Genomic DNA, 70,085 nt, shown 5'->3' on the forward strand with positions numbered 1-70,085 from the left:
CTTGACCACTTCCTTGAAACAGGGCCTCAATAGATGCGTCTGATTTTTAGGAGGACAGACGTTTTCACAACGGGAGCCCACCTCTCCCCTCTCCTTTCATTTTCCACCTTCTATTGCTGAGTGTGACATCATATGGTATGGAATATCTCTGTGGCTGGTTTAGGTCAGCTGCCCTGGTGATGTCCCTTCCCTGTCTCTTGCGCACCTGCAGCCTGCTGGCTCTTTGGGGAGGGGGAATTAGAGGGATTCCTGATGCTGTGACAGCATTGCTCAGCAGTAGACAAAACACAACCGTGATACCAGTGCTGTTCTAGCTACTCAAGCAGAGCACAGCACTGGGTGAGCTTCTACAGGAAAAGTTAACTCCATCCCAGCCAGACCCAGTACGGTCACATATTGAAAACACAGCACCACAGGGGCTGCTCTGCAGAGAATTACTTCGTCACAGTCAGAGCCAATGCAGGTCCACACACTGGACAAGAAGGCTCCCTCTGAGCTCTGTGGGGAGTCAGGAAGATCCTAATAAGCAGCAGGATGACTGAGGAAGCCCAAAGGCCCTTCTGAAGGTTGACTTATTCCCACCTGGGAGGCAGTGCTGGGCAGTGGGAAGGGTTATGAGAAAGACATGTGAGAAGGCCGTGAGAAACAAGGAAATATCACTGCCATTAACCCAGGCCTGCAAAAAATCACTCTCTGGCCTCCTCTGTCAGGCCAGCGTGAGCCCAGGAGACAGCAGTGAATGGAGCCCACGGACCAAAAGCCTGTCTGAGGTGGGCTGACCAGAGCTCAAGTGCTCAATCTGCTGTGAGCAGGCAGAGGAGAGCTCTGCAGCCCCAGGGCATGCAGCAGCCCCAGCAAAGGAGCCTGGTGAGTGACTCCTTGCAGCCCTGGGGCAATGGCAGTGACCCCATGAGCTGGGTCTGCCTCCCAGCCTGCCCAGCATGGCCCTGCAGAGTGCCCCCGTGCCCCGGGCACCACAGCTCCCTCACTCTGCAGAGCAGCACCTCTGGTTGTCATGTCAGAGATCTCAAATTTTGACTAAACTCATACCTCATAGCTGTTTTTAGTTTTCTCCTTAGGGGTGGCTACTGCCTCCAAGATGCCTGAGAGGAGGTAAATCCTGCACGAAGGTCTGCAAAATGTTACCCTGGATCCATAGGAGTCATTCTGGAACCAACGCTTCTTCATAGGATGTACACTTTTGCGGAGGTGTGGAGTGGATGGGAACGTGCAGGATGCTCCTACAGAACTTTGTGCCCTTTTCCCTACCGACTACAACACCACTTCTGTCTCAGGAACAGAGTAGCCAACAGAGTGAGACAGATACTGTGAGATTATGAAAGCCAACAGAAAGCTGATCCCAATAAGAAAACCAATATGAGGATGACAGGAGAAGCCTGGCCAAGAGGGAAGTGAGATTTAGGGGAGGGAAGAGGAGTTTAGGAAGCAGAAATTAACGATTTTGTAGAGGTAAGAGGTTTCATGCAATATTGATGGTGCTTTAAAACTGGCTTAAAACAGTCACGTAAAACCCTTACACTTTTTTGACCAGTAACCCTAATCCCAAAACCTGAATGTTGCTCCAGCACCTTGACAGAAATCCCCTGCAGTAATACCTGACCTCAGAGTATCCCTTCAGGCAGAACTCAGCCCATAGCCCCTTTCCTTACCTTTACTCTCTTGCTCATCCTAATCCCTTCCATTAACACTAGCATTAAAACACTTTCTTTAACCCTAGACGACTTCTTGGCAGACCTAAAGAAAACCATAAACCACGAAGCTTGTCCATACCCCAGCCACAGACCTGACACCCTATGCAGAACACCAAATCCTCCCAACAAACCGTTGCTTAAACTCTAACCCAGAAAGGTGAGCCCTAGTTGAAGGCCAGTTGGCAAGTGACTTTGGGCAACCTAATCTAATGGAAATTGTCCCTGTCCCTAGAAGAAGGTTTGACTAGACAATCACAGAATCACAGAATCATCTAGGTTGGAAGAGACCTCCAAGATCACCTAGTCCAACCTCTGACCTAACGCTAACAGTCCCCACTAAACCATATTCCTAAGCTCTACATCTAAACGTCTTTTAAAGACCTCCAGGGATGGTGACTCCACCACTTCCCTGGGCAGCCCATTCCAATGCCTAACAACCCTCTCAGAAAAGAAGTTTTTCCTAATATCCAACCTAAACCTCCCCTGGCATGACTTTAGCCCATTCCCCCTCATCCGGTCACTGGGCACGTGAGAGAGCAGACCAACCCCCACCTCGCTACAGCCTCCTTTGAGGTAGCTGTAGAGAGCAAAAAGGTCACCCCTGAGCCTCCTTTTCTCCAGGCTGAACAATCCCAGCTCCCTCAGCTGCTCCTTGTAAGACTTGTTCTGGGTTACACGTACTTGGGTAGTGTAAGGTACGATGCAATTCTTTTTGCCTTCTGCATCTACAGCACAGGAAGTAGGATTGATTGGACAATAGAGTAGGGTAAAAAAAGTAAATGTCTTTACTTTTCATCCCGAGTTTTCTACAAAAGACCCAAGAGAGACCATGGATGACCAGGTACCTACTAATATTTAATCTGAATTTCTCTGGTTCCAATGGTCATTTCAAATTTATTATTTTATTTTATTTTATTTTATTTTATTTTATTTTATTTTATTTTATTTTATTTTATTTTATTTTATCCCCCCGAAAACATGTGACTTGTTTTAGAAAGGGTTTCATGTGCTGGGCTGGGCTGCATTTACAGGGACAAAGATGACTGCTGGCAGTGGAGGTGTCAGACCTCCAGACTCTGCTTTTCCTCCTGATGGAGGTCTCCAAAGAAGTCATGCTCTATCAATAGCAAGAGGAGAATGATGTTCCAAACTGAAATGCAACAACATTCAGCCTTTGAAACAAGAAAATATTTTTATTATGTGCTTTGTGAAATCTTTTCCCTTAACTATGTCATGCAAGCTCTGCAGTTAGATGCACAAGGTGTGAAACCTTGAAGAAAACTATGGAGGAGTTATTAGGAATTTCTGCATTTTAAAGACTTCCATGGTGTATTGTGGTGCTGAGTCTATGAAGCTCAGGTACTGAGAGGAGAATAATGTAACTGCTTGAGCAAGTAAAGTCAGGAGGAAAAGCTGAAGTGACTTGGAGTATTAATGGGCCCCACTGAGGGCTGTTACTAACAAAGCCTCCCCAGGGACTAGTTAGGGTAGATAATTGGAGGCCATGATTGCAGACAGGCGAAGCACTGTGCTGAGAAATGTCTTTGTTGGTTTTGGTGAAGTAAAAGATCCAAGGCCTGACCCCAGCCACTGGAAGGGGAGATCCTGCACCCCCACGTCCGGTCAAGGCTCTTGCTGGGGTCTGTGGGATGTGGTGGGCAGTGGAATGCCATGAGAAGAACAGTGGTATGACACCTCTGAACTGCTGCACAGGGTTGCAAGGAATCTATGAGGCCCCATCACAATGAGTATAACATATCTCCTCCTAAGCTACTGCCAAGGGGAAAAACCTTCACGGCTGTTGGGCCTTCCCTTTTTACCAGCACACTCTGCCTTCTCCTCTGCAGGCTTTCCATTGCTGTTCCACACATTGCCCTACTTTCTTGAAGTCTGCAGACACCCATCTCTGTTCACCACCTTGCTTTCATGCCTTCCTTTCACTGATGTCTCGTCAGCTCTCACCAGCTGTTCCTTGAAGCACAAAGCCAGGGTCTGATGAGAGGGTGACCTCTGGCACCACAGCATGACCCTTTGAGGGACATTTCTCCCTCCTTGTGACCAGTGCCAGCTTTCCATGGAACACTTTGTGGCATTTTTTTTCTCTCCTGCTATTTCCTACTACCAAAGAAAGCTCTATCAGGGTGGAAACCACTCCTGAAGTAGGCATCCCAACCCAGCAGGCTCCTTGCGGCCTCTCAGCCAAGCACACACAAGTCACCTCAGCAGCAGCTTCCAAGCCATGGGCCTGCTGCTGGCCTTGCAGCTTCTTCTGGAGACACAGCCAAGCCTTGTGCCTGCTGCTGTGTAGTCATGGACTCAAGCAGAAGGGACAGGACAACCCATGTTGGGGCCTTCTTTCTGTCTGGGTCGTTCTGGGTCTGGAGGCAGAGGGGATTCCCCAGTCAGCATGCCAGGCTGGAGCCTTCTGCTGGCCTAGCAGGGCCACTGCCAGATGTCAGCCAAAAAGTCCAGATCTCAGGTGTATGTCAAGGCTGACCTGCCACCTACAGACAGAAGTGACCTCACAGTCCCTTTCTGTGACACGCTCCTGCTGCTGCCCTATCACGTGCAGAGACAGAAGTGACCTCACAGTCCCTGCCACAGTCACATTGCTCCTGCTGGGGCAGGAGATCCTGAGGCAGAGCTGAGCTCCTCAGAGCATTCCCACCCATCTCCTCCTTGTGGCCCACAAGCTGATCAGATCAGGGTGAGCAAGAGACTCAAGATAAAGGGAAGTGGCTATAGGCTGTGTTTTGTCTTGAAGGGATACTTTGAGGTCAGGCATAAGAATAGTGGATTCCTGTCAGGATGTGGGGTATCATTTAGGTTTGGGGATTAATGTCACGGGTTAAAATAGTGCAAGGGCTTTACATGACTATTTTAAGTCAGTGTTACAGCAAAATGAACATTGCCTGAATGTTCCAACCTCACAGAAATCATTAATTTCTGCTGGCTAAGCTCCTCTTTCCTCCCTCAAATCTCACATCTCTCCTGGCCAGGCTTTTCCTGACTTCGCCATATCAGTCATCTTCTTAGGGGCAGCTTTCTGATGGCTTTCATGATCTCAAAGTATCTGCCTCACATCTGTTGGCTACACCTTTTTTGAAACTGACATGACCTCTAAGTCAGGATGGAAAAGAACACAAAGGCTGTAGCTGAACCCTGCACAATGTGCCCAGCAGCTCTTGTACCACCTCAAAATTTTGTTTCCTGCCTCCAACTTTTAGATATGGAATGGCTTCTGTGCACCCAGGCTATCTTTTTCCAAACCCTCATGCATGGTTCAGTTTGCCCCAAGCGTCTTGGAGGCAGTGGCCCCCTCTGTGTCGAAAACTGAAAGCAGTCCTAAAGGATGACTTCAGGCAAAAGCTGACATCTCTGACATGACAACCCCTATCCAAGACCTCTTCCACTATGGGGCCTACCAGGTACTTAGAAAGAGCCAATCTCAGAAACTACATGCACAGCAAGTGCCTTCCGCTGCCCTACCATGGACACCGGCAGATGTGAGCCTAAAGGCACACGTCCCAGCCAGGAGTTAAGGGTGACCTGTCAGCTAATTCAGAAAGCAGTCAACTCACAGGCCCTTCAATAGCCTTTCACTTCCTGCTGGACTTAGTGCTTCTGAGGCACGACTGAGCTTATAATACCACACCTACAAAACACCCCCTTTTTGGGCCAGGACCTGCCCAGGTAGAATTGATCTGGTTGTGATCCTCCAAGCCCATGGCACACCTGCTGGGCTCCCAGCCTCTCTGACACTCAGGAGCCAGTTCCGTGCCAGTCCTGTGAGGTGCTAGGGCAGGAGGGACCTTGCAGACAATGTTCCAGCCCTGTGCCTGTTGGTGGTCTCTCAGCTCCTTGTGCACAGTGAAGATCACACTCACATCCGGAAGCCGGAAGCCAGCCTAGAAGACACTCAGGGGAAGCACCCTCTAAGCTCCAGCCCCAGCTAGCAGTGCTGCTCTGCAGAGCGAGGGGGCTGTGGTGCCCAGTGTCCTGGGGCGGCAGAGCTGTCCTCTGCCTGCTCACAGCAGACTGAGCACTTGAGCTCTGGTCAGTCCACCTCGGAGGAGATCCCCCCCTAGGAGGGATGTGCTGCAGTGGAGGCCAGCTGTGCCACTGCCGTGCCCACTGCCTGTCCCTGCCTGCAGTCCCAGCACAGCCCCACAGCAGCACTGGCACCAAGCTCCAGGATCAGCCGGGCCTGACCCCACCAGCAGGGCTCAGCAGGACAGGGCGGCAGTGGCAAGAGAACAGCTCTGCATGCCCCAAGCGCTGGTGCTCCCTGGCCGTGCTGCTGGGATGGGACTCTTTTCCTCTGCACCCCTGCACATGTGCACTGCCCCTGCAGAGCCAGGCCTGGTCTCAGATGAAGGATGTCAGAATAAGGCGGCAGTGCAGGCTCCTTCCTTAAGTTCACAGGCAGACGGGCTCTTTTTGTATAGTCGCTGAGCTAGACTTGAAAAATACATACTTAAGTGGAATTGGGATGAATAATATAATTTTAGTGGGTAACGTTAACCAAACTATAACTAAGGAAATCGAGTAACAAAATTGCAGACAAGCACACAAACAAAAAGAAATAGACTATAGGCCGTTCCTATTACAAGTAACATTAGGACTCATCTGCAGAAGCAGACTGAGCACTTATTCTCCTGCAACACATCTAAACAGCAATTTCCACAAGGCTTCCTTGAGGTCCTGATTTCTCATACTGTAGATGAGAGGATTCAATACTGGAGGCACCACCGCATATAGAACTGCTATGACCATGTCCAAGGATGGCGAGGAAATTGAGGGGGGCTTCAGGTAGGCAAACATGCCAGTGCTGACAAAGAGGGAGACCACAGCCAGGTGAGGGAGGCACGTGGAGAAGGCCTTGTGCCGACACTGCTCAGAGGGCATCCTCAGCACTGCCCTGAAGATCCGCACATAGGACACGACAATGAAGACAAAACAACCAAATGTTAAAGAAAAACTAAACACAAGTGCCCCGACTTCCCTGTGGTAGGCATCTGAGCAGGAGAGCTTGAGGATCTGGGGGATTTCACAGAAGAACTGGTCCAAAGACTTGCCTCGGCAGAGGGGCACTGAAAATGTAGTGGCCGTGTGTAGAACAGCAGTGAGAAAGCCACTGCCCCAGGCAGCTGCTGCCATCTGGGCACAAGCTCTGCTGTCCACGAGGCTCCCGTAGTGCAGGGGCTTGCAGATGGCAACATAGCGGTCATAGGCCATGACAGTGAGGAGACAATACTCAGCTACAACCAAGAAAGCAAAGAGAAAGAGTTGGGCAGCACAGCCTTGATAAGAGATGGCCCTGGTGTCCCAGAGGGCATTGGCCATGGCTTTGGGCAGAGTGGTGGAGATGCAGCCCACGTCGAGGAGGGCGAGGTTGAGGAGGAAGAAGTACATGGGGGTGTGGAGGTGGTGGTGGCAGGCTACGGCGCTGAGGATGAGGCCGTTGCCCAGGAGGGCAGCCAGGTAGATGCCCAGGAAGAGCGCAAAGTGCAGGAGCTGCAGCTCACACGTGTCTGCGAATGCCAGCAGGAGGAACTCACTCACTGAGCTGCTGTTGGGCATTTGCTGACCTCCGACATAGAACCTATGAAATGAAAGAAATTATACATGTATAGACTGTTATGAGTAAAGTCTCTGACCAAAATTCCCAGTAAAAGCCTTACATTACCTGTTTCCAAGAGGCCCTTTGTCTATCTCCTTGTCTGGAGCCCTGCTTTGTGCTTGCTGAATGTCCTGTACACAGCAGCCACTTCTGCCCATCCGCCCCTAGTGGGACACCTCTAATCCAGTGAAATGGTTAATGTTGTTGCTGTGGAGACACACCTTAACCAGAGGGCACATCCGGGAGGGCTGCTCTGTCCATCCCCTGGTGCTCAGCTGCTGGCTGCTTGCAGCACTCAGCTGGGGGATGGATGAACACAGAGGCTGTGTTGAAAAAGCACATCCCCTTGTCTGCAGGTCCTGAAGAACAGCTCAGAAAAGCCCTGGTGCAGTCTGTAAGCAGACAGAAAAGAAGGGATATTCTCACGTTCATCACTAACCTGTTTGTGTCTCAGTTCAATGCAATAGGAAGCTCAGTCACCAGTGCAAATCCAACTACCCCATTAACATCGAGCCTGCCCCACAATCAGAGCAAGAAGAGGCAGGTAGAGAGTGCAGAAAGTGCCTTCACTTTGCAGGCAGCCCCTGCACTGCCCTTCGTCTGCCCAAGCCCCTGGGCTCCCAGGCAGGCTGAGTGCAGGGACCCTGCTCTGCACCACAGCCATGAGAAGCCCTTCCTGCACCCCTGGCTTCTCCTTCCTCCAGGACCAAAAGCTGCATTGCCCTCCAGCAAGAGACTTACCGGGTTCAGGGCTGGGAAGTGTTCTCCCCCAGTGAGCTCTGTGCATCCTGCCACTTCTGCCTGCCTTTAAGCACTCTGTCTCTGCAGGCAGTGCCCCCAGCCCTGCTGTGCTGTGCAGAGGAGCTGCTCCTGGCCACAGCTGTCTCTCTGCACCACGGCCCTCTTGCCACGAGCTCTCTCTATCCCACGAGCCTGGCCCAGCTCAGCAGCACAGCACCAGCCCAAGGCACTGCAATCACCCCTCTGGGGGCTTTGCTGATGAGCCCATGAACCTCAGACACTCAGACACAATTGAAGACAGCTCTCCAGAAGTCCAAGTCCCAGGCAAGTTTCCTGCAGTGTCCCCCTGAGGGCCAGCACTGACACAGCCTCCCTTGGACCTCGTTAGAGCAGAACCCTGGAGGCAGTGAGGACAAGGAGACAAAGGCAATGTGAAGGTGACACTGATGTGTAGGAAAACTGGATGTGTGTCAGCAAGCACATGGGCCAGGCCTTGACCCATGTCCCCTGGGAAGGGAGATCCTTAGCAGTCACACCTTGCTCAGGGCTCTTTGTGGGGCAGTAGGAGATGGGGATGTGCATGGCCAAGTGCAGGAGAATGGTACGACCCCTGCCTGCTTCATGGGAGGGGATGAGGAGGCAATGAGGCCCTGGTGCTTTAACGATCAGCTGTCTCCTCATAGGCCTCAGTGGCAGAGACAACAGTCATAGATATGAACACAAAGACCTGGTCCTGTTGGGACTTTCAGCCTTGCCACAGTCCTCTACCCTGTCTATACATGGCTTTCCTAGGGACTCCAAGACCTCCACATCTTTCCTTTTTGGCTGTAGACCCTTATCTCTGTGGTGTCACAGCAGATCTGAGCTGAGTCTGATAACTCAGATCTTCTTGGTGGCCATGCCCCTCATAAGGCAGCTCTGTAGGAAGCTGGCCTGGTTCCTGGTGAACATGCACTACTGCTCTATGTCATCCCTCGTGGTGCCCAGGCCCTCTCCTCCTGGCCACTACTCACTCAGCAGTGTCCCAGTCTGCCCTGATGTGTGGGGTTTCTCTTCCTCTGGTACAGGACTGGGCTCTTCTCCATGTTAAAGTCAACAGTTTTCTGAAGTCAAAATCCTGCAGATTCTCAAGGTTCACCCACAGTGATGCTCCCTTCTATCAGCTGTTAATGTCAGCAGGCAGAGAGTTCAATTTATGGGTAATTGTGCTATATCTGACTAGACAGCAGCAGCAGCAAGAGTTGCAGGGAAATGTGGATAATTCAGGAGTAACTGACTAAATGGCATTGCAGCACAGTCACTCAGGGGCAGGGGATGGAAGGCTGTCAGGTTCCACATTTGCTGCACTTTCTTCTCATGCATGCTGTCAGTTTCTCTGGAGCTGTGTCCTGAATGTTATGGGGCTGTGCAGATCAAAATTAGAAGGGCCAAAGCCCAGCTGGAGCTCAATCCATCTATTACTGTCAAAGACAATAAACAAATAGAAAATAAAAGATAAAAATTTAAATAAATACTTTAAATGAAGGAGGATTAGGGAGAATCATAATGCTTTATTGGATTTTGGGGGAGAAACCCTGGTGACAAGGAATGAGTTAAAGGCTGAGACACTTTAATGCCTTCTTTGCCTCTGTTACTAGAAGCAAGACCAGTTGTTCCCCTAGTCACTTCTTCCTCCTCATGGCCAGTGCGAACCTTCCATTGCACAGTCTGTGGCATTTTTTTCTCTCCTGCTCTTTCCTACTACCAAAGGAAGATCCATCAACGTGGAAACCACTCCTGAAGTAGGCATCCCAACCCAGCAGGCTCCTTGCGGCCTCTCAGCCAAGCAGACACAAGTCACCTCAGCAGCACCTTCCAAGCCATGGGCCTGCTGCTGGCCTTGCAGCTTCTTGGCTACACACAGCCAAGCCTTGTGCCTCCTGCTGCCCAGTCATGGACTCAAGCAGAAGGGACAGGACAACCCATGTTGGGGCCTTCTTTCTGCCTGGGTCCTCCTGGCTCTGGAGGCAGAGGGGATCCCCCAGTCAGCATGCCAAGCAGGTGCCTTCTGTTGGCCTAGAAGGGCCACTGCCAGATGTCAGCCCAAAAGTGCAGATCCCAGGGAGAAGGCAAGGGTGTCCTGCCATCTCCAGACACAAGTGACCTCACAGTCCCTTTCCGTGACACGTTCCTGCTGCTGCCCTATCAAGTGCAGAGACAGAAGTGACCTCACAGTCCCTACCACAGTCACATTCCTCCTGGTGGGGCAGTAGATCCTGAGGCAGAGCTGAATTTTCTCTAGCCCCCTCGGTATCTCTTTTTCACTTTCTGGGTTAGAGATTAAGCAAAGTTTTAGGGGGAGTGTTTGGTGTTCTACTTGTGCTGTCATGTCTGTGGTGGAAGTATGGACAAGCTCTGTGGTTTACAGGTGTTTTACATCTGCCAAGGTGTTTAGGGTTAAATAGAGCATTTAAATGTTAGTGTTAAGTGAAGGGATTATGGTTATCAAGAGAGAAAATTGATTCCTTTCAGAGTGTTGTAGTAGCATTGAGGTTTAGGGATTAAAATCACTGTTTCCAGTAAGGTAAGGGACATACATTACTGTTTTAAGTCAGTGTTACTGCAGGATTGGCATAGCATGAATTCGCTTACCTCCATGAAATCATTAATTTCTGCTGGCCATGCTCCTCATACCACCCCAAAATCTCACGTCTCTTGTTCAGGCTGCTCCTGACCTCCCCATATCTTACCGGGATCAGCTTTCTGATGGCATTTAACATCTCAGTGTATCTGTCTCACCTCTGTTGCCTCCTCCATTCCTGAGAAGGAAGTGGCGTTGTAGTCAGGAGGGAAAAGGGCACAAAGGTCTTTAGGTGTATCCTGTGCAATGTGCCCATCAGCTCTACACCTCCACAAAACCATGCTCCCGAGCTACAAGTTTTGTTTCCCAAGTGGCTTCTGTGGATCCAGGGTTCCTTTTCCCAGGCCCTCTCACATGTTTCAGTTTTGGATGTGCAGGGATGGGATAAGGAAAGCCAAGGCATGGATGGAACTCAGCTTATCGGGGGATGAAAAGCATAACAGGAAGAGATCCTATAGGTACTTTGCTCAGAAAAGAAAGGCCAAGGAGATTGTACCCCCTCTGATGGATGAGAAGGGTGAACTGGTAATGACAGACATGGAGAAGGCAGAGGGACTCAACAACTTCTTTGCCTCAGTCTTCCCTGCCAGTCAGGCTTCCCAAGTCTTTCATTCTCTGAACCCATAGGTAGAGGCTGGGGGTGCAAATTCCCACCTGTTGTAAGTGAAGAGAAGATTTGATGCCACCTGAAGAAGCTCAAGAAGTACAAGTCTATGGGGCTTGATGACTTGCCTTCCAGGGAGTGGAATGCTGTGGCTGAGGCTGTGGATATTCCATCCCTGGGGGTGTTCAAGGCCACGTTAGATGAGCCCCTGAGCAACCTGATCTAGGGGGTGGTGTCCCTGCCTGTGGGGGGTTGGAACTAGATGATCGTCGAGGTGCTTTCCAACTCAACCGTTGTATGATTCTCCGATTCTGTGCTTCAGAGGCTAAGTAAAAATAACAGTAATAATATTAATCATCATCATCATCATCATCATCATCATCACAACAACAGTAGCATGGTATTGGGCTTCAGAATACTCAGTGATCCTTTGTGATATGGTTTAGTGGAGGACTTGTTAGTGGTAGGTCAGAGGTTGGACTAGGTGATCTTGGAGGTCTCTTCCAGCCTAGATGATTCTGGGATTCTGTGATCCAGTTCATCCATGAGACAAAACCCTGCAAGCAGCACGAAGGACACTGAAATGTGGCCTAACATGAAGGAGGCTCCAGAACGTTGGTGTAGAAACAGTATTTTTGTGCCATGATGAATGTGGTATATGCTGCAGGAAAAGGCCTCTATCTGAAGTAAAAGGCCTAGGCCAGCAGCAGTGTGGCACAGGCTTGAGATTTGGGTGTATGTGAAACTTGTGGAACCACAGGATCCAAGCCCTCTCTCCTTCTCACCTCTCCCCATGCCAGCTGCGGTCATAGCCCCCAGCCTTGCTGCACTGTGCAGAGGAGCTGCTCCTGGGCACAGCTGTCTCTCTGCACCACGGCCCTCTTGCCACGAGCTCTCTCTGTCCCATGAGCCCGGCCCAGCTCAGCAGCACAGCACCAGCCCAAGGCACTGCAATCACCCCTCTGGGGGCTTTGCTGATGAGCCCACAAACCTCAGGCACTCAGAGGCAGTTGAAGACATCTCTCCAGAAGTCCAAGTCAGAGGCAAGTTTCCTGCAGTGTCCCCCTGAGGGCCAGCACTGACACAGCCTCCCTTGGAGCTAATTAGAGCAGAACAGTGGAGGCAGTGAGGACAAGGAGACAAAAGCTGTGTGAAGGTGACACTAATGTGTGGACAAACCGGATGTTTGTCACCAATCACAAGGGCCTGGCCTTGAGTCCCAACTCAAGGAAGGGAGATCTTTCCTTTGACAGGTTGCTCAGGGCTCTTTGTGGGGCCGTAGGAGATGGGGATGTGTATGGCCAAGTGCAGGAGAATGGTACAACCCCTGCCTGCTTCATGGTGTGGGCGAGGAGGCAATGAGGCCCTGGTGCATTAAGAATAAGCTGTGTCCTCATAGGCCTCAGTGACAGTGACAACAGCCATAGCCATGGACACAAAGACCTCAGTCCTGTTGGGACTTTGAGTCTTGCCATTCTCATTGCTCCTCTCCACATGAGGATGTCCTAGTGACTCCCAGACCTGCACCTCTTTACTGGCTAGTTGTTTTCACTGTTTGTGTGGTGTCTCAGGGGATCTGAGCTGAGTCTGGTAATTCAGATTTTCTTGGTGGCCATGCTCCTCGTAAGGCAGCTCTGTAGGAAGCTGGCCTGGTTCCTCGTGAGGAGGCACTACTGCTCGTATGGCATCCTTCGTGGTGCCCAGGCCCTCTCCTCCTGGGCACTGCTCACTCAGCAGGGTCCCAGTCTGCCCTAATGCATGGGGTTCCTCTTCCTCTGGTGCAGGACTGGGTCCTTCTCCTTGTAAACATCAAGAAGTTACTTTAGGCAAAATCCTGCAGTTTCTCAACATTCCCCCACACTCATGCTCCTTTCTGTCAGCCGTTCATATCTGCAGGCAGATGCTTCAACCTTTGTGTGACTGTGCTATCTCTGACAAGATAGTAGCATTACGAGCATTATGAACGTTTGGATAATACAGGAGTAACCAGTTGAATGGAACTGTGTCACAGAGTCACAGAAAATCAGTCGGTGGAAGGCTGCCAGATTCTACTTTTTCTGTTCTTCATTCTCATGCATGCTGTCAGTTTGTCTGGAGCTGGGTCCTGAATGTTATGGGGCTGTGCAGGTCAAAGTTCAAAGGCCAAAGCCCACCTGGAGCTCCATCTGTCTATTACTGTCAAAGACAATAAAGACTGCTTATAGAAATACTTTAAATAAAAGAGGAATGAGAAGAATCATCATCCTTCATTGGACATGGGGGAAATCTGGTAATGATCTCGAGATAAGGTAAAGGCTGAGGTACTTAATGCCTTCTTTGCCTCAGACTCTAGCAGCAAGACCAGTTCTTCCCCTGCATATTTCTTCTTCCTTGTAGCCAGTGCCAATAATCCATGGTGCACTTTGTGGCAGTTTTTTCTCTCCTGCTCTTTCCTACTACCAAAGTAAACTCCATCAGGGAGGAAACCACTCCTGAAGTAGGCATCCCAACCCAGCAGGCTCCTTGTGGCCTCTCAGCCAACCAGACACAAGTCACCTCAGCAGCAGCTTCCAAGCCAGGGGCCTGCTGCTGGCCTTGCAGCTTCTTGGCTAGACACAGCCAAGCCTTGTGCCTCCTGCTGCCCACTCATGGACTCAAGCAGAAGGGACAGGACAACCCATGTTGGGGCCTTCTTTCTGCCTGGGTCCTCCTGGGTCTGGAGGCAGAGGGGATCCCCCAGTCAGCATGCCAAGCAGGTGCCTTCTGCTGGCCTAGCAGGGCCACTGCCAGACGTCAGCCCAAAAGTGCAGATCCCAGGTCTATGTCAAGGCTGACCTGCCACCTCCAGACACAAGTGACCTCACAGTCCCTTTCCGTGTCACGGTCCTGCTGCTGCCCTATCAAGTGCAGAGACAGAAGTGACCTCACAGTCCCTGCCACAGTCACATTGCTCCTGATGGGGCAGGAGATGATGAGGTAGAGCTGAGCTTTCTCTAGCCCCCTCGGTACCTCTTTTTTACATTCTGTGTTAGAGATTAAGCAAAGTTTTAGTGGGAGTCTTTGGTGTTCTGCTTGTGCTGTCATGTCTCTGGTTCAGGTATAGACAAGTTCTGTGTTTTACGGGTGTTTTACGTCTGCCAGGGAGTCTAGGGTTAAATAGAGCATTTAAATGTTAGTTTTAAGGGAAGGGATTATGGTTATCAAGAGAGAAAATTGATTCCTTTCAGGGTGTTGTAGTAGCATTTAGGTTTAGGGATTAAAATTACTGCTTCCAGTTAGGTAAGGGCCATATGTGACTTTTTAAATTCATTGTTACTGCAGTATCGGCATTGCAGGAATGCTTTTACCTCTATGAAACCATTAATTTCTGCTTGCATGCTGCTCTTCCCACCCCAAAATCTCATATGTCTCATGTCCAGGATGCTTCTGACCTCCCCATATCTTATTGGGATCAGCTTTCTGATGACATCCATGATCGCATAGTATCTATCTCACCTCTGTTGGTTACTCCATTCCTGAGAAGGAAGTCGCATTGTACTCAGGAGAGAAAAGGACACAAAGGTCTTTATGTCCTTTGCCATGACCTGGCAAGATCATGGAAATGATCCTCCTGGAATCTATGTCAAAGCACATGCAAGACAAAGCGGTGATCTCACACAGCCAGCATGGCTTCTCCAAAGTCCAAATCGTGCCTGACCAATGTGATGGCTTTCTACAGTGGAGTGATCACATCAAACAACAACAGAAGACCGACCAATGTCATATACTTGGACTTTTGTAAGACCATTGACACTGTCCCACATGACATCCTTGTCTCCAAATTGGAGAGATACGCATTTGTTGGGTGAACCATTCAGTGGGTAAGGAGTTGGCTTGAAGGTCACACCCAGAGAGTGGTGCTCAATGGCTCTATGTCCAAGTGGAGGCTGCTGACAAGTGTTGTACCTCAGGGGTCTGTCCTGGGATTGGTGCTGTTTAATATCTTTATCTATGACAGACAGTGAGATCGACAATGATGTAGTACATTCTGCACTTGTAGCCCAGAAGGCCAACTGCATCCTGGGCTCCATAAGAAGAGGAGTGGCCAGCAGGTAGAGAGAGGTCACTTCTACTTCTAGTCCTTGTACTCTGCCCTTGGGAGGCCCCACTTGGAGTCCTGCATCCAGAACTGGGCCCCCAGCAGGAGAAGTATGTGCATCTGGTAGAACAGGTGCAGAGGAGGGCCGCAAAGATGATCAAGGGGTTGGAGCACGTCTCCTATGAAGAAAGGCTAAGAGAGCTGGGGCTGTTCAGCCTGGAGAAAAGAAGGCTCTGGTGGTGACCTCTTTGTGGCCTTTCAGTACTTAAAGGGAGCTTATAAAAAAGATGGAGAGTGACTCTTTGCTCAATCAGGTAATGACAGCACGAGGGAGAATTGTTCTAAGCTAAATGAGGGGAGATTTAGATTAGATGTTAGGAGGAAACTCTTCACTCAGAGGGAGGTGAGGCACTGGAAGAGGTTGCTGAGAGACCTTAGAGGTGCCCCATCCCTGGAGCTGATCAAGAGCAGGTTAGATGATGCCCTGGGCAACCTGATCTCATGGGGGACATCCCTGCTTATGGCCAGGGGGTTGGAACTAGGTGACCTTTAAGGTCCCTTCCAACAGGAGCCATTCTCTTATTCTATGGTCTCACTAGCTCTACTTCAAGCATGACTCCCATGCCATCAGCCTTCCTGTGGTCTCTCACCTGACTAGAACAGAAGGTGCCTCACCATCATCTTCAATTCCAAGTGCATGCTTCTGCCGTTTACGATCCCTATCTGTGCCACATTCCTCCTGCAGGTCCATCAGCTCCAGAGACAGAAGTGACCTCCCAGCCTCCTTCACAGCCATTGCTTCCTGCAGGCCCAGCAGATCCAGAGGCACATCTGACCTCATCCCAGCATTCCCAGCCAGCTCCTCCTTGTGGCCTCTGATCTGATCACATACCTGTCACCTCACATGCCTCTTCCAATGCCATGGGACTGCTGCAGGACCTCACAGTCCCTACCCTGCCCCAAGGGGACAAGCAGCTGAACTTAGGGATAGGAGTGGGGTTGAAGCTGAGATGTGCTGTGTGCATGCTGGAGCGCTTTGGGGGTTAGATTATCAGGTTAATGTTTAGGACTTAGAGGTCACCCTCCAGGGTCAAAGGAATGGCAAAGCATCGAGGGAGGGATTAGTGTTGTGCTTAAGGATCCTGCTCAAGATTTAGGATAAGGGCAAACTTTGAGGACTTCAGTTTAGGTCTGGTTTGGGGGCTAAGGCTAAGGCTGGCTTTTTATTCCTTGATTAGGCTTTATCATCCTTCTGCTTGCCCTCCTATTAGCAGATGAGTTTGACATCTGCCATTTCCATGTTCTGAGGAATGTCTTTGATCTATCTGTCCTTTCCAAGGTCTTTGAGATAGGTCTTATGATGACATCTGCAGATACACTTGAACTTCTCTCACCCTTCCCGTACCACCTTTAAGAAACCTGAAGCGTGACCAGGAGGATGATATTTGCTTGGGAAAGGGTTTTGTTAAAATCTCTGAGGAGGGCTGTTATGGGCTTCTCACAGACTGTGATGGCAGTATCTTAGAAAACAGTGACACTCGTGAGGACAGAAGAACAGGTGGATAAGGCCTTGGCCTGCCAATACAGGACACACACACACCTGAAATCTGCATGAGAGGGAAGATTGGATTCAAAATGTAGATTATGAAATCAAAGACCATGAGTATCACCGTGGCACTGCAGGACAGCTCCAGCAATGGGGCAAAACCACACAAGAGGTGTCTATGACACTAGGGCCACAGAACAGTAGCTGGAGAAGGAGAAGGAATTAGTGTACATGAGAGAAATTCCCCTCGTTCAGGTACAGCTGCCTTCTGGAGCCTGACCTTCCACTACTCGAGCCTTGCAGAGAACCGGGGTGGCATACAGCCCAGGGCTGACTGTAGGACATGGTCCCCAGCAGGAAGCACTGCGGTCATGCAGGAGATGCATCTGAGAGTGCTGCCACCTCTGTGAGCAAAGGGGGTGCTGTCCCCAGCCAGGAAGATGGCCAGCATCTGGCACAGGGTGCTGGAGCTGTACAAGGTCTGCAAGGAGGACAACTCTCCCCCAGGAAGAAGGCCACAGGCATCGGCAGGTGTTTGGTGTCAGGCACCAGCACAGTGATGAGGGTGTTCCACATCCCAGTCACCGTGCTGCTCAAGTAAGAGAGGAAGAAGAGATATGGGTAGAGGATCTTCCACATAGGAAATTGATGAGCTGGTTCATCCACTGGAGAACCAAGCTGTAAATGTAGAGCTTAGGAGCGTGGTTTAGTGATGGACTTGTCAGCACTAAGGTAAAGTTGCCTGACCTGGGTTACACGTCCCAGAGCAGTGTCAGGCACAATGCAATTCTTTTTGCCTTCTGCATCTATAGCACAGGAAGTAGGACTTTGCCCTACTCTATTGACTGGGCAGCTCTTTTCACTTTACTCAATTTAGGTTTGTGTGGCTGGAACGGAACAATTTCCGCAATGAGGCCAGGCTCATGGGTACAGCTACAGCCAATAAAGAAATATTTTCTTTATTTTTCACCCTGAGTTTTCCACAGATGACCCAATATAGTCCATGGATATCTAGGTGTCTACTGAGATTCAGGCTGAATTTCTCAGGATCCAATGGTCATTTCAATCTTATTCTATTTATTTTATTTTATTTTATTTTATTTTATTTTATTTTATTTTATTTTTATTTTATTTTATTTTATATTTTTATTTTCTTTTATTATTTTCTGAACACACCCCTGACTTCTCTTAGAAAGGTTTTCATGTGCTGAACTGTGCTGCAGTTACAGGGACAAAGACCACTGCTGGCAGTGGAGCTGTCAGACCAGCACACTCTGCTCTTCGTCCCGATGAAGGTCTCCAAAGAAGTCACCCTGGATGAATAGCAATAGGAGAATGATGTTCAAAACTGAAATGCAGCAAAATTCAGCCTTTGAAACAAGAAAATTTTTTTATTGGTTGCTCTTTGAAATCTTCCTTAATTACATCTTGCAGCTCTGCAATTATCTGCAAAAGGAATGAAGGCTTGAAGAAAACTATCAAAGAGATGTTAGGTGTTTCTGCATTTTAATGAGTTCCATGGTGCATTTTGGTGTTGAGTCTGTGAAGTTCAGGTACTGGGAGGTGAATGATGCAACTGCTAGAGAAAGTAAAGTCAGAAGGAAAAGCTGAAGTGACTCGGAGTATTAATGGGCCCCACTGAGGGCTGTTACTAACAAAGCCTCCCCAGGGCCTTGTTAGGGAAGATAATTGGAGGCCATGATTGCAGACAGGCAAAGCACTGTGCTGAGAGAAGTCTTGGTTGGTTTTGGTGATGCAGAAGAGCCAAGGGTTGGCCCCAGGCGCTGGAACAGGAGATCCTGCACCCCACGTCTGCCTCAAGGCTCTTGCTGGGGCCTGTGGGCTGTGGTGGGCAGTGTGATGCCGTGCGAAGAACAGTGGCGTGAAACCTCTGAGCTGCTGCACAGAGCTGAAAAGAATCTAATAGGCCCCATCACAATGAATATAACATATCACATTGTAAGCTCTAGCCAAGGGGACAAAAACTTCAGGGCTGTTAGGTCCTTCCCTTCTTACCAGCACCCTCTGCCTTCTCCTCTGCAGGCTTTCCAAAGCTGTCCCAAACATTGCCCTATTTTCTTGAAGTCTGCAGACACCCATCTCTTTCCACAACCTTGGTCTCATCCCTTTCTTTCTCCGATGCCTCATCAGCCCTCACCAGCTGTTCCTTGTAGCACAAAGCTATTGTCTCATCAGAGGGTGACCTCTGGCACCACAGAATGACCCTTTCAGGGACATTCCTCCCTCCTTGTGACAAGTGCCAGCCTTCCATGGAACACTTTGTGGCACTTTTTTCTCTCCTTCTCTTTCCTACTACCAAAGAAAGCTCCACCAGAGTGGAAACTACTCCTGAAGTAGGCATCCCAACCTGTCAGCCTTCTTGCATCGAGCCAAGCAGACACAAGTCACCTCAGCAGCAGCTTCCAAGCCAGGGGCCTGCTGCTGGCCTTGCAGCTTCTTGGCTAGACACAGCCAAGCCTTGTGCCTGCTGCTGCCCACTCATGGACTCAAGCAGAAGGGACAGGACAACCCATGTTGGGGCCTTCTTTCTGCCTGGGTCCTCCTAGGTCTGGAGGCAGAGGGGATCCCCCAGTCAGCATGCCAAGCAGGTGCCTTCTGCTGGCCTAGCAGGGCCACTGCCAGATGTCAGCCCAAAAGTGCAGATCTCAGGGAGAATCCAAGGATGACCTGTCAGCAAATCAGAGTTAAATGACTTCCCAGTCCTTTTCCGTGACACGTTCCTGCTGCTGCCCTATCAAGTGCAGAGACAGAAGTGACCTCACAGTCCCTGCCACAGTCACATTCCTGCTGCTGGGTCAGGAGATGCTGAGGCAGAGCTGAGCTCCTCAGAGCATTCCCACCCATCTCCTCCTTGTGGCCCACAAGCTGATCAGATCAGGGTGAACAAGAGAGTAAAGATAAGGGAAGGGGGCTATGGGCTGAGTTTTGGCTTCAAGGGATACTTTGAGGTCAGGCATAAGAATAGTGGATTCCTGTCAGAGCGTGGACTAGCATTTATGTTTTGGAGTTAATGTCACTGGTTAAAATATGTTTTTTAAGTCACAGTTCCAGCAGAATCAACATTGCCTGAATGTTCTAACATCACAGAAATCATTAATTTCTGCTGGCCAATCTCCTCTTTCCTCCCTCAAATCTCACATCTCTCCTGGCCAGGCTTTTCCTGACTTTCGCATATCAGTCATTTTCTTAGGGGTAGCTTTCTGTTGGCTTTCATAGGCCTCAGTGGCAGAGACAGCAGCCATAGCCATGGACAGAAAGACCTGAGTCCTGATGGGACTCACAGCCTTGCCACAGCCATTGCTCCTCTCCACACCAGGCTGTCTGAGGGACTCCTGGACTTCCAAATCTTCTGCTGCCAGATGCAGACCCTTCTGTGGGTAGTGTCACATTCGATCTGAGCTGAGTCTGATAACTCAGATCTTCTTGGTGGCCATGCGGCTCATAAGGAGCTCTGTAGGAAGCTGGCCTGGTTCCTGGTGAGCAGGCACCACTTCTCGTATGGCATCCCTCATGTTGCCCAGGCCCTCCTCCTCCTGGGCACTGCTCACACAGCAGGGTCCCAGTCTGCCCTGATGTCTGTGGTTCCTCTTCCTCTGGTTCAGGATCGGGCTCTTCTCCTTGTAAATGTCAGGAGGTTTGTGTAGGCAAAATCCTGCAGTTTCTCAAGGTTGCCCCACACTGATGCTCCATTCTGTTTGCTGTTAATGTTTGCAGGCAGATGGCTCACCCTGACTATGCTGTTTCTCACAAGGTAACAGTAACAGAAGGTTGCAGGACGGTTTGGATAATACAGCAGGAACTATTTGAATGGAATTACAGCACAGAATCAGTGAAGGGTTGGGGATAGAAGGCTGCCAGATTCCACTTTTTCTGTTCTTCCTTCTCATGCATGATGTTACTTTGTCTGGAACTGCGTCCTATATACAAAACACTGCACTGTATCATCTAATAGGAAGGAAATTAAGTCTATCCCAGCCAACACATGGTCAATATCCACCCTATATTCCATACCATCTGCACCATGCTCAGCTCCAGTACTTTCCAATTAATCACCACCACCTTTTCTCAGATGATATACACACAGATATATCATGCCCTTAGTCTGTGAGTGTCCTGGAGTTGGCTAGGATCCAGATAATTTTCCTCCTAGTAGCTGGTATGAAGCTGTGTTTTGGATTTAGCATGAGTACTCAGTACTAAGGCCAGTCCTCTTTAATATCTTTATCAATGATCTGGATGAGGGGATCGAGTGCACCCTCACTAAATTTGCAGATGACACCAGGGTAGGTGCGTGTGTCAATCTGCTCGAGAGTAGGAAAGCTCTGCAGGAGGATCTGGATAGGCTGGTCTGATGGGCTGAGGCCAACTGCATGAAGTTCAACAAGGCCAAGTGCAGGGTCCTGCACCTGGGGCACAATAACCCCAAGCAGAGCTACAGGCTGGGAGATGAGTGGTTGGAAAGCTGCCAGGCGGAGAAGGACCTGGGAGTATTGGTGGATAGTCAGCTGAACAAGAGTCAGCAGTGTGCTTATGTGGCCAAGAAGGCCAACAGCATCCTGGCTTGTATCAGAAGCAGTGTGGCCAGCAGGGCTAAGGAAGTGATTGTCCCCCTGTACTCGGCTCTGGTGAGGCCACACCTCTAGTACTGTGTTCAGTTTTGGGCCCCTCACTACAAGAAGGACATCGAGGTGCTCCAGCAAGTCCAGAGAAAACACAAAGCTGGTGAGGGATCTGGAGTCCTATGAGGAGTGGCTGAGGGAGCTGGGCTTGTTCAGCCTGGAGAAGAGGAGGCTCAGGGGTGACCTTTTTGCTCTCTACAGCTACCTCAAAGGAGGCTGTAGCGAGGTGGGGGTGGTCTGTTCTCCCACATGCCCAGTGACAGGATGAGGGGGAATGGGCTAAAGTTGCACGAGGGGTGTTTTAGGTTGGATATTAGGAAGAAATTCTTTACCGAGAGGGTTGTTACGCATTGGAATGGGCTGCCTAGGGAAGTGGTGGAGTCATCATCCTTGGAGGTCTTTAAAAGGTGTTTAGATGTTGAACTTAGTGATATGGTTTAGTGGAGGACTTGTTAGTGTTAGGTCACAGGTTGGACTCAATGATCTTGAGGTCTCTTCCAACCTAGACAATTCTGTGATTCTGTGATTCTGTGGGAAGAAGAGCTTGGCCAGCAGAAACATGATTTCATAGAAGTAAGATGGTTTATGTAATGTAGATGCTGTGGTACAACTGACGTAAAACAGTCACATATGGCCCTTTCCTTACTTGAAACAGTCATTTTAATCACTAAACATAAATGCTACTACAGTACTCTGAAAGGAATCATTTCTTTTTTTCCTCTTGCTAACCATAATGCCTTCCCTTAACACTAACATGAAAATGCTCTATTTAACCCTAGACTCCTTGGCAGACCTAAAAAACCCTAAACCGTAGGTCTTGTTTATGCCTTAACCACAGACCTGACACCACTAGCAGGACAACACACACTCCCACTAAAACTTTGCTTATTCTCCAAACCAGAAAGAGAAAAACAGGTACCTATGGAGCAAGAGAGAGGTCAGCTCTCCCACAGGATCTGATGGCCCAGCAGGAGGAATGTGACTGTGGCAGGGACTGTGAGGTCACTTCTGTCTCTGCACTTGATAGGGCAGCAGCAGGAATGTGTCACAGAAAGGGACTGTGAGGTCACTTGTGTCTGGAGGTGGCAGGTCACCCTTGATTTTGAGAAGTCAAGGCACTTGCTTGGCATGCTGACTGGGGGATCCCCTCTGCCTCCAGACCCAGGAGGACCCAGACAGAAAGAAGGCCCCAACATGGGTTGTCCTGTCCCTTCTGCTTGAGTCCATGACTGCACAGCAGCAGGCACAAGGCTTGGCTGTGTCTCCACAAGAAGCTGCAAGGCCAGCAGCAGGCCCCTGGTTAGGAAGCTGCTGCTGAGGTGACTTGTGTCTGGTTGGCTGAGAGGCCGCAAGGAGCCTGCTGGGTTGGGATGCCTACTTCAAGAGGCGTTTCCACCCTCATCGAGCTTTCTGTGGTAATAGGAAAGAGCAGGAGAGAAAAAACAGCCACAAAGTGAAACTTGAAGTGTAGCTCTGACTATGAGCTGGAAGAAATATCCAGGGGAACAACTGGTCTTGCTGGTAGAGACTGAGGAAAAGAAGGCATTATGTTCCTCAGGTTTTGTCATCAGGTTTTTCCATACACCCATTAAAGATGATCATTCTTCTAAATCCTCTTTTATAAAAGTATTTATATACACTTTTTTGTTTGTTTATTTGTTTCTTTTGTGTTTTTTTTTTTTTTTTTTTTTTTTTTTTTGTCTTTGACGGTAGTAGATGGATTGAGCTCCAGCTGGGCTTTGGCCCTTCTAATTTTCATCTGCACAGCCCCATAATATTCAGGACGCAGCTCCAGACAAACTGACAGCATGCATGAGAAGGAAGCACAGAAGAGGTGGAACCTGGCAGCCTTCCATCCCCTACTCTCCTGTGATTCTATGCTGCACTTTTTTTCAGCTTCTTACTCCTGTATTATCCAAACGTTCCATGCAGCTCCTGATGCTACTATCTTGTCAGAGACAGCACAGACACAGGAAGGTTGAACTATCTGCCTGCAGACATGAACACCTGACAGAATGGAGCATCTGTCCAGTGGAATCTTGAGAAACTGCAATAGTTTGCCTAAAGGAACATCTCGAACAATAAGCGCCTAGTCCTGTGCCAGAGGAAGAGGAACTACACATCAGGGCAGACTCTACTGAGGGAGCAGTGACCAGGAGGAGGAGGGCCTGGGCACCACGAGGGATGCCTTATGAGCTGTGGTGCCTGCTCACCAGGAACCAGGCCAGCTTCCTACAGAGCTGCCTTATGAGGAGCAGGACCTCCAAGAAAATCTGAGTTATCATACTCAAGCTCAGATCCAGTGTGGCACCACACAGAAGAGGGTCTGCAGCCCTCAGGAGGTACAGGTCTGGGAGTCCCTAGGACAGCCTGGTGTGAAAAGGATCAAGGGCTCAACGAGGGCTCAAAGTCACAACCCAGGTCTTTGTGTCCATGGCTATGGCTCTTGTCTCTGCCACTGAGGCCTATGAGGAGACAGCTGATCGTTAAAGCACCAGGGCCTCATTGCCTCCTCACCCCCCCGCATGAAGCAGGCAGGGGTTGTACCATTCTCCTGCACTTGGCCATGCACATCCCCATCTCCTATTGCCCCACAAAGAGCCATGAGCAACCTGTCAAGGCAAAGGATCTCCCTTCATGTGTGCCATGCAATAAGACCTGTCCCTTGTGCTTGGTGACACACATCCAGTTTTCCTACACATCAGTGTCACCTTCACATTGCCTTTGTCTCCTTGTCCTCACTGCCTCCAGGGTTCTGCTCTAACGAGCTCCAAGGGAGGCTGTGTCAGTGCTGGCCCTCAGGGAGACACTGCAGGAAACTTGCCTCTGACTTGGACTTCTGGAGAGATGTCTTCAATTGTCTCTGAGTGCCTGAGGTTCGTGGGCTCATCAGCAAAGCCCCCAGAGGGGTGATTGCAGTGCCTTGGTCTGGTGCTGTGCTGCTGAGCTGGGCCGGCCTCGTGGGACAGAGAGAGCTCGTGGCAAGAGGGCCGTGGTGCAGAGAGACAGCTGTGGCCAAAAGCAGCTCCTCTGCACAGCGCAGCAGGAAAGAGACACAGAGGCAGAGACACAGAGAGAAGAACAGGAGAGAGTGGCTGAAGGCAGTTGGCAGTGGAAGGATGCAGAGTGCTGCCTGCAGGAGAAACCTGCACAGCCCTTGACAAGGTAAGTGTCTGGCTGCAGGGCCATGCAACTGCAGGTCCTGGAAGGGTCTCCTCCTGCTGGGTCTTGTTTCTGGGAGGGCAGTGGGCAATGCAGTAGGCTTTGAGAGTCCTGCTGGGTTGCAGTGCGAGGTGAGGAAGTCTGGCAGAAGCCCCTTGGAGTGCCCTAAGGCAGGTGCCCCCAGTCAGCCCAGAACACCCTGCCCTGGCTGGCCATGCCGGGCTCTCTGTCAGCTGCCCCGTAACTCCTGCAGCCATGGAGGTGCCCCTTGGCAGGGCCCTGTTGGTGGCAGGGTGCTGCAGGGCAGCGCTGAGCACAGCCGCGTGGGATGGGGTCTGTGAGCATCGGTAGGGGGAAAGAAGAGGAGTGTGCAGAGCAGCAGCTCCCGGCAGGGACAGCTGCAGGCAGCAGAGAGAGGGGCAGGTGGCCAGAAGGAGCTGTTGGCAGAAACGCCGTGGCAGGGGGGATTCGGGCACCTCGTGGCCATGCCCTGCAGTGCAGACGCCTTCCCCTGGAGCAGCCCCTCCCTGGCCTCCTCTTCCCCTGCAGCCCATGGGCTGTGGGGCAGATGGGGGTAGAAGAGGAGGTAGAGCTCAGACAGGGATGCTTCCAAGCTCTGTCTGTGTGAGAACTTCACCTCAGGTGAGGTTTCTGTCCAGCTGCACTTGGACTGGGGATTCTCTGCTCTCAGTTGTCTCCAGTTTCTTCTCAAGGAAACTCCAGAGCTGGGTGGTTCTGTGGCTCAAAGACAGGAAATACAGGGTAGATTAGAACATGACTTGTGGGCAGTGGCCTGTGTAACTCTGCATTCAGATGAGTTGTTTGAAATAACACTGAAAAGCTCATTGATCTGACCAGTGAACTGAACTTGAGCTTCCCCCATGTTCCTGATTCCTTCCTGCTGTAAAGCAGAGAGGACTCCTCTGCAGCCTACAGCAGCCCCTGCTCCCAGTGCCACTCTCAGCCAGCACCAGCCACAGCTCAAGCAGGAGAGATGCCAAAAGATTTTCGTGCAAAGAGAGAGGCTCAGGTTACGGGGTGCTTTAAGAGACACAATAGGTTTTCCTCAGAGAACTCTGTTTTAACATTCTTCTGCATTTTGCTCTTTACCAGGAAAGCATGTGTATGGACAGCAAATGCCCAACATCAGCTCCGTGAGTGAGTTCCTCCTGCTGGCATTCGCAGACACGCGCGAGCTGCAGCTCCTGCACTTCGCGCTCTTCCTGGGCATCTACCTGGCTGCCCTCCTGGGCAACGGCCTCATCCTCAGCGCCGTAGCCTGCCACCACCGCCTCCACACCCCCATGTACTTCTTCCTCCTCAACCTCGCCCTCCTCGATGTGGGATCCATCTCCACCACTCTGCCCAAAGCCATGGCCAATGCCCTCTGGGACACCAGGGCCATCTCCTATCAAGGCTGTGCTGCACAGGTCTTCTTTTTAGTCTTCTTTTTTAGTTCAGAGTACTATCTCCTCACTGTCATGGCCTATGACCGCTACGTTGCCATCTGCAAGCCCCTGCACTACGGGAGCCTCCTGGGCAGCAGAGCTTGTGCCCAGATGGCAGCAGCTGCCTGGGGCAGTGGCTTTCTCAATGCTGTCCTGCACACGGCCACTACATTTTCAGTGCCCCTCTGCCGAGGCAATGCTGTGGACCAGTTCTTCTGTGAAATCTCACAGATCCTCAAGCTCTCCTGCTCAGATGCCTACCTCAGGGAATTTGGCATCCTTGTGTTTAGTGTTTTTTTAGTCCTTGGTTGTTTTGTCTTCATTGTCGTGTCCTATGTGCGGATCTTCAGGGCAGTGCTGAGGATATCCTCCTCTCAGGGACGACACAAAGCCTTTTCCACGTGCCTCCCTCACATGGCCGTGATCTCCCTGTTTGTCAGCACAGCCACAGTTGCCTACCTGAAGCCCCCTTCTATCTCCTCCCCATCCCTGGACCTGGTGATGGCAGTTCTGTACTCGGTGGTGCCACCAGCAATGAACCCTCTCATCTATAGCGTTAGGAACCAGGAGCTCAGGAATGCTTTGATTAAAACTGTTTCTATACATGCTTTTTAAGCATCAGAGATGTGCTGTGCTCATTATTATTATTGTCATAATCAATAATGTAAAATAAAAATATTAATTGGAATGAGAAGTTATTTGGGAAACTGAGGGAACAATTTTTATTGTTTAATTTTTTTTATTTAACGTCTTTAATTTTTTTAAATATTATTTTTATTTGAATAATGGATTTTTTAACCATCATCATGCTAATTTATTTACCTTATCCCAGTCATCTCATGTACCTGTAGACCTAGGTTTCCTCCGTGAATAAAGACAATAAGGAAAGCATCCGAAATACATTCAGAATGTCACTGGTCAGAGGTCCCGTGTCCTCATGGGAGCAGCCCCAGCACGCAGGAGGGGCTCAGGACCAAGAGCCCAGTTGCGACATACAGGAGCAGCCCCAGTGTCCCTTGGGGCTGCCCCTCACTGCCCGTTGGGCTCTGCCTCTCTGCTGCCTTTGGGTTGGTGCTGCTGCTTCCCTGGAGCCATGGCCATGGCCAGCAGCAGGACGTGGCCTTTTCCCTGCTGCTCTCTTGGCTTCCAGTTTGTTCTCTTGTGCTCTTATGTTTGGGTTAGCCCTGAGATCTTGTCTACCTTAGTGACAGTCCTGTTGTCTCTGCAGTGGCATCCCTGTCCCTGCAGGCAGCAGCAGGCACTGTGCAGCCCTGGGTCACAGCTGGCCTCCCTGCTAGCACCACAATAATACAAGGGGCTGCTCACGGCAAACCCTGAAAACTGGAAGCCTCTTCCATATCTGCTGCCAATGGGTCTCGCAGGAAAAGCTTAATGGACCCGTAGCATAATGCACCAGCATCACCATAGTTGGCCCCAGCCCAGGAGACACTAGAGAGGTCCAGAGCCACCTTTGTGCATGCAGCTGCGGTGCCTTGCAAGGGGCTGGGGCTGTGGTGGCCATGCCCAGATCCCTGCAGCAGCCTGCGGTAGGCACTGCCCTGGGGGCCAGCACAGCCTGGGCTGCTGTGAGAGGGCAGGGAGCTGGGGAGAGGTGGGCAGGGGCTGGGCTGGACTGGGCAGTGCCCGGCAGAGGGCAACAGCAGCGTCAGGGAGCGGTGGCAGCATGCAGGGGAGGGCTCCCAGCAGGGCTTGGTGCTGCAGAGCCAGGGCTGCGCCAAGGGAGCCCAGAGCTGCAGGGGCAGGGGAGAGGAGGCCGAGGGCCAGGGCGGCTGCTGCAGGGGCAGGGAGCTCAGTATGGTCCTTGCAGCCCCCTGGCCTGGGCCTGCCTCTGCCCTTGGGCTCGGTCCTGGCCTTGGCTCTGCTGGCAGGAGCGCTCTTGGCATGTGCTTCCTGGCCTCCCCTCGCCTGCGCACAGCTGCTGCCCACTCCAGCTGCTGCCACAAACGTGTCCTCACAAGCAGCACCACCCCTTGGGCTGCTTCTGCTGGCCTCCCCCACCCAACTGCCTTGACTCCTTGTCTCTGCTGGGCCCCACCTTCCATACCCAAATGCATCCCTTTGCTATCAACACCCTCTCCACTACACCATGGAATGACAGTGCCATGGTGGGACGTATTTCCACTGGGCTGTCTACCAGACACAGTAATAAATACAACGAGCAGGACTAGAGGGGTCCTCCTTCCAGCCAGGGGGAGGCTGGGAGGAAAGGGACAATGGGATTTACTGGACAGGGTATATTTAATGGCCTGGCACATCACACCCACAAATGTATCAGGCTCTACTGGACACCGGTGCAGAGTACCCCGATGCCATCAAGCTAAAAAGAGGTAGAACCCACCTGTATTTCTGGAGTGACAAGGGCATCCCAACAGTTAACTGTACTGGAGGCTGAAGTGAGTCTAACTGGGAAGAAATGGCAAAAGCACCCCATTGGGACTGGCCCAGAGGCTATGTGCATCCTCAGCATAGACTGCTTCAGAAGAGGGAACTTCAAAGTTCCAAGAGGGCACCACTGGTGGAGCTTTGGCAGAGCTGCCTTGGAGACAAAGGACATGAAACAGTTGTCTACCTTGTTTGGCCTTCCATAGAATCCTTCTGTTGGGGGTTTGCTGAGGCCTGAAGAACAGCAGGTGCCAATGGCTACCATGGTGGAGCACCTGAGGCAGCGTCACGCTAACCGAGACTCCCTGATTGCCATCCATGAGCTGGGTCATCGACTGGAGAGCCAAGGTGTAGATGTAGAGCTTGGGAGTGTGCTTTAGTGATGGACTTGTCAGCACTAAGGTAAAGTTGCCCGACCTGGGTGACACGTCCCAGAGTAGTGTCGGGCACAATGCAATTCTTTTTGCCTTCTGCATCTATAGCACAGGAAGTAGGACTTTGCCCTACTCCATTGACTGGGGAGGTCTTTTCACATCACTCAATTTAGGTTTCTGTGTCTGGAAGGGGAAAATTTTCCCAAAGAGGCCAAGATGATGGGTACAGCTACAGCCAATAATGATATATTTTCTTTATTTTTCACCCTGAGTTTTCCACAGACGATCCAAGAGAGTCCATGGATGTCCAGGTGTCTACTGAGATTCAGGTTGAATTTCTCAGGATTCAATGGTCATTTCAATCTTTTTATTTTATTTTATTTTATTTTATTTTATTTTATTTTATTTTATTTTATTTTATTTTATTTTGTTTTGTTTTGTTTTGTTTTGTTTTATTTTATTTTATTTTAATTATCTGAACACAACCCTGACTTATCTCAGAAAGGGTTTCATGTGCTAGGCTGGGCTGCAGTTACAGGGACAAAGACCACTGCTGGCAGTGGAGCTGTCAGACCTCCAGTCTCTGCTTTTCCTCCTGATGCAGGTCTCCATAGAAGTCACCCTGGATGAAGAACAATAGGAGAATGATCATCCAAACTGAAATGCAACAACATTCAGCCTTTGAAACAAGAAAATATATTTATTATTTGCTTTGTAAAATCTTTTCCCTTAACTACGTCATGGAAGCTCTGCAGTTAACAGCACAAGGCATGAAACCTTGAAGAAAACTATGGAGGAGATGTTAGGAATTTTTGCATTTTAATGAGTTCCACGGTGTATTGTGGTGCTGAGTCTATGAAGCTCAGGTACTGAGAGGAGAATGATGCAACTGCTAGAGAAAGTAAAGTCAGAAGGAAAAGCTGAAGTGACTTGGAGTATTAATGGGCCCCAGTGAGGGCTGTTACTAACAAAGCCTCTCCAGGGACTAGTTAGGGTAGATAATTGGAGATCATGATTGCAGATAGGCAAAGCACTGTGCTGAGAAAAGTCTTTCTTGGTTTTGGTGATGCAGAAGAGCCAAGGCCTGACCCCTGGAACAGGGAGAGGAGATCCTGCACCCCCAAGTCCGGCTCAAGGCTCTTGCTGGGGTCTGTGGGCTGTGGTGGGCAGTGGGATGTCATGAGAAGAACAGTGGTATGACACCTCTGAGCTGCTGCACAGGGTTGCAAGAAATCAATGAGGCCCCATCACAAGGAATATAACATATCTCCTCCTAAGCTACTGCCAAGGGGACAAAAACTTCACAGCTGTTAGGGCCTTCCTTTTTTACCAGCACCCTCTGCCTTCTCCTCTGCAGGCTTTCCAATGCTGTCCCACATATTGCCCTATTTTATTGAAGTCTACAGGCACCCATCTCTGTTCGCCATCTTGCTTTCATGCCTTGCTTTCACTGATGTCTCGTCAGCCCTCACCAGCTGTTCGTTGAAACACAAAGCCAGGGTCTGATCAGAGGGTGACCTCTGGCACCACAGCATGACCCTTTGGGATACATTTCTTCCTCCTCGTGGCCAATATGTAACTTCCAATGTATACTCCATGGAAGTTTTTCTCTCCTGCTCTTTCCTACTACAAAAAGGAAGCACCTTCAAGGAAAAAAACCCTCCTGAAGTAGGCATCCCAACCCAGCAGGCTCCTTGCGGCCTCTCAGCCAAGCACACACAAGTCACCTCAGCAGCAGCTTCCAAGCCAGGGGCCTGCTGCTGGCCTTGCAGCTTCTTGTGGACACACAGCCAAGCCTTGTGCCTCCTGCTGTGCAGTCATGGACTCAAGCAGAAGGGACAGGACAACCCATCTTGGGGTCTTCTTTCTGCCTGGGTCGTCCTGGCTCTGGAGGCAGAGGGGATCCCCCAGTCAGCATGCCAAGCAGGTGCCTTCTGCTGGCCTAGCAGGGCCACTGCCAGCTGTCAGCCCAAAAGTGCAGCTCCCAGGGAGAAGTCAAGGGTGACCTGCAACCTCCAGACACAAGTGACCTCACAGTCCCTTTCCGTGACACATTCCTGCTGCTGCCCTATCAAGTGCAGAGACAGAATTGACCTCACAGTCCCTGCCACAGTCACATTCCTGCTGCTGGGCCATGAGATCCTGAGGTAGAGATGAGCTTTCTCTAGCCCCTTCGGTATCTCTTTTTCACTTTCTGGTTTAGAGATTATGCAAAGTTTTAGTGGGATTGTTTCGTGTTCTGTTTGTTGTGTCAGGTCTGTGGTTAAGGTATGGACAAGCTCTGTGGTTTACAAGTGTTTTTTGTCTACGAAGGAATCTAGGGTTAAATAAGGCATTTTAATGTATTTGTTAAGTGAAAGGATTATGGTTATCAAGAGAGAAAATTGATTCCTTTCAGAGTGTTGCAGTAGCATTTAGGTTTAAGCGTTAAAATTACTGGCTCAAGTAAGGTAAGGACCATATGTGACTTTTTTAAGTCAGTGTTACTGCACTACTGGCATTGCATGAATGCTCTTACCTCTATGAAATCATTAATTTCTGCTGTCATGCTCCTCTTCCCACCCCAAAATCTCACATCTCTATTGTTCAGGCTGCTCCTGACCTTCCCATATCTTACTGGGATCAGCTTTCTGATGACATTTACCATCTCAGTGTATCTGTCTCACCTCTGTTGGCTGCTCCATTCCTGAGAAGGAAGTGGCATTGTAGTCAGGAGGGAAAAGGACACAAAGGTCTGTAGGCGCATGCTGCACAATGTGCCCATCAGCTCTGCACCTACGCAAAATCACACTTCCTACCTTCAAGGTTTGTTTCCCAAATGGCTTCTGTGGATCCAGGGTTACTTTTCCCAGGCCCTCTCACATGTTTCAGTTTTGGATGTGCAGGGATGGGATAAGGAAAGCCAAGGCATGGATGGAACTCAGCTTATCGGGGGATGAAAAGCATAACAGGAAGAGATCCTATAGGTACTTTGCTCAGAAAAGAAAGGCCAAGGAGATTGTACCCCCTCTGATGGATGAGAAGGGTGAACTGGTAATGACAGACATGGAGAAGGCAGAGGGACTCAACAACTTCTTTGCCTCAGTCTTCCCTGCCAGTCAGGCTTCCCAAGTCTTTCATTCTCTGAACCCATAGGTAGAGGCTGGGGGTGCAAATTCCCACCTGTTGTAAGTGAAGAGAAGATTTGATGCCACCTGAAGAAGCTCAAGAAGTACAAGTCTATGGGGCTTGATGACTTGCCTTCCAGGGAGTGGAATGCTGTGGCTGAGGCTGTGGATATTCCATCCCTGGGGGTGTTCAAGGCCACGTTAGATGAGGCCCTGAGCAACCTGATCTAGGGGGTGGTGTCCCTGCCTGTGGGGGGTTGGAACTAGATGATCGTCGAGGTGCTTTCCAACTCAACCGTTGTATGATTCTCCGATTCTGTGCTTCAGAGGCTAAGTAATAATAACAGTAATAATATTAATCGTCATCATCATCATCATCATCATCATCATCACAACAACAGTAGCATGGTATTGGGCTTCAGAATACTCAGTGATCCTTTGTGATATGGTTTAGTGGAGGACGTGTTAGTGGTAGGTCAGAGGTTGGACTACGTGATCTTGGAGGTCTCTTCCAGCCTAGATGATTCTGGGATTCTGTGATCCAGTTCATCCATGAGACAAAACCCTGCAAGCAGCACGAAGGACACTGAAATGTGGCCTAACATGAAGGAGGCTCCAGAACGTTGGTGTAGAAACAGTATTTTTGTGCCATGATGAATGTGGTATATGCTGCAGGAAAAGGCCTCCATCTGAAGTAAAAGGCCTAGGCCAGCAGCAGTGTGGCACAGGCTTGAGATTTGGGTGTATGTGAAACTTGTGGAACCACAGGATCCAAGCCCTCTCTCCTTCTCTCCTCTCCCCATGCCAGCTGCGGTCATAGCCCCCAGCCTTGCTGCACTGTGCAGAGGAGCTGCTCCTGGGCACAGCTGTCTCTCTGCACCACGGCCCTCTTGCCACGAGCTCTCTCTGTCCCATGAGCCCGGCCCAGCTCAGCAGCACAGCACCAGCCCAAGGCACTGCAATCACCCCTCTGGGGGCTTTGCTGATGAGCCCACAAACCTCAGGCACTCAGAGACAATTGAAGACATCTCTCCAGAAGTCCAAGTCAGAGGCAAGTTTCCTGCAGTGTCCTCCTGAGGGCCAGCACTGACACAGCCTCCCTTGGAGCTCATTAAAGCAGAACAGTGGAAGCAGAGGGAATCCCCCAGTCAGCATGCCAAGAAGGTGCCTTCTGCTGGCCTAGCAGGGCCACTGCCAGATGTCAGCCCAAAAATGCAGGTCCCAGGGAGAAGCCAAGGGTGACTTCCAGACACAAGTGACCTCACAGTCCCTTTCCTGACACTTTCCTGCTGCTGCCCTATCAATTGCAGAGACTGAAGTGACCTCACAGTCACATTCCTCCTGCTGGGTCAGGACATCCTGACGTAGGGCTGACCTCTCTCTAGTCCTTTAGGGACTAGGGCTCACCATTCTGGGTTAGAGGATAAACACAGGTTAAACGGGAATCTTTGGTGTTCTTCTGTGGCTATCAGGTCTGTCATAAGGTTATGGGCAAACCCTGTGGTTTAGAGTATTTTAAGGCCTGCCAACAACTTCTCTAGGGCTAAATAGTGCATTTTAATGCTAGTGTTTAGGGAAGGAATTAGGGTAAGCAGGAGAGTAAAGGTAAGGAAAAGGGTCTGTGGGCTGCATTTTTCTTCAGTGGATACTTTAAGTTCAGGCATTAGAGTAGTGGATTCCTCTCAGAGTGTTGGAGGAGCATTTAGCTTTAAAGATGAAAATTACTGGTTCAAATAAGGAAAGGGCAATACATTACTGTTTTAAATCAGTGTTACTGTAACACCTACATTAAATGACCCCTCTTACCTCTACATAATCATTAATTTCTGCTGGCCATGCTCCTCTTACCACCCCAAAATCTCACATCTCTCTTGTTCAGGCTACTCCTGACCTCCCCATATCTTACTGTGATCAGCTTTCTGATGACATTTACCATCTCAGTGTACCTGTCTCACCTCTGTTGGCTCCTCCATTCCTGAGAAGGTAGTGACATTGTAATCAGGAGGGAAAAGGACACAAAGGTCTTTAGGCGCATCCTGCACAATGTGCCCATCAGCTCTGCACCTCCACAAAATCACACTTCCTACCTTCAAGGTTTGTTTCCCAAATGGCTTCTGTGGATCCAGGGTTACTTTTCCCAGGCCCTCTCACATGTTTCAGTTTTGGATGTGCAGGGATGGGATAAGGAAAGCCAAGGCACAGATGGAACTCAGCTTGGCAAGTGATGCAAGGAATAATAGGAAGAGATTCTATAGATACATGGCTCATAAAATAAAGGCCAAGGAGATTGTACCCCCTTCTGATGGATGAGAAGGGTGAACTGGTAATGACAGACATGGAGAAGGCAGAGGGACTCAACAATATCTTTGCCTCAGTCTTCCCTGCCAGTCAGGCTTCCCAAGTCTTTCATTCTCTGAACCCATAGATGGAGGCTGGGGGTGCAAAGTCTCACCCACTCTAAGTGAAGAGCAGGTTTGAGAACACCTGATGAAACTCAACAAGTACAAGTCTATGAGGACTGATGACTTGCATCCCAGGGTCCTGAGGGAACTGGCTGATGTAGTTGCCAAGTCTCTCTCCATCATATTTGAAGAGTCCTGTCAGTCGGGTGAAATCCCTGATGACTGGAAAAAGGAAAACATCACTCCCATTTTTAAAAAGGGTAGAAATGAGAACCCATGGAACTACCGAATGGTGAGCCTCAGCTCTGTGCCTCAAAAGATCGTGGAAAAGATCCTCCTGGAATCGACGTCAAGGCACATGCAAGACAAAGAGGTCATCTTAGACACCCAGCATGGCTTCACCAAAGGATAAATGGTGCCTGACCAATCTGGTGGCTTTCTGCAATGGAGTGACCACATCAGACAACAAGGGAAGACCGACCGATACCATCTACTTGGACTTCTGTAAGACCATTGACGCTGTCCCACATGACATCCTAGTCTCCAAATTGGAGAGATACGCATTTGATGGGTGAACCATTCAGTGGGTAAGGAGTTGGCTTGAAGGTCACACCCAGAGAGTGGTGCTCAATGGCTCTATGTCCAAGTGGAGGCTGGTGATGAGTGGCATCTGTCACGAGTCTGTCTTGGGACTGGTACAGTTTAATATCTTTATCAATGACATAGTGGGATCGAGTGCTCCCTCAGCAAGTGTGCAGATGACACCAAGCTGAGTGGTGTAGTTGATGCAACAGAGGAAGGGGTGCCAACCAAAGAGCGCTGTACAAGATTGAAATTTGGGTCCCTGTGAATCTAAGGAGGTTCAACAAGTCCAAGTGCAAGATGCTGCACCTGGGCTCGGGAAATCCCAGATATGAGGAAAGGCTGGGAGAAGAACTCATTGAGAGGATCCCTGCAGGGAGGTACTTGGGGGTTCTGCTGGACAAAAAGCTCGACATGAGCCAGCAGTGTGTGCTTGTAGCCCAGGAGGCCAACTGCATTCTGGGCTGCATCAAGAGAGGAGTGGCCAGCAGGTGGAGGCAGGTGATTCACCCCTTCTACTCTGCCTTTGTGAGGCTCATCTTGGAGTCCTGCATCCAGGACTGGGGCCACCAGCACAAGAAGGGTGTGGGTCTGTTAGAATGGATCCAGAGGAGGGCCATGAAGATGATCAAGGGGCTGGAACACCTCTCCTATGAAGAAAGGTTGAGAGAGCTGGGGCTCTTCAGCCTGGAGAAAAAAAGGTTCCAGGGTGACCTCATCACAGCCTTTCAGTACTTAAAGGGGGCTTATAAAAAGATGGAGAGTGACTCCTTGCTCAAGGACATCACAGTCACTGCCCTGCCCCTAGGGGACAAACAGCTGAAGTTAGGGATAGGAGTGGGTTTGAAGATGAGATGTGTTGTGTGTGTGGTGGAGGGTTAGGTGGTCAATTTAACATTTAGGGATTAGAGGTCAACTTCTAGGGCTAATGCAATGGAAGGGCTTTGAGGGAGGGATTGGTGTTCTGCTCAAGATGCCTGCTCAAGGTGTAGGATAAGGGCAAGCCTTGTGGGTTAGAGTTTTGTTTAGTTCTTGGGTGAGGGCTAGGGCTAACGCTGGCATTCTAATTCATGATTAGGCTTAATCATCATTCTGCTTGACCTTTAAGTACAAGATGTGTTTGACATCTGCCTTTTCCAAGTCCCGAGGAACCTCTTTGATCAACCTGTCCTTTCCAAGGCCTCTCAGATAGATCTTATGACAATGTCTGGAGCAGTTCCACCAGCATGTCTCTCACCCTTCCCACTCAACTTCTAAGCAACCTGAGGATTGAGCAGGGGGATGATGAAGGTTTGGGAAAGGGCTTGGTTAAAACCTCTGAGCACAGCCTTTATGGGCTTCACACAGACAGTGAGGGTGGTGTCACAGAAAACAGTGACACTCATGAGGACTATAGAGCAGGTGGACAAGACCTTGGGCCTGCCAACACAAGACGCACACACATGAAAACTGTATGGGAGGGAAGAGGAAGATTGGATCCAAAATGTAGATTATGAAATCAAAGAGCATGAGTATCACCGTGACACTGCAGGAGAGCTCCAGCAATGGAACAAAACCACAGAAGGTGTCTATGACACTGGGGCCACAGAACTGTAGCTGGGAGGGGGAGAAAGAATTCCTGTACATGAGAGAAATTGCCCTGGTTCAGGTACAGCTGCCTTCTGGAGTCAGACCTTCCACTTCTTGAGCCTTGCAGAGAAGAGGGGTGGCATACAGCCCAGGGCTGACCGTAGGACATGGCCCCCAGCAGGAAGCACTGCGGTCATGCAGAAGGTGCAGGTGTCCTGGTTTCAGTTAGAACAGAATTAATTTTCTTCCTAGTAGCTGGTGGAATGCTGTGTTTTGGCTTAGGATGAGAAGAGTGCTGATAACACCCCGATGTTTTAATTGTTGCAGAGCAGTGCTTACACCAAGCCAAGGACATCTCAGCCTTTTGCTCTGTCCTGCCAACAGGCAGGCTGGGGGTGCAGTAAGAGCTGGGAGGGGACAGACCCAGGACAGGTGACCCGAACTAGCCAAAGGGGTATTCCATACCATATGACGTCATGCTAAACAATATATAGGGGTGGCTAGCCAGGGGGAGGGGGCCGGACTGCTCAGTTAGGCTGGGCATCGGTCAGCGGGTAGTGAGCAATTGCATTGTGCATCACTTGTTTGTACACATTATTATTATTTTCCTATTATCACCATTGTATTATTATTATTATTATTGTTATTATTACTTTTGTTATTATTATTTTCCTGTCTTATTAAACTGTCTTTATCTCAACTCACGGGCTTCACTTTCCATTTCTCTCCCCCGTCCCAGAGAGGGAGGGGGAGGGTGAGCGAACGGCTGTGTGGTGTTTAGCTGCCGGCCGGGTTAAACCATGACAGCAAGTGAGAGTGCTGCCACCTCTGTGAGCAAAGGGGGTGCTGTCCCCAGCCAGGAAGATGGCCAGCATCTGACGCAGGGTGCTGGAGCTGTGCAAGGAGGACAACTCTCCCCCAGAAACAAGGCCACGGGCATCTGCAGGTGTTTGGTGTCAGGCACCAGCACAGTGATGAGGTTGTTCCACATCCCAGTCACTCTGTGCTGGTCAAGCAAGAGAGGAAGAAGAGATTTGTGTATGGGTAGAGGATCTCCCAGGTAGAAAACTGATGATCTGGTTCATCCACTGGAGAACCAAGGTGTAAATGTAGAGCTTGGGAGCGTGATATAGTGATGGACTTGTCAGCACTAAGGTAAAGTTACCTGACCTGGGTGACACGTCCCAGAGTAGTGTCAGGCACAATGCAATTCTTTTTACCTTCTGCATCTAAAGACCAGGAAGTAGTACTCTGCCTTTCTCTATTGACTGGGCAGGTCTTTTCACATTACTCAATTTAGGTTTTCCTGTCTGAAAGGGGCAATTTCCCAAAAGCAGCCAAGCTCATGGGTATAGCTACATCAACTTAAAGATATATTTTCTTTCGTTTTCATACTGAGTTTTCCACAGAAGACCCAAGAGATACCATGGATATCTAGGTGTCTACTGCGATTCAAACAGAATTTCTCAGGTTCCAAAAGTCACTTAAAATTTATTTTACTTTATTTCATTTTAGGTTTCATTTTTTTATTTTTTTATTTTAGGTTTCATTTCATTTTATTTTATTTTAGGTTTCGTTTTATTTTATTTTATTTTAGGTTTCGTTTTATTTTATTTTATTTTATTTTTTGATTTTGTTTTATTTTATTTTATTTGTTCTCAAGGAACCCGAGTTGTCTTAGAAAGCGTTTCATGTGTGGGCTGGGCTGCAGTTACATGGACAAAGACCACTGCTGGCAGGGAGGGTGTCTGACCTCCAGACTCTGCTTTTCCTCCCGAAGAAGGTCTCCAAAGAAGTTACCCTGGATGAACAGCAATAGGAGAATGATGCTCAAAACTGAAATGCAGCAAATTTCAGCCTTTAAAAACTGAAAATATTTTTTATTAGCTGCTTTTTGAAATTTTCTTCCTTAAGTAGACCATGCAAACTCTGTAATTAGCTATACAAGGCATGAAGGCTTGAAGAAACTATTGAAGAGATGTTAGGAGTTTCTGCATTTTAATGAGTTCCATGGTGTATTTTGGTGCTCAGTCTATGAAGCTCAGGTACTGAGAGGAGAGTGATGTAACCGCTTGAGCAAGTAAAGTCAGGAGGAAAAGCTGAAGTGACTTGGAGTATTAATGGGCCCCACTGAGGGCTGTTACTAACAAAGCCTCCCCAGGGCCTTGTTAGGGCAGATAATTGGAGGCCATGGTTACAGACAGGCAAAGCACTGTGCTGAGAAAAGTCTTGGTTGGTTTTAGTGAAGCAGAAGAGCCAAGGCCTGACCCCTGGAACTGTGAGAGGAGATTCTGCACCCCCACATCTGGCTCAAGGCTCTTACTGGGATCTGTGGGATGTGGTGGGCAGTGTGATGCCATGAGAACAACACTGGTGTGACACCTCCGTGGTGCTGTACAGGGTTGCAAGGAATCGATGAGGCCTCATCAGAATGAATATAACATATCTCCTAAGCTCTAGCCAAGAGAACAGAAATTTCAGGGCTGTTGGGCCTGCCATTTCTACCAGCACCCTCTGCCTTCTGCTCTGCAGGCTTTCCTTTGCTGTCCCGTAGTCTGAACTATTTCCTTGCAGTCTGCAGACACCCATTTCTGTTCATCAACTTGCTTTCATCCCTTGCTTTCACCCATGTCTCATCAGCCCTCACCAGATTTTCCTTGAAAGACAAAGCGACGGTCTAATCAGAGGGTGACCTCTGGCACCACAGCAAAACCCTTTGAGGGACATTTCTTCCTCCTCGTGGCCAATGCTTAACATCCAAGGTACAGTTTGTGGATTTTTTTTTTTTTTTGTTCTTTCCTACTACCAAAGGAAGCTCCATCAGGGTGGAAACCACTCCTGAAGTAGGCATCCCAACCCAGCAGGCTCCTTGCGGCCTCTCAGCCAAGCACACACAAGTCACCTCAGCAGCAGCTTCCAAGCCAGGGGCCTGCTGCTGGCCTTGCAGCTTCTTGGCTACACACAGCCAAGCCTTGTGCCTGCTGCTGCCCACTCATGGACTCAAGCAGAAGGGACAGGACAACCCATGTTGGGGCCTTCTTTCTGTCTGGGTCCTCCTGGGTGTGTAGGCAGAGGGGATCCCCCAGTCAGCATGCCAAGCAGGTGCCTTCTGCTGGCCTAGCAGGGCCACTGCCAGATGTCAGTCCTCACTTGGTTTTGAATGCCATGAGACCTCATGGCAACCTCACGGTTCCTGCCCTGCCTCAAGGGGCCAAGCACCTAAAGTTAGAGGGCTTGAAGGTGGGGAGGTTAATGCACAGGAAGAAGGGGCTTTCGGGTGTTAGATGTTCATGTATGGTGTTAGGTGACTAGGGCTCATCCTTTCTGAGTTAGAGATTAAGGAAAATTTAGTGGAAGTGTTTGGTGTTCTGTTTAAGGTGGGCTGTCTGTGCTTAGGGTATGGGGAAGCTTTGTGGTTTAGGGTTTTGTTTAGGTCTGTAAAGAAGGTGTCTAGGGTTAAACAGAGCATTTCAATGCTAGGATTAAGGGCAGGGATCAAGGTAAACAAAAGAGTAAGGGTAAGGGAAAGAGGCTATGGGCTGAGTTTTGGCTTCAAGGGATACTATGAGGTCTGGCATTAGAGTAGTGGATTCCTGTCAGGGTGTGGTGTAGCATTAAGGGTTAGGGATTAAGTTTACACGTTGAGACCTTGGAAGGGCCTCCTTTTTGAAGTCAGTGTTAGAATAGCATGAACATTATCCTGAACATTTTTTCATCTTCCAAATCATGAATTTCTGCTGCCCTAGCTCCTCTTCCCTCCCCTAAATCCCACATCACTCTTAGCCAGGGTTCAGCTGACCTCCCCATAGCAGTAATCTTGTTGGGATCAGATTTCTGATGGCTTTCATGATCTCAGAGTATCTGTCTCACCTCTGTAGGCTACTCCATTCCTAAGACAGAAGTGGCACGTAAGGCAAAATGGAAGAGGACACAAACATGTCTAGGAACACCCTGCACCATGTGCCCAGCAGCTCTGCACAACCACAGAAGTGAGCTTCCTGATGTTAAGTTTTGGTTCCAGAATGGATTCAGGCTAATTTTTTCCAGGCCCTCATGCATGCTTCATTTTCCCCCAGGGATCTTGGAGGCACTGGCTGCCTCTGTGTAGAAAACTGAAAGCAGCCGTGGAGGATGACTTTAGGCAAAAGCTGAAATCTTTTGATTTTGACATGACAACCAGAGGTGCTGCTCTGCAGAGTGAGGGGGCTGTGCCCGGGGCACGGGGGCACTCTGCAGGGCTGTGCTGGGCAGGCTGGGAGGCAGACCCAGCTCATGGGGTCACTGCCATTGCCCCAGGGCTGCAAGGAATCATTCGCCAGGCTCCTTTGCTGGGGCTTATGTGTGCCAAGGGGATGCTGAGCTCTCCTCTGCCTGCTCACACCAGACTGAGCACTTGAGCTCTGCTCAGTCCACCTCAGACATAACATGGTGCTTGGCAGTAAATACTGGGGTCATCTTTCCAAGACAAGGTAGCAGTTTCTCAGAGACTGACAGCACAGCAATCTGCTTGTGAGAACTGATGAGTTACTAAATATTCCTCATGTTTGGGGTTGCAATTCCTCTTTCTTTATTTTTTCTTTTCCTTTCGCTTCCTTATGTGTCTATCTTTCTGTGAGTTTTTATGTCCTTTCACTTCTCTCTCTAGATGTGTTTCCTCCTCTCCCTCTAGAGGGGGAGGAAGCAGGCAGCTCACGCATGTGTAGTTTCTGGTTGAGGAGAGAAACGAGGAGGCTGGCTATGGTGCAGCTGCAGGAGCCCTGCTCTCTTGCCTGGGAGATCCCCAGCACACAGTGCCTGTGCCCTGCAGGGCCAGCCCCGCTCCCCAGGCCAGCACAAGAGGCCTGGCCCAGCCACAGAGCAGCTCCACATTCCTCTCCAGGATGCCATTTGCCATCAGACCCAGTAACTGCAGGACATGCCAAGGCCATGCCACTTATTACTCTTTGTTGGGCCATGTGCTACCAAGAAGTCAGATCCCAGTCCAGCCCTTTGTCCTTCAGCTATCACTATGGGACTGATCCATCCTGAAGCCCAGAAAAACAAGAAGCCTGTCCAGGGAGGAGCTCCTTGGGTGTATTTCTGACAACTGCTTTAGAAGAGGTGTACAAAGATGTGGTAGAGATGCCACTCTAGGGACATCAGGAAAGTCACCAAGGTGCATGAGATCTGATGGCTAACCCACGTACAAGAGCACAAGAGAACAATGTGGAAGCCAAAAGAGAGCAGCAGTGAAAAGGCCACGTCCTGATGCTGGCCATGGCCATGGCTCCAGGGAAGCAGCAGCCCTGACCCGAAGGCAGCAGAGAGGCAGAGCCCAGCGGGCAGTGAGGGGCAGCCCCGAGGGCCACTGGGGCTGCTCCTCCATGTAGCAGCTGGGCTTTTGGCCGTGAACCCCTCCTGTGTGTTGGGGCTGCTCCCCCAGCTCCAGAGTACATGGGAAGAGATGGCAGCTGAGACCAGTGAATTTATGCTTTATTGTCTATACCTACAGAGGATGCCTAGTTCAATAGGTTGATTAGAAGATGTACTCAAAGTAAAAAATTACTAAATAAATTCAACCAATATCAGAAGTCATGAAAATAATAAAAAGAAAAGAAAAATGATATGAAAATCTGTCATGTTCGTTTCTCAAATACAATAGTAGTCCTGACAGGATTATTATTAATGTTTATAATATGATAATAATACTAAGGATAAAAATAATATGATAAAAATCACAATAATATTAACAATATTGATGTTTAATAAGCACATACAAAAACAGTTTCCTCACTGCATCCTTGAGCTCCTGGTTCCTCATGCTGTAAATGAGAGGGTTCACTGCTGGAGGTACCACTGAGTACAAAAGTGACACCAGTAGATCCAGGGATGGGGAAGAGATTGAGTTGGGCTTCAGGTAGGCAAAAATGCCAGTGCTGACCATCAGGGAGACCACGGCTAGGTGAGGGAGGCACGTGGAAAAGGCTTTGTGCCGGCCCTGCTTCAGAGGGCATCCTCAGCACTGCCCTGAAGATCTGCACATAGGACAGCACAATGAAAGCAAAACAACCAAATGCTAAAAATGCACTAAAGACCAGAAGACCAGCTTCCCTGAGGTAGGCATCTGAGCAGGAGAGCTTGAGGATGTGGGGGATTTCACAGAAGAACTGGTCCACAGCATTGCCTTGGCAGAGGGGCAGGGAAAATGTAGTGGCTGTGTGCAGGACAGCATTGAGAAAGCCACTGCCCCAGGCAGCTGCTGCCATCTGGGCACAAGCTCTGCTGCCCACGAGGCTCCCGTAGTGCAGGGGCTTGCAGATGGCAACGTAGCGGTCGTAGGCCATGATGGTGAGAAGGAAATACTCCGATGACATCAACAAGACAAAGAGAAAAACCTGTGCAGCACAGCCTTGATAGGAGATGGCCCTGGTGTCCCAGAGGGCATTGGCCATGGCTTTGGGCAGAGTGGTGGAGATGCAGCCCAGGTCGAGGAGGGCGAGGTTGAGGAGGAAGAAGTACATGGGGGTGTGGAGGCGGTGGTCGTAGGCTACGGTGCTGAGGATGAGGCCGTTGCCCAGGAGGGCAGCCAGGTAGATGCCCAGGAAGAGCGCGAAGTGCAGGAGCTGCAGCTCGCGCGTGTCTGCGAATGCCAGCAGGAGGAACTCACTCACAGAGCTGCTGTTGGGCATTTGCTGGCATTGGACACAGTTGTCTGTTGAAGAAAAAAGACAGAACAAAGTTAGAGGAGGCTTCTCTGAGGAAAACCTATTGCAAGTGTTGGAGCACTCCTCTGCCTGAGCCTCTCTTTGCAGGATAACCTTTCCACAGCTCTCTTGCTTGAGCTTGCAGAGGAGTCCATGCTGCTGTTTATCAGGGGGAAGCAGGAATATGGGGGAAACTCTCGTTCAGTCCACTGATCAGGTCACTGGAATTTACAGTGCTGTTTCAAACAATGCATCCCAATGCAGAACAGGGATTCAGATGCCACTGCTGAACACTCTCTTTCTCAGATGCCCTGTGTCAGCCCTCTGTAAGCTGCAGGACCACAACACTTAGGTGTTTCCCTGAGATGGAACTGAAGAAAGCTGAGAGCAAAGAAGCTGCAGTCCAAGTGCAGCTGGACAGGAATCTCACCTTGTCTGTCTGTTGTGAGCAAGTTCTCAGCTCTTCCCTCCTAGCAAGAGGTGTAGAGGTCATTGCACTTATTGCACCTCATTGCAGCTGCCCACAGACAGCCACCCAGAAGCATGGACATGGCCTTAGCAAGGAGGTGTCTTCTCCTTGGGGCACGTGGATAACACAAAGATGCCACAAGAGAGCTGCATCCTGCTGGAGAGCAGCCTGCAGCCAGGAGGATGCCCCACAGACAGAGCTGGATATCTGAAAGCTGGAGTGTCCCATATCCCAGCTGCAGCGTTGCAGAGTCTGGAGGAGGCTTGGCCACTCTGCTCATTGCTGTCCAGGGGCACCTGCCTTAGGGCACTCCAAGGGGCTTCTGCCAGACTTCCTCACCTCGCAGGGCAACCCAGCAGGACTCTCAAAGCCTACTGCATTGCCCACTGCCCTCCCAGAAACAAGACCCAGCAGGAGACCCTTCCAGGACCTGCAGCTGCATGGCCCTGCAGCCAGGCACTTACCTTGTCAAGGGCTGTGCAGGTTTCTCCTGCAGGCAGCTCTCAGCATCCTCCCACTGCCAACTGCCTTCAGCCCCTCTCTCCTTTTCTTCTCTCTGTGTCTGTGCCTCTGTGTCTCTTTCCTGCTGCGCTGTGCAGAGGAGCTGCTCCTGGCCACAGCTGTCTCTCTGCACCACGGCCCTCTTGCCACGAGCTCTCTCTGTCCCACGAGCCCGGCCCAGCTCAGCAGCACAGCACCAGCCCAAGGCACTGCAATCACCCCTCTGGGGGCTTTGCTGATGAGCCCACGAACCTCAGGCACTCAGAAACAATTGAAGACATCTCTCCAGAAGTCCAAGTCAGAGGCAAGTTTCCTGCAGTGTCCCCCTGAGGGCCAGCACTGACACAGCCTCCCTTGGAGCTCGTTAGAGCAGAACCCTGGAGGCAGTGAGGACAAGGAGACAAAGGCAATGTGAAGGTGACACTGAAGTGTACATAAAGTGGATTTGTTTCACTAAGTACCAGGGTACAGACAATAACGAATGATTTTAAATTTGAAAATACAGAAAAGGAAGATAAAATAGTAATTAACATTAACAATAGCAATAACAATAACAATAATAATATGTACAAGGCAAGTGATGCACCATGCAATTGCTGAGAAGCCCCTCACCGATGCTCAACGTGTCCTTGAGCTTTGGTCCCAATGACCCTGGCCAGCCGGCATCGGGATCTCTTGTGCATGTCCCTTGACCTTAATTTCTTTTTGTACAAAATCAGCTTTCAGAGGAATTTGGAGTATTTTCTTCCCTTTCTCAAATACTCCCTCTGCTGTGTCACCCCACCCAGTAATGCCATCGATGTAGTGCAGGTGCTCAGGAGCTTCCTCCTCTTCCAGGGCAGTCTGAATCATGCTGCTGGCATGGCAGCACTCAGCATTGCGGGACTTCATTCAGGCCACGATAGGCCTCTGTTAGTGCACTCGGTTGGTGCTATACTGACTCAGGTGCACGGCTGTGGTAGGGATTGGCACCAGCTGTCCTTCAGCCCTCATCTACCCCACAACAGAAGGGTCCTGTGAGAGACCAAGGCAAGGCAGACAACAGTATAATGTCCTCTGTCTCCAAGGCAGCTATGCCTAAAGCCCACCGATACCCTTTTGGGTCCCTGAAATATCTATCCTCTCCTGAAGCAGTCTCTTCCAAGGATGCACAGAGTCTCTGGGCCAGTGCCAATGGGGTGCTTTTGCCACTCCTTCCCACTTAGACACACTTCAGCCTCCAGTACAGTTCAGAGTTGGGATCCCCCTGTCACTGCAGACATACAAATGGGTTCGACCCTCTGTAGCTTGATGGCATTAGGGTACACTGTGCAGTGGTGCCCACTAGCTCCTGATACTTCTGTGGGTCTGATGTGCAAGGCCATCGAATCCCCACAGTCCAATAAACCCGACTGTCCCCTTCCTCCCCCTGGCTGGAGGCACAGCCCCTCTAGTCCTGCTCATAGTATTCAGTACTGTGTCTGCAGGACAGCCCGCTGGAAATTGGAGCAGCAGTTCTCTAAGAACCCCTTTTAGTGATTGTTTTTCCTTGCCACTCACATACATGTGCCTCTAGGCTGGAGGTAGATTTTCCATCCCACTTTCTCATGTCCTCTCCATGGTCACACCAGTAAAACCACAGGGTGGCACATAGTGTGTACCCACCATATCTCCTTTCCTGCCCTCTAATTCCAGGGAGGGGTGCCGTTTCTCCCAGCACCAGAGCAGCATAGGGACAGGGATCGCGTGATTACTGATGCTCTTATGACTTCTTTCTCTTCGTCCTCCTACTCACATGATGGCCCAGCTTTTCTGAAGCCTGCATCATCTTCTGACTAACTGACTTTCACATCCATTGTTTTTTCTTGCATATAGGAGCAACTGATACAGACACAGGTTGGTTTTCTGGCTCAGACACAGGGCCCAGAAAAGAGCTGGAGTTGCTGCAGGGCATTTTGCAGATGCTGTAGTAGCTGCAGGGTCTGTCAGAAGGGTTGGAGTGACTGCAGGGCTTTTCACAGAGGCTGGAGTGGCATTGATTGTGGCTCTGTAAGCACAGGCCAAGACCCAGCAGACTGCAGTGGCATGTGTCTCTTTGGAAATGCCAGGGTGATAACACCTCCTTTTCAAGCATTTAACTGTGAGATATGTTCATCTGATTCATGTCAATATGAACGATGCTAGGGGCCTCATGGTATGATGAATGTGACCTTCTGTCTTACATACCCTGTTATAACCACACGTCTAAGTGAAACAGCGTGATTAATGTATATAGTTCTTGTATCTTGCAAAAGAATCGTCTAGCAGTTCGTGTCAATAGAGGGTTTGAAGGGTAAACTTTGAGACTCGGGTCTAGGGGATAAGAGAGCAAAGGAGTTTCCAAAAACTGCTGACTTTTGCATGGGACAAGTATCTGATATCTGGGATAAGAGAACAAAGAGGTTTCAAAATAACTCCTAACTATTTCATGTGGCACTGCACGGGTCTCTGATATCTGGCAAAGATATGACCAAATAAAAAGAAAGGGGGAAGATCACAGAATCACAGAATCACAGAATTTCTAGGTTGGAAGAGACCTCAAGATCATCGAGTCCAACCTCTGACCTAACGCTAACAGTCCCCACTAAACCATATCCCTAAGCTCTACATCTAAACGTCTTTTAAAGACTTCCAGGGATGGTGACTCCACCACTTCCCTGGGCAGCCTGTTCCAATGCCTCACAACCCTTTCAGTAAAGAAGTTCTTCCTAACATCTAACCTAAAACTCCCCTGGCTCAACTTTAGCCCATTCCCCCTCGTCCTGTCACCAGGCACGTGGGAGAACAGACCAACCCCCACCTCGCTACAGCCTCCTTTGAGGTACCTGTAGAGAGCGATAAGGTCGCCCCTGAGCCTCCTCTTCTCCAGGCTGAACAAGCCCAGCTCCCTCAGCCGCTCCTCGTAGGACTTGTCCTCCAGACCCCTCACCAGCTTCGTCACCCTTCTCTGGACTTGCTCAAGCACCTCAATGTCCTTCTTGTAGCGAGGGGCCCAAAACTGAACACAGTACTCAAGGTGTGGCCTCACCAGAGCCGAGTACAGGGGAACGATCACTTCCCTAGCCCTGCTGGCCACACTGCTTCTTATACAAGCCAGGATGCCGTTGGCCTTCTTGGCAACTTGAGTACACTGCTGACTCATATTCAGCCGACTATCAACCAATGCTCCCAGGGCCTTCTCCGCCATGCAGCATTCTAACCACTCATCTCCCAGCCTATATCACTGCTTGTATACCACAAGTTCCTCATCTATTCTTTACAGGTACATACTCCAGCCCTAGATTATCTTATCCCTCTCCTCCATCCTTGGTTACAATTCTGTATGGCCTTACAGACCAGGTGTTAGTGACTAAGGTAGCATCAGACATAAAAAGTTTCTAATCTTCTATCTAATTAAACATAACAACATATTTCAAATCTGGTTTTATTATTCTAACAGGAAGAGAACCAAATGTCCTTCTGAACTGAAATCACCAGGATATGCAGGGATGTCAGGAAGGGCCCAGGGCCTGGCTCTGCCCTGTGGTGCACAGGGAGGGGGTAAAGACACGAGGTGTGGGGAGAAGCTGGAGCTGCTTGGCCTTCCGAGCAGGAAAAGCTTTGTCCTCCGGATCAGGGCTCTTCCCGAGCAAGGTGGCCACAAGCCCTGCCTGCCCTCCTCCTGCTACACTGCATGCGCTGGCTGCAGCAGAGGGGACCCTCAGCCAGCCCCTGCATGGGGCTCTGCCACCCACCTGGCCCCAGCCCTCTCCAGCATCCTCCTTGCTGCTCTCTGATGCACGCCAGCACCTCCCCATGTGTGCTGGCCAGCACATCTGCTGAAGGCCAGGGCGGCTGCTGCAGGGGCAGGGAGCTCAGCATGGCCCTTGCAGCCCCCTGCCCTGGGCCTGCCTCTGCCCTTGGGCTCGGCCCCGGCCTTGGCTCTGCTGGCAGGAGCACTCTTGGCATGCGCTTCCTGGCCTCCCCTCGCCTGCACACAGCTGCTGCCCACTCAGGCTGCTGCCACAAACGTGTCCTCACAAGCAGCACCACCCCTTGGGCTGTTTCTGCTGGCATCCCCCACCCCACTGCCTTGACTCCTTGTCTCTGCTGGCCCCCAACTCCTGCACCGAAATGCATCTCTTGGCTCTCAGTGCCCTCTCCCCTGCCATGATGGGACATGCTTTCCAGTGTGCCATCTACCAGACACAGCAATGAATACTATGAGCAGGACTAGAGGAGTCCTCCTTCCAGCCAAGGCGGGGGCACAGAGGAAAGGGACAATTGGGTTTACTGGACTGTGTATATTTAATGGCCTGACACATCAGACACATAAATGTATCAGGCTCTACTAGACACCGGTGCAGAGCGTACCCTGATGCCATCAAGCTACAAAGAGGTAGAATGCACATGTATTTCTGGAATGACGGGGCATCCCAAGAGATAACTGCACTGGAGGTTGAAGTGAGTCTAACAGGGAAGGAATGGCAAAAGCACCTGTTATAAATGAAGTCTTACTCAATCTGAATTTAGTAATATTTATAAAAGGCAAGCAAACAGTGCTGGGTGTGTGGGGAATCTATGCTCTACCAAGATGCACACACGAAGATCGAACTTTCTAAACGTACAGAACATTGCTTTTATATATGCCTATACATATGTACAATCAGAAATGGTAACAAACAATCCTTTAAGTCTATTACTGTTGAAGTCCATGAATGGGGGAGCATAGTTGGAGTTGGTAATCCTGGTTGAAGTGCTCCCATATCTTCCATGACTTAACAGTCTCCATTTTCCACTCCTTTTCTTGATTACAAACACCGGAGAGTTCCAGGGCTAGTTGTGGGAACAACATGTCTTGCTAGGAACTCGGCCTTCGGGCCTTATGTATCCTATTCTTCCCAGATCGAAGAAAACATATCCATCTCCTCTTCAAGGCCAATAGGGCCTGGGTCAAAAGGCATGTCACCAGGGGGCATAATAGCAAAGGCCTGCAATGGCAGTAGTGGTGGGGGCGGGGGCGATGGTGTAGTAGAAGGATTGGTGGATGAGCCTGCAGCTCCCTCACTGTCTGGCAAACCACATGTGTCTGACTGTGGTCCCACATGGCTCTTTAAGGCCTCAGAGACTGCTTGCCAGGTGCCGAGCAGTCCCACCGCAACCTTGTCATTTTTAGTTGCAGATTCCCACACCTTGACATCAATTTGGTTCCATATTTCAGGATCATAAACTGTCTAATTGTTAAGAAGGAGAATAAGCTGTAAGGTTAGCAGGACAGTCTTTGTTTCTAAGGACGTATGATTCCCCATAATGTGCAGCTGCTTACCAGCAAGGGGCAGTTGTGTGCGTGGCTCTGCTTCTCTCAGCTTGAGCTTCTTCCCAGCTCTGGTGCGCCCATTTCCAGCGACTTTCTGTACGAGAGTCTCTGAGTGGTTTGCTGAGTTTGGCCAAACCTATCTTTATGAGGTGATCAATGTGCCTGTTCCCATCCTGGTCTCTATTCTGCTAGCCTGTCCCTATTAATTCCTTTTTCATTATGTCGGGATGTCTTTTTTCATCTTGAGGACAGGCTCCCCTCTTATACCCTTCGCCCCACAGCAGTCCTTTTCAAAAAGAACTTTTCATTTGTCAAACAACTTTGCCCAGCAACAGCAAAGACTGGCTTCAGGAGAGGGAACTTTAAAGTTCCAAGAGGGCACCACCGGTGAGGCTTTGGCTAACCGAGTCTCCCTGATTGCCCTCCATGACCTTCGTTCATTAACTGGAGAGCCAAGGTATAGATGCAGAGCTTGGTAGCGTGGTTATGTGATGGACTTGTCAGCACTAAGGTAAAGTTGCCTGACCTGGGTGACACGTCCCAGAGCAGTGTCAGGCACAATGCAATTCTTTTTGCCTTCTGCATCTATAGCACAGGAAGTAGGACTTTGCCCTACTCCATTGACTGGGCAGGTCTTTTCACTTTACCCAATTTAGGTTTCCGTGGCTGGAAAGGGACGATTTCCCCAAAGAGGCCAAGCTCATGGGTACAGCTACAGCCACTTGAAGATATATTTTCTTTAGTTTTCTTCCTGAGTTTTCAACAGAAGACCCAAGAGAACCATGGATGTCCAGGTGTCTACTAAGATTAATTTAGAATGTCTCAGGATCCAATGGTCATTTCAATTTTATTTTATTTTATTTTATTTTATTTTATTTTATTTTATTTTATTTTATTTTATTTTTCCTTGAATTATCTTTGAAAGGTTTTCATGTGCTGAACTGTGCTGCAGTTACAGGGACAAAGACCACTGCTGGCAGATGAGGTGTCAGACCTCCAGACTCTGATTTTCCTCCTGATGCAGGTCTGCAAATAAGTCACCCTGGATGAATAGCAATAGGTGAATGATGCTCCAAACTGAAATGCAACAAAATTCAGCGTTTTAAATGAAAAAGAAAAAAAAAATATTTGATGCTTTTTGAAAACTTCATCCTTAACTACATCATGCAAGCTCTGCAAGTAGCTGCACAAGGCGTGAAGGCTTGAAGACAACTATGGAAGAGATGTTAGGACTTTCTGCATTTTAATGAGTTCCATGGTGTATTTCGGTGTTCAGTCTATGAAGCTCAGGTACTGAGAAGAGAGTGATGTAACTGTTTGAGCAAGTAAAGTCAGAAGGACGAGTTGAAGTGACTTGGAATATTAATGGGCCCCACTGAGGGCTATTACTAACAAAGCCTCCCCAGGGCCTTGTTAAGGCAGATATTTGAAGGCCACGGTTACAGACAGGCAAAGCTCTATGCTGAGAAAAGTCTTGGTTGGTTTTGGTGATGCCAAAGGGACAAGGGTTGGCCCCAGCCACTGGAACAGGAGATCCTGCATCCCCAAGTCTTTCTCAAGGCTCTTGCTGGAATCTGTGGGATGTGGTGGGCAGGGTGATGCCAAGGGAAGAATAGTGGTATGTCACCTCTGAGCTGCTGCACAGGGTTGCAAGCAATTAATGAGGCCTCATTGCAATGAGTATAACATCTCTCCTCATAAGCTGCAGCAAAGGAGACAAATATCTCAGGGTTGTTAGCACCTTCCCTTTTTACCAGCACCCTCTGCCTTCTCCTCTGCAGGTTTTCCAATGCTGTCCCACACATTGCCCTATTGCCTTGAAGTCTGCAGACACCCATCTCTGTTCACCACTTTGCTCTCATCCCTTGCTTTAACCCATGTCTCGTCAACCCTCACCAGCTGTTCCTTGAAACAGAAAGCCATGGTCTGATCAGAGGGTGACCTCTGGCACTACAGCACAACCCCTTGAAGGACATTTCTTCCTCCTTGTGGCCAGTTCCAACCTTCCAGGGTGTGATAAATTAGTGGGGGTTTGTTCATTGTCTTTGAGGAATTTGGAGAATCTGCTGGGGAGAAAAGGTTGTAAAATTTAAGTGCCTTGATAAGGGAGGAAGCAGGAGGGGGTGTTGGGTGAACATCCTTGAGTTAAACCAGACTCTGTGAAATTCCTTACCACAAGACATCCTTTTTGCTGCTTCACTACCCCCACCTGAACACGAAGCAGAGGAATAACGACCCCCCCTCTCAACAATAGACTGCGCAGCCTCAGCCAGTTCAACAAGTCCTGATAAGCCGGAATTCAACTGCTATAAAACAGCAACACTGGAAAGGGAAGTTGCGTGCTGTTGCGGAGCGGAGACTCCCCAGCCGCCCAGCGCTGTTTTGCTTGTGTCTGCTTACTTGATTAATAAAATAATTTCAATAGACCAGTAAATTGTGTGGTCTAATTTATAACAAGCCAGACGTGGTGGTGCAGGATCTCCTGTTCCAGAGGCTGGGGCCAGACCTTGGCTCTTCTGTATCACCAAAACAAACAAAGACTTTTCTCAGCACAGTGCCTTTTCCTGTCTGCAGTCATGGCCTGCAGTTATCTGCCCTAACATGTTCCTGGGAAGGCTTTGTTAGTAACAGCCCTCAGTGGGGCCCATTAATACTCCAAGTCACTTCAACTTTTCCTTCTGACTTTACTTTCTCTAGCAGTTGCATCACTCTCCTCTCAGTACCTGAGCTTCATAGACCGAGCACCACAATACACCATGGAACTCATTAAAATGCAGAAACTCCTAACATCTCTTCCATAGTATTCTTCAAGCCTTCACGCCTTGTGTAGCTAATTGCAGAGCTTTTATGGCGTTGTTAAGGGAAAAGATTTCACAAAGCACATAATAAAAATATTTTCTTATTTCAAAGGTTGAATTTTGTTGCATTTCAGTTTTGAGCATCATTCTCCTATTGCTATTCATCCAGGGTGATTTCTTTGGAGGACTCCATCGGGAAGAAAAGCAGAGCCTGGAGGTCTGACACCTCCACTGCCAACAGCAGTCTTTGTCCCTGTAAGTGCAGCCCAGCCCAGAACATGAAACCCTTTCTAAGACAATTCAGCGGTTCCTTGGGAAAGAATTAAAGTATAAAATAAAATAAAATAAAATAAAATAAAATAAAATAAAATAAAATAAAATAAAATAAAATAAAACCAATAAAATAAAATAAAATGAAACCTAAAATAAAATAAAATAAAATAAATTTGAAATGACCATTGGATCCTGAGAAATTCAGCCTGAATCTCAGTACACATGTGGACATCCATAGTGTCTATTGGGTCTTCTGTGGAAAACTCAGGAAGAAAATTAAAGGAAATATATCTTCATTGGCTGTAGCTGTACCCATGAGATTGGCCTCACTGGGGAAATTGTCCCCTTCCAGACAAAGAAACCTAAATTGAGTAAACTGAAAAGACCTGCCCAGTCAATAGAGTAGGGGAAAGTCCTACATCCTGTACTATAGATGCAGAAGGCAAAAAGAATTGCATTGTGCCTGACACTACTCTGGGACGTGTCACCCAGGTCAGGCAACTTTACCTTAGTGCTGACAAGTCCATCACATAACCACGCTCCCAAGCTCTACATCTACACCTTGGCTCTCCAGTCGATGACCCAGCTCATGGATGGCAATCAGGGAGTCTCGGTTAGCGCGACGCTACCTCAGGTGCGCCACCATGGTAGCCATTGACACCTGCTGTTCTTCAACCCTCAGCAAACCCACAACAGAAGGGTTCTGTGGAAGGCCAAGCAAGGTAGACTCCAGTACAGTTATCTCTTGGGATGCCCCTGTCACTCCATAAATACAGGTGGGTTCTACCTCTTTCTAGCTTGATGGCATTAGGCTATTCTGTGGTCCAGAGGAGCCTGACACATTTGTGGGTCTGTTGTGGCAGGCCATTAAATATACACAGTCCAGTAAACCAAATTGTCCCTTTCCTCCCCGCCTTCCCCTGGCTGGAAAAAAGACCCTTCTAGTCCTGCTCATAGTATTTATTACATTGTCTGGTAGACGGCCCAATGGAAACATATCACAGAATCACAGAATCACAGAATTTTCTAGGTTGGAAGAGACCTCAAGGTCATCAAGTCCAACCTCCAACCTAACGCTAACAGCCCTCCACTAAACCATATCCCTAAGCTCTACATCTAAACGTCTTTTGAAGACTTCCAAGGATGGTGACTCCACCACTTCCCTGGGCAGCCTGTTCCAATGCCTCACAACCCTTTCAGTGAAGAAGTTCTTCCTAACATCTAGCCTAAAACTCCCCTGGCTCAACTTAAACCCATTCCCCCTCGTCCTGTCACCAGGCACGTGGGAGAACAGGCCAACCCCCACCTCGCTACAGCCTCCCTTGAGATACCCATAGAGAGCGATAAGGTCGCCCCTGAGCCTCCTCTTCTCCAGGCTGAACAAGCCCAGCTCCCTCAGCCGCTCCTCGTAGGACTTGTTCTCCAGGCCCCTCACCAGCTTCGTCGCCCTTCTCTGCACCCGCTCAAGCACCTCCATGTCCTTCTTGTAGCGAGGGGCCCAAAACTGAACACAGTACTCGAGGTGCGGCCTCACCAGAGCTGAGTACAGGGGGACGATCACCTCCCTAGCCCTGCTGGTCACGCTGTTCCTAATACAAGCCAGGATGCCGTTGGCCTTCTTGGCCACCTGAGCACACTGCTGGCTCATATTCAGCCGACTGTCCACCATCACTCCCAGGTCCTTCTCTGCCTGGCAGCTTTCCAACCATTCCTCTCCCAGCCTGTAGCTCTGCTTGGGGTTATTGCGCCCCAGGTGCAGGACCCGGCACTTGGCCTTGTTAAACTTCATGCAGTTGACCTCAGCCCATCGGTGCAGCCTATCCAGATCCTCCTGCAGAGCTTTCCTACCCTCAAGCAGATCGACACACGCACCTAACTTGGTGTCATCTGCGAACTTACTGAGGGTGCACTCGATGCCCTCGTCCAGATCATCGATGAAGATATTAAAGAGGACCGGCCCCAGCACCGAGCCCTGGGGAACGCCACTAGTGACTGGCCTCCAACTGGACTTGGCTCCATTCACCACGACTCTTTGGGCCCGGCTATCCAGCCAGTTTCTAACCCAACGAAGCGTGCGCCAGTCCAAGCCAAGAGCAGCCAGTTTCTTGAGGAGAATGCTGTGGGAGACGGTGTCAAAAGCCTTGCTGAAGTCAAGGTAGACCACATCCACAGCCTTTCCCTCATCCACCCAGCGCGTCACTCTGTCATAGAAGGAGATCAGGTTCGTCAGGCATGACCTGCCTTTCATAAAGCCATGCTGACTGGGCCTGATCGCCTGCTTCCCCTTCAAGTGCTGCGTGATGACTCTCAGGAGGATCTGCTCCATGAGCTTTCCTGGCACTGAGGTCAAACTGACAGGCCTGTAGTTTCCTGGGTCAGCCCTCCGGCCCTTCTTGTAGATGGGCGTCACGTTTGCTAGCCGCCAGTCGATTGGGACCTCCCCCGATAGCCAGGACTGCTGATAAATGATGGACAGTGGCTTGGCCAGCTCCTCTGCCAGTTCCCTCAGTACCCTTGCGTGGATCCCATCTGCCCCCATCCACTTGTGCACATCTAAGTGCCGTAGCAGGTCACCAACCAGTTCTTCATGGATAATGAGGGCCACATCCTGCTCCCCATCCCCTTCCACCAGCTCAGGGTACTGGGTATCCAGAGAACATCCGGTATTGCCGCTAAAGACTGAGGCAAAGAAGGCATTGAGCACCTCCGCCTTTTCCTCATCTCTTGTAACTAGGTTTCCCCCCGCATCCAGTAAAGGATGGAGATTCTCCTTAGTCCTCCTTTTTGTGTTGATGTATTTATAGAAACGTTTTTTGTTATCTTTAACGGCAGTAGCCAGATTGAGCTCCAGATGAGCTTTGGCCTTCCTAATTTTGTCCCTGCACAGCCTCGCTACTTCTTTAAAGCCCTCCTTAGTGGCCTGCCCACTTTTCCAAAGCTTATAAACCCTCTTTTTCCTCCTAAGATCAAGCCACAATTCTCTGTTGAGCCAGGCCGGTCTTCTTCCCCGCCAGCTCGTCTTTGGGCATGTGGGAACAGACCGTTCCTGCGCCATTAAGACTTCCCTCTTGAAGAGCGCCCAGCCTTCCTGGACCCCTCTGCCCTTCAGAACCGCCTCCCAAGGGACTCCACCAACCAGTGTCCTGAGCAGCTCAAAGTCAGCCCTCCGAAGTCCAATACAGCGGTTTTACTGGTCCCCTTCCTGGCCTCGCCAAGAATAGTGAACTCCACCATTGCGTGGTCACTCTGCCCTAGACAGCTCCCGACGATCACGTCCTCCACCAGTCCTTCTCTGTTTGTGAAGAGAAGGTCTAGCGGGGCACCTCCCCTGGTAGGCTCACTAACCAGCTGCGTCAGGAAGCTATCTTCCACGCTCTCCAGAAACCTCCTAGACTGCTTTCTCAGGGCTGTGTTGTGCTTCCAGGATATGTCAGGGAAGTTGAAGTCCCCCACGAGTACAAGAGCTGATGATTTTGCAACCTCTGTCAGCTGCCTGTAGAATTCCTCATCCGTCTCCTCATCCTGGTTCGGCGGTCTATAGCAGACCCCGACCAGGACACTAGCCTTGTTGTCCCTGCCGATCCTAACCCAAAGGGACTCGACCTTGTCATTCCCAACCTCGAGTTCTACAACCTCGAAAGACTCTCTAATATAGAGAGCCACACCACCACCCCTTCTATGCTGCCTGTCCCTTCTATAGAGCTTATAGCCAGGCATTGCAGCACTCCAGTCATGAGACTGGTCCCACCACGTCTCCGTGATGGCAACCAAGTCGTAGCCTGCCTGCCGCACGATGGCTTCCAGCTCCTCCTGTTTGTTACCCATGCTGCGTGCATTGGTGTAGATGCACTTCAGCTGGGCCATTGCCTTATCCTCCGGCCTTGCCATTGTTCCCCCTGGCACAGCCCCAACAATGCTAGCCTCAGCCCCATCCCCCTTCCTACCTAGTTTAAAGCCCTCTCAATGAGCCCTGCCAGTTCCTGGCCCAGGATCCTTTTTCCCCTAAAAGATAGGGACCCGTCTGCGGCCATCAGGCCAGGTGCTGAGTAAAGTGCCCCATGATCAAAAAACCCAAGATTTCTGCGTTGGCACCAGCCCCGGAGCCACGTGTTTAACAGGTGGGCTTTCCCACCTGTTACATGTCCCACCACGGCAGGGGAGAGGGTGCTGAAAGCCAAGGGATGCATTTTGGTGCAGGATTTGGGGCCTAGCAGAGACAAGGAATCAAGGCAGTGGGGTGGGGGAGGCCAGCAGAAGCAGCCCAAGGGGTGGTGCTGCTGGTGAGGACACGTTTGTGGCAGCAGCCTGAGTGGGCAGCAGCTGTGCGCAGGCGAAGGGAGGCCAGGAAGAACATGCCAAGAGTGTTCCTGCCAACAGAGCCAAGGCCGGGTCCGAGCCCAAGGGCAGAGGCTGGCCCAGGGCAGGGGGCTGCAAGGGCCATGCTGAGCTCCCTGCCCCTGCAGCAGCCGCCCTGGCCTTCAGCAGACGTGCTGACAGGCTGCAGGGAGGGGACGAATGCCCTGGGCCCCCTTCCTGCTCTGCCCAGGCCAGCAAGGGCCCAGAGCGGCCTCCTCTCCCCTGCCCCTGCAGCTCTGGGCTCCCTTGGCGCAGCCCTGGCTCTGCAGCACCAAGCCCTGCTGGGAGCCCTCCCCTGCATGCTGCCACCACTCCCTGACGCTGCTGTTGCCCTCTGCCGGGCACTGACCAGCCCAGCTCAGCCCCTGCCCAACTCTCCCCACCTCTCTGCCCTTGCCTGCTCACCCTTTTGGCCCTTTCAACTGAAGGCCTCTGAGACCTTTGTGCTGTTACCCAGCTTTGTGCCCTGGCACTGCAGAGCTCCCTTTAGCAAATCCATCCTTTGGCTTAGCTTTACTGTGAAGATCCACTCACTGCCCACCCAACACAAGGCACTCAATATCCCAGGAGAAGCCTTAGGATATCCTGGTGGCTCCAAATACCTCCTTGATGCCACCGGTCCTCTCACGTTTCAATCCCAAGAAGCTGCTTCTTGAAGGGTCAGGTTCTCCAGGGGCACTGGGCATCCACCAGTGACAACTCAGTCCAGCCCTCACTCCCTCACCCAAAACCTGGTGCCCCCATGTCCCTGTGTCCAGGTGAAACCCAAGTACAAGACCGATGCCTTAAGCCTGGCATTCCCTGATTGTCTTCTGCACTCCAGATTGGGAAGAAGAACCCTAAGCATGAGCAACTTCATTTTATTAACAAGATACCAGAACAGAGGCCAGGTGTCATTTAGGGATAAACACATTCAGAGAAAGCCTCTGGGTTCACAGAGGACTGGTCATCTGGAAAAGAGGAATGAAAGCAAACATCTAACTGGAAAAAGAATTTTAAAGAATGCTATACCTAAAGCTCACAAACTGCCTGAGATTAACGTGAGTAAAACCAGAAAAGTGAGATAGCCAATTTATTGCTAAGTAAATAGAATCAGTTTTTTCAGTGTGGCTTTCAGCTCCTGGTTCCTCATGCTGTAGATGAGAGGGTTCAGTGCTGGAGGCAGCACCGAGTACAGAACTGCCATCACCATGTCCAAGGATGGAGAGGAGATGGAGGGCGGCTTCAGGTAGGCAAACATGACAGTGCTGAGAAAGAGGGAGACCACGGCCAGGTGAGGGAGGCACATGGAAAAGGCTTTGTGCTTGCCCTGCTCAGAGGGCATCCTCAGCACTGCCCTGAAGATCTGCACATAGGACACCACAATGAAAACAAAACAACCAAATGCTAAAGAAAAACTAAACACAAGTGGCCCAACTTCCCTGAGGTAGGCATCTGAGCAGGAGAGCTTGAGGATGTGGGGAATCTCACAGAAGAACTGGTCCACAGCGTTGCCTTGGCAGAGGTGGAGAGAAAATGTGTTGGCCGTGTGCAGGGCTGAGTAGAGAAAGCCACTGCCCCAGGCAGCTGCTGCCATCTGGGCACAAGCTCTGCTGCCCAGGAGGCTCCCATAGTGCAGGGGCTTGCAGATGGCAACGTAGCGGTCGTAGGCCATGATAGTTAGAATTGAATACTCTGAAGCAAAGAAGAAGACAAAAAAGAGAACTTGAGCAGCACAGCCTTGATAGGAGATGGCCCTGGTGTCCCAGAGGGCATTGGCCATGGCTTTGGGCAGAGTGGTGGAGATGCAGCCCAGGTCAAGGAGGGCAAGATTGAGAAGGAAGAAGTACATGGGGGTGTGGAGGCGGTGGTGGCAGGCTACGGCGCTGAGGATGAGGCCGTTGCCCAGGAGGGCAGCCAGGTAGATGCCCAGGAAGAGCGCGAAGTGCAGGAGCTGCAGCTCGCGTGTGTCTGCGAATACCAGCAGGAGGAACTCAGTGATGGTGCTTCTGTTGGACATCTGCTTTTTCTAGGATGTGGTCCTGAACAAAGAAGAGGGTGAGAGTAATAAAGTACAAGAAATGCATCAGAGGAAAACAAATTCAATTTCTCATTTAAAATTATCACATATATTGTGCACTTTCTGGCAGACATTTTGCAGATCCCTTTCATGCATCCTGATTCATTCTGCCTAAGTGTGTCTGTTGGATCAGGGGGCTCTACTGTGGGCAGTGCAGGAATCAGTCCTGTCCTACAGCAAGAGGTGAAGAGGAACATGGGGAAATGTCAGTTTCACTTCCCTCCTGATCTCAAACAGTTTTTCCCAAGTGTTGCTCCCAGTTCACCAAACTGCAGAGCAGAGTTGTGGAGGCTTTTTTTAAATTTTATTTTAAATTTTTGTATTTTGAGTTTTTTATTTCAGCTGTCCCACCACTCCTGAGGAGTGTTTCTAAGCCACAGATCCCGGTTATTTCTGCTGGACTCAAAGGGAATCCTTGTAGATCATTATCAGAGAAAAAGGGACTGTCACTTTAGTGCACAGTGTTCTTCAGGTATGACAGCCAGTCTGTCCATGAAATACGGTCTCAGCTGCCCTGTGAGAGCTGCAGGAAAGTTCTACTCACATGTTTGATTGAAAAGAGCAAAGACACTGCTGAGAGCAGAGGAATCCAGGCTCAAAGTGCACATCTCCACACCCCTCACCCTGTCCCCGTACTCCCCTTCACTCAAGCACACCGAGGGCTCACTACCTGGGCATGTGAAACCCCCATCCCCAGCCAGCCTGGGAAAAAGACCAGCAGCAGCACGGCCAGGTGGAGAAGCCAGGAGGAATGCCAGCGTGCTGCTGCCAGGGGAGGCAAGGCCAGGGAGGGACAAACGGACACTCAGCAGACCCTCCTGTGCTGCAGCTCTGCCTGCAGACAATGCAGCTCCTGCTCATTGCAAATGCTTTCTGCTCTGCTTTGGCCTGTAGACACCTCCCAAACACAGGAGATTTCAGTGGGTTTGTAGCTCTTAAAGATCATCTAGGATAAAATGTGAGAAGACCAATTTTTGATGATATTGGTGCAGTCTGTGAGATGAGGTTTGGGAAGGTAGTTTTCAAATTTCATCAATGACATATCAATTTCTCAGTGCTATGCTCCAGGAGTCTCAGTCTCCTGTACAATCCTGACAACGGATTACCATGAAACCTGCCTCCCCTCCACTGCAGTAACCTGAAAGCACAGACTGCAGAAAAAGTCTTGCTTTTCAGGTAGACTCTGCCTTGGTCTTTCTCTTGAAAAATCCAATCACAAATACCGTTCTTTAAAACATCTTCTACTCCTACCTGGAGAAACAGAGAGACCCACCCTGACAGATGCTGTCAGCCATCAGATGTGCCAGCTGTAGAAGACCCCTTGGCAACCCCACCTGCAGTGCCCTGCTGCCAGAGCCTCACGGTGTCAAGAGCCTGCAGATGTGTCCTGCCACACGCTGCCCTCTGTTGTTGCGCTCCTCAGTGCCTCCAAGCCCTCTCTCCTTCTCTCCTTTCTGCGTGCCAGCTGCGGTCAGAGCCCCCAGCCCTGCTGCGCTGTGCAGAGGAGCTGCTCCTGGGCACAGCTGTCTCTCTGCTCCAGGGCCCTCTTGCCACGAGCTCTCTCTGTCCCATGAGCCTGGCCCAACTCAGCAGCACAGCACCAGCCTAAGGCACTGCAATCACCCCTCTGGGGGCTTTGCTGATGAGCCCACGAACCTCAGGCACTCAGAGACAATTGAAGACAGCTCTCCAGAAGTCCAAGTCAGAGGCAAGTTTCCTGCAGTGTCCCCCTGAGGGCCAGCACTGACACAGGCTCCCTTGGAGCTCGTTAGAGCAGAACACTGGAGGCAGTGAGGACAAGGAGACAAAGACAATGTGAAGGTGACACTGATGTGTAGGAAAACTGTTTTTCTTTCACCAAGCACAAGGGCCAGGGAAGGGACCCCTGTCCTCTGGGAAGGGAGATCCTTTCCCTCCACACCTTGCTCAGGGCTCTTTGTGGGGCAGTAGGAGAGAGGGATGTGCATTGCCAAGTGCTGGAGAATGGTACAACCCCTGCCTGGTTCATGGGTGGGGGCGAGGAGGCAATGAGGCCCTGGTGCTTTCACAGTCAGTTGTTTCCTCATAAGCCTCAGTGGCAGAGGCAACAGCCATAGCCTTGGATACAAAGACCTGGGTCCTGCTGGCACTCTCAGTCTTGTCACAGCCCTTAATCCTTTCCACAGCAGCCTTACCTAAGGACTCTCATACCTCTACTTCTTTCCCTGCTGGCTGCAGACCCTTCTGTTGGTGATCGCTTACACATCTGAGCTGAGTCTGATAACTCAGATCTTCTTGGTTGCCATGCTACTCGTAAGACAGCTCTATAGGAAGCTGCCCTGGTTCCTCGTGAGGAGGCACCACTGCTCGTATGGCATCCCTCGTGGTGCCCAGAACCTTCTCCTCCTGGGCACTGCTCACTCTGCAGGGTCCCAGGCTGCCCTGATATGTGGGGTTACTCTTCATCATTGCAGGACTGGGCTCTTCTTCTTGTAAAGGGCACGATGTTTCTTTAGACAAATCTTGAGGTTTCTCAAGGTTGCCGTGGACTGACGCTCCATTCTGTCAGGCGTTAAGATCTGCAGGCAGACAGTTCTAATTCCATGTGATTGTGCTATCTCTCACAAGACAGCAGCATCAGGACTTTCAGGAAAGTTTGGATAATACAGGAGTAACCAGTTGAACGGAATTGCAGCACAGAGTCACAGAAGTGTACGCGATGGAAGGCTGCCAGGTTCCACCTCTTCTGTGATTTCCTCCCATGCATGCTGTCAGTTTGTCTGGAGCTGTGTCCTGAATGTTATGGGGCTGTGCAGGTCAAAGTTAGAAGGGCCAAAGCCCAGATGGAGCTCCATCTGTATATTACTGTCAAAGACAATAAAAACTGCTTATAGAAATACTTCACATAAAGGAAGATTAGGGAGAATCATCAGCCTTTATTGGATGTGGGGGGAAAGCTGGTGACAAGAAAGGAGGTAAAGGCTGAGGTACTTAATGCTTTCTTTGCCTCAGTCTCCATCAGCAAGACCAGCTTTTTCCCCTGGATATTTCTTCCTCCTCATGGCCAGTGCCGAAGTTCCAGGGCACGCTTCATGGCAGTTTTTTTCTCCTGCTCTTTTGTACTGCCAAAAAAAGCTCAATAAGGGTGGAAACCACTCCTCAAGTAGGCATCCCAACCCAGCAGGCTCCTTGCAGCCTCTCAACCAAGCAGACACAAGTCACCTCAGAAGCAGCTTCCAAGCCAGGGGCCTGCTGCTGGCCTTGCAGCTTCTTGTGGAGATACAGGCAAGCCTTGTGCCTGCTGCTGTGCAGTCAGGGACTCAAGCAGAAGGGACAGGACAACCCATGTCTGGGTTGTCTCTTTCTGTCTGGGTCGTCCTGGCTCTGGAGGCAGAGGGGATCCCCCAGTCAGCATGCCAAGCAGGTGCCTTGTGCTGGCCTAGCAGGGCCACTGCCGGACGTCAGCCCAAAAGTGCAGATCCCAGGTCTATGTCAAGGCTGACCTGACACCTCCAGACACTAGTGACCTCACAGTCCCTCTGTGTGACACGTTTCTCCTGCTGCCCTATCAAGTGCAGAGACAGAAGTGACCTCACAGTCACATTCCTGCTGCTGGGTCAGGACATCCTGAGGTAGGGTTGACCTCTCTCTAGTCCTTTAGGGACTAGAGCTCACCATTCTATGTTAGAGGATAAACACAGGTTTAATGGGAACCTTTGGTGTTCTTCGGTGGCTATCAGGTCTGTCATAAGGGTATAGGCCTTTATTTAGGCCTGCCAACAACTTCTCTAGGGCTAAACAGTGCATTTTAATGCTAGTGTTAAGGGAAGGGAATATGGTAAGGAGGAGAGTAAAGGTAAGGGAAAGGGGCTGAGTTTTGCTTCAATGGATACTTTGAGTTCAGGCATTAGAGTAGTGGATTCCTCTCAGAGTGGTGGAGTAACATTTAGGTTTAAAGATTGAAATTACCGGTTCAAATAAGGAAAGGGCAATACATGACTGTTTTAAGTCAGTGTTACTGTAGCATCTACTTTAAATGACCCCTCTTACCTCTACCGAATCATTAATTTCTGCTGGCCATGCTCCTCTTACCACCCCAAAATCTCACATGTCTCTTGTTCAGGCTGCTCCTGACCTCCCCATATCTTGTTGGGATCAGCTTTCTGATGACATTTACCATCTCAGTGTATCTGTCTCACCTCTGTTGGCTCCTCCATTCCTGAGAAGGTAGTGGCATTGTAGTCAGGAGGGAAAAGGGTATAAAGGTCTTTAGGCGCATCCTGCACGATGTGCCCATCAGCTCTGCACCTCCACAAAACTGTGCTTCCTACCTACAAGTTTTGTTTCCCAAGTGGCTTCTATGCATCCAGCGTTACTTTTCCCAAGCCCTCAAACATGTTTCAGTTTTGGATGTGGAGGGATGGGAAAAGGAAAGCAATGCATGGATGGAACTGATCTTGGCAAGGGATGAAAAGAATAACAGGAAGAGATTCTGTAGGTACCTTGCTCAGAAAAGGAAGGCCAAGGACATTGTACCCCCTGTGAAGATAGAAGGGTGAACTGGTAATGACAGACATGGAAAAGGCTGAGGGACTCAACAACTTCTTTTCTTCAGTCTTCCCTGCCAGTCAGGCTTCCCAAGTCTTTTGTTTCCCTGAACCCATAGTTGGTGGCTGGGGTTGCAAATTCCCACCTGCTGTAAGTGAAGAGCATGTTTGAGACCACCTGCAGAAACCCAACAAGTACAAGTCTATGGGGCTTGATGACATGCAACCCAGGGTCCTGAGGGAGCTGGCTGATGTAGTTGTCAAGCCTCTCTCCATCATATTTGAAGAGTCCTGGCAGTCAGGTGAAGTCCCTGGTTACTTGAAAAAGGGAAATATCACTCCCATTTTTAAAAAGGGTAGAAATGAGAACCCATGGGACTACTGAATGGTGAGCCTCACCCCTGTGCCTGGCAAGATCATGGAAAAGATCCTCCTGGAATCGGTGTCAAGGCACATGCAAGACAAAGAGTAGATCTCAGACAGCCAGAATGGCTTCACGAAAGAGGAAATCATGCCTGAACAGTGTGATGGCTTTCTACATTGGAGTGATCACATCAGACAACAACAGAAGACCGACCTCTGTCATCTACTTGGACTTCAGTAAGACCGTTGACACTGTCCCACATGACATCCTTGTCTCTAAATTGGAGAGATACGCATTTGATGGGAGCACCATTCAGTGGATAAGGAGTTAGCTTGACGGTCACACCCTGAGCATGGTGCTCAATGGCTCTATGTCCAAGTGGAGGCTGGTGACAAGTGTTGTACCTCAGGGGTCTGTCCTGGGACTGGTGCTGTTTAATATCTTTATTTATGACAGACTGTGAGATCGAGAGTGAGACAGTACATTCTGCGCTTGTATAACAGAAGGTCAACTGCATGCTTCTGGCCTTTACGGTCCCTATCTGTGCCACATTACTCCTACAGGTCTGTCACCTCCAGAGACAGAAGTGACCTCACAGCCTCCTTCACATCTACATGCCTACTGCATGCCCAACAGATCCTGAGGCACACCTGATCCCATCACATCATTCCTGTCTAGCTCCTCCTTGTGGCCTGTGATCTGATTACATACCTGTCACCTCACATGCCTCTTCCACTGCTGTGGGACTGCTGCAGGACCTCACAGTCCCTGCCCTACCCCAAGCATATAAACCATACAAGGTAGGGGTAGGAGTGGGGTTGAGGCTGAGATGTGCTGTGTGCATGGTGGAGGGCTTTGGGAGTTAGGTGTTCAGGTTAATGTTTAGGAATTAGAGGTCACATGCCAGGGTTAAAGGAATGGCAAGGGCTTCAAGGAATTGTTTGGTGTTGTGTCTAAGGATCCTGCTCAGGGTTTAGAATAAGGGCAAGCTTTGAGGACTTCAGTTTAGGCCTGGTTTGGGGCCTAAGGCTTTTGATTTTTTTTTCTTCATATTGGTCTCTTATTATATTCAGAAGATATTGTTTCTGATATAAATAATATATTTCTTATCCTCCTACTTGTTAATCATTTTGTTACTCATTTACAGGAAACATGGCAGTTTCCTGTATAAATACACCCAATAAGGAAGTCATAAGAAGTTCATTGCGCTCAGGTCCTCTCTCTTCCCATCTCCTCTGCAGCTGGTCTCAGCACCGCCACCATTCAGGAGGGGCTCAGGGCCAAGAGCCCAGCTGACACATGCAGGAGCAGCCCCGGTGGCCCTCGGGGCTGCCCCTCACTGCCCACTGGGCTCTGCCTTGTCTGCTGCCTTCGGGTCGGGGCTGCTGCTTCCCTGGAGCCATGGCCATGGCCAGCAGCAGGACGTGGCTGCTCTCTTTTGGCTTCCACATTGAGCTTCCTTTTTTCTGGGTAAGCCCTGATATCTTATGTACCTTGGTGACAGTCCTGTTGTCTCTGCAGTGGCATCCCTGTGGTTGCAGGCAGCAGCAGGCACTGTGCAGCCCTGGGTCACAGCTGCCTCCCTGCTAGCACCAAAGTAACAAAAGGGGCTGCTGATGGCAAATCCAGGAGCCTAGAAACCAAGGGGTTGCTCCCTGCTCTTCTGTATTCTGGGGGTTCTTCATGGAGTGAAGGACAGAGGCTGAAAGTTCCAGGGTGGTCCCTGAGGAACCAAGGGCAGGACCAAGAGCTTCCATTATGACAGAACTTGCCTAAGGAGATGACAACTGATCTTAAATTTATCTGCATGGGACTGCACCCCCTGCAGTGGGGCAGATGGCAGATTCCAGCCTGTAGAGGAATCTGGAGCTGCCAGGAGATGTCAGGGGATCTGCAGGGACAATGTGCTCAGTGGGTAGTGATTAGAACCTCATAAAATGTGTGATCATGCAAAGAAGGGTCTGGTAAAGGAAAAGGGGAATCTGAGGAGTCCATGGGCTAAAGGAGGGCTCTGCAATGCCACAAGAGGTGTTGAAGACCCAGCAGGCAAAGGCCCATAAGACTGCAGAGTAATAATTGAGGATAAGCATTTTGAAGTGCTGTGGGCAAGGTCTGGTGCAGCACTCGCCTGTCCTTTGTGCCCTTAGAGACACCCCATGGCTCTGCCCAGCACTGCCCTGTGCTGCTGAGCCATCAGGGCAGATGGAAAGGGGCTCAGCAGCAGAGATCCCCATGGACATAGGTCTGCTGCCCACCCTGAGCAGCATGGGCAGGGGGGGAGACCCACGGGGGTCCCAGGGCACCACAGCCGCTGGCTCTCACAGCAGCACCGCCAGCTTGGGGCCCTGCAGGGATCACGGAGAAGGAAGCAGCAATGGCCAGCCAGGCTAGCACAGACACACTGCCCTGGGCAAGGCTCTCTGGGAGCAGGGATGGCCCTGGGGAAGAGCAGGGCAGCATTGCTGGGCCTGCACTGATGGGGAAAGGGCAAAGGGAAAGCTCTTTGTGCAGGCCCCTGCTCGGGGCAGGCTGCTCTGTGGCTGGGCCAGGCCTCTTGTGCTGGCCTGGGGAGCGGGGCTGGCCCTGCGGGGCACAGGCACTGTGTGCTGGGGATCTGCCAGGCAAGAGAGCAGGGCTCCTGCAGCTTCACGGACCTCCATCTCCTGGCACCATGGACACCTCCTTGCTCCATGCATCCAGCAGATAAACACCTATTGGCCACCTGCTTTCTCTTCTTCTAGAGGAACTGGGGACAGAATAGCAAAACCAAATAAAACTCACAAATTGTGAGCCACAGAAGGCCCTGATTCTGTGCAAGAACTGCTCAAAAACAGCAACCACAACTGTGGGTGACCATCACTGGTCACACAACCAAAACACAGTACCACAAGGGGCTGCTTTGCAGAGAGTAACTCCGCCCCAGCCAGAGCCAGTACAGGGCCTATGATGGAAAAAGAAGACTCCCTCTGAGCTCTGGAAGGAGCCAGGAAGGTGGTAATAAGCACCAGGACAATTGAGAAAGCCCAAAGGCCCTTCTGAAGGGTCACTGAGTGCCACCTGAGAGGCAGTGCTGGGCAGTGGGCAGGACCAGGAGAAAGACTTGCATGAAGGCTGTGAGAAACAAGGACACTCAGGGCTTTAGTAGATCCTTAAAGTCCTGCCTGAGTCCCAAATGGAAAGCAATCTATGTCTGTGCGTTGACAAGAAGGAAGTGGTGAGTCCCGGATGGGGGACAGGGCTGAAGGGCCCTGCGTGAAACTGGGTTGATGGAGAAGTGTCCACCCTGCATGTGTGCCTCAGCCTGGGAGCAGGGGCCTGCCCACGGTGCGGGATGTCTGGGCTGCGCTCAGCCATGCCTCAGGAGATGACCTTGCTCTCTTCCTCCCCACCACTCCCCACACGGGGCACGCCCTCAGGAAACACCCCTGAGCCTGGAGATGCACCAACCTGCTGCGCTGAGGTGCCACTACTGCAGGGGCAGAGGGGAGGCTTGGAGAGACACGTGGGGCCTGCGGGCAAGAGTGGTGTGACCAGGAGAAGTGAGTGCCTGGGAAAAGTTACCCTGGAGACATAGGAGCCATTCTGGAAAGAAAACTTGTAGGCCGGATCTGCACTTTTGTGATGGTGCAGAGCTGCTGGGCACATGTTCAGGGTGCTCTGATGGACTTTTATGTCCTTTTCCATCATGAATTAAGTGCCACTTTTCTCAGGAATAGAGTAGCCAACAGAGGTGTGATGGATACTCTGAGATCATGAAAGCCACTAGAAAGATGCCCCTAAGAATATGACTGATATAGTGAGGTCAGGAGAAGCCCTGGTCAGGAGAAATGTGAGAATTGGAAGAGAGAATAGGGATTATCTAGCAGAAACTAAAGATTTTGTAAAAGGTAAGTTGGTTCAGGCTATGCGGAAGCTGCTGTAACTGTGACTTAAAACGCTTATATGAGGCTATTCCCCAGCTTCAAAGAGCAAACATAATTCCTAAATTTAAATGTTACTCCACACCCAGACAGGAATCAACTACTCCTATGCCTGACCTCTAAGTATGCACTGAAGCCAAAACTCAGCCCACAGCCTCTTTCCCTTACCCTTACTCTCTTGCTTACCTTGATCCCTACCCTTAACGCTAGATTTAAATGCTCTATTTAGGCCTAGAATTATTGGAAAAACTAAACAAACCCTAAATCACTAAGCTTGTCCGCACCTTAACCACAGACCTGATACGCAAAGCAGAACATCAATCCCTCCCAATAAATCTTTCTTTAAATTCAAACGCAGAAAGGTGAGCCCTAGTCCCCTGATGCATGAGCACCTAACAGCTGATTCCCCTGTTCCTGTGCATTGACTTCCTCACCTTTAACCCCTCTCCTAACCCTTACCTTTAGGTACCATACTGTGTGTGGCCCTTAGTGCAGGCCAAGAACTGTGAGGTTACTCTGCAGTCACATGGCATGCAAAGATGGATGTGAGGGGTCATGGGTCTGATCAGCTTGTGGGCCACAAGGAGGAGATGGATGGGAGTGCTCTGAAGGGCTCAGGATCTCCTGCCCCAGCAGCAGGAATGTGACTGTGGCAGGGACTGTGAGGTCACTTCTGTCTCTGCACGTGATAGGGCAGCAGCAGGAACGTGTCACGGAAAGGGACTGTGAGGTCACTTGTGTCTGGAGGTGGCAGGTCAGCCTTGACTTCTCCCTGGGAGCTGCACTTTTGGGCTGACATGTGGCAGTGGCCCTGCTAGGCCAGCACAAGGCACCTGCTTGGCATGCTGACTGGGGGATCCCCTCTGCCTCCAGAGCCAGGACGACCCAGACAGAAAGGAGGCCCCCAGATGGGTTGTCCTGTCCCTTCTGCTTGAGTCCATGAGTGGGCAGCAGGAGGCACAAGGCTTGGCTGTGTCTAGCCAAGAAGCTGCAAGGCCAGCAGCAGGCCCCTGGCTTGGAAGCTGCTGCTGAGGTGACTTGTGTGTGCTTGGCTGACAGGCCGCAAGGAGCCTGCTGGGTTGGGATGCTTACTTCAGAAAGGGTTTCCACGTTGATGGAGATTCTTTTGTTATTATGAATGAGCAGGAGAGAAAAAAATGCTACAAAGTTTGCATTGGAAGATTGGCACTGGCTATGAGGAGGAAGAAATATCCAGGGGAAAAAGCTGGTCTTGCTGCTAATAGCACAGGCAAAGAAGGCATTAAGTGTCTCAGCCTTTACCTCATCCCTTGTCACTGAGTTTTCCCCCCAAAATCCAGTAAAGCATTATGATTCTCCCTAATCCTCCTTCATTTAAACTCTTTATACCATTTCTGTCTTATTTTATTTTATATTTTTTAATTTTTTTGACATTAATAGATGGATTGAGCTCCAGATAGGCTTTGGCCCGTCCAATTTTGACCTGCACAGTCCCATAACATTGTCAGACAAACTGACAGCATGCATGAGAAGAAAGCACAGCAAATGTGGAACCTGACAGCCTCCATCCCCTACCTTCTGTGACTGTGCTGCAATTCCATTTAGTCAGTTACTCCTGAATTATCCACATTTCCCTGCAACTCTTGCTGCTGCTGCTGTCTGGTCAGAGATAGCACAATTACACTAAGGTTGAACTGTCTGCCTGCTGATATTAACAGCTGATAGAATGGAGCATCACTGTGGGTGAACCTTGAGAATCTGCAGGATTTTCACTTCAGAAAACTCTTGACTTTAACATGGAGAAGAGCCCAGTCATGTACCAGGGGGAGAGAAACCCCACACATCAGGGCACCCTGGGACCCTGCTGAGTGAGTAGTGCCCAGGAGGAGGAGGCCCTGGGTACAACGAGGGATGCCACAGAGCAGTGGTGCCTGCTCACGAGGAACCAGGTCAGCTTCCTACAGAGCTGCCTGACGAGGAGCATGACCACCAAGAAGATCTGAGTTATCATGCTCAGCTCAGATCTGCTGTGACCCCACAGAGATAAGGGTCTGCAGTCAAAAAAGAAAGATGTGGAGGTCTTGGAGTCCCTAGGAAAGCCATGTTTAGACAGGATAGAGGGCTGTGATAAGGCTTAAATTCCCAACAGGACCAGGTCTTTGTGTCCATGGCTATGGCTGTTTTCTCTGCCACTGAGGCCTATGAGGAGACAGCTGATCGTTAAAGCACCAGGGCCTCATTGCTTCCTCATCC

General features: G+C 50.1%; 3 protein-coding genes and 1 pseudogene across 3 annotated transcripts; 1 reads left to right on the forward strand and 3 right to left on the reverse strand.

The window, feature by feature from the left end:
* Positions 1 to 6,362: 6,362 nt before the first annotated feature.
* LOC116501318 (olfactory receptor 14C36-like) lies at positions 6,363 to 7,295 on the reverse strand. The gene has a single exon (XM_032206837.1). It carries the CDS (start codon positions 7,293 to 7,295, stop codon positions 6,363 to 6,365), a length of 933 nt encoding a protein of 310 aa, XP_032062728.1.
* A 7,649-nt stretch (positions 7,296 to 14,944) lies between these two features.
* LOC116501319 (olfactory receptor 14C36-like) lies at positions 14,945 to 26,768 on the forward strand. Its single transcript, XM_032206838.1, has 5 exons — positions 14,945 to 15,056; positions 15,277 to 15,370; positions 20,639 to 20,675; positions 23,760 to 23,918; positions 25,839 to 26,768. The coding sequence occupies exons 1-5, from the start codon at positions 14,945 to 14,947 to the stop codon at positions 26,766 to 26,768; spliced, it is 1,332 nt and encodes a 443-aa protein (XP_032062729.1).
* Positions 26,769 to 36,274: 9,506 nt separating this feature from the next.
* On the reverse strand, positions 36,275 to 45,134 carry LOC116501320 (annotated as a pseudogene).
* Positions 45,135 to 58,062: 12,928 nt separating this feature from the next.
* LOC116501409 (olfactory receptor 14C36-like) lies at positions 58,063 to 58,983 on the reverse strand. The gene has a single exon (XM_032206945.1). The coding sequence runs from the start codon at positions 58,981 to 58,983 to the stop codon at positions 58,063 to 58,065; it is 921 nt and encodes a 306-aa protein (XP_032062836.1).
* Positions 58,984 to 70,085: the final 11,102 nt, after the last annotated feature.

Source organism: Aythya fuligula, chromosome W (assembly GCF_009819795.1).
Source record: "Aythya fuligula isolate bAytFul2 chromosome W, bAytFul2.pri, whole genome shotgun sequence".
Classification (NCBI taxonomy): domain Eukaryota; kingdom Metazoa; phylum Chordata; class Aves; order Anseriformes; family Anatidae; genus Aythya; species Aythya fuligula.

What these genes read in the sequence shown, in the direction of transcription:
- LOC116501318 (XM_032206837.1), bottom strand. Translation starts at nt 7,295, where the DNA reads ATGCCCAACAGCAGCTCAGTGAGTGAGTTCCTCCTGCTGGCATTCGCA.
- LOC116501319 (XM_032206838.1), top strand. Translation starts at nt 14,945, where the DNA reads ATGGCTTCTCCAAAGTCCAAATCGTGCCTGACCAATGTGATGGCTTTC. An exon ending in AGAAGAGGAGTGGCCAGCAG is followed by an intron (nt 15,371 to 20,638) that starts GTAGAGAGAGGT and finishes TAATGTTTGCAG; the next exon opens with GCAGATGGCTCACCCTGACT. An exon ending in AGTCCCTAGGACAGCCTGGT is followed by an intron (nt 23,919 to 25,838) that starts GTGAAAAGGATC and finishes GTGTATGGACAG; the next exon opens with CAAATGCCCAACATCAGCTC.
- LOC116501409 (XM_032206945.1), bottom strand. Translation starts at nt 58,983, where the DNA reads ATGTCCAACAGAAGCACCATCACTGAGTTCCTCCTGCTGGTATTCGCA.